Source organism: Hypomesus nipponensis, chromosome 6 (genome assembly GCF_054491055.1).
Source record: "Hypomesus nipponensis isolate SF chromosome 6, ASM5449105v1, whole genome shotgun sequence".
NCBI lineage: Eukaryota > Metazoa > Chordata > Actinopteri > Osmeriformes > Osmeridae > Hypomesus > Hypomesus nipponensis.
In genome coordinates this window covers 8466610-8536496 of record NC_140366.1, presented here as the reverse complement: position 1 = coordinate 8536496, position 69887 = coordinate 8466610, and the positions used below count along the sequence as shown (strand labels likewise).

At 45.7% G+C, this 69887-nt stretch overlaps 5 protein-coding genes across 8 annotated transcripts; 2 read left to right on the top strand and 3 right to left on the bottom strand.

Annotated features, from left to right (window-relative positions):
• Positions 1 to 5376: 5376 nt before the first annotated feature.
• Positions 5377 to 7606, bottom strand: insm1a (insulinoma-associated 1a). The gene has a single exon (XM_084700362.1). The coding sequence runs from the start codon at positions 7511 to 7513 to the stop codon at positions 6134 to 6136; it is 1380 nt and encodes a 459-aa protein (XP_084556488.1). The 5' UTR covers positions 7514 to 7606; the 3' UTR covers positions 5377 to 6133.
• A 2279-nt stretch (positions 7607 to 9885) lies between these two features.
• On the bottom strand, positions 9886 to 27949 carry cfap61 (cilia and flagella associated protein 61). Of its 4 annotated transcripts, none has more exons than XM_084700769.1 (26): positions 27762 to 27949; positions 27335 to 27494; positions 27075 to 27225; positions 26901 to 26977; positions 26574 to 26641; positions 26367 to 26487; positions 26090 to 26222; positions 25107 to 25313; positions 24935 to 24985; positions 24747 to 24847; positions 24167 to 24206; positions 23710 to 23849; positions 22600 to 22726; positions 22110 to 22187; positions 21792 to 21998; positions 21066 to 21194; positions 18473 to 18600; positions 15889 to 15981; positions 15416 to 15584; positions 14881 to 15055; positions 13010 to 13296; positions 12440 to 12767; positions 11303 to 11391; positions 11001 to 11206; positions 10270 to 10366; positions 9886 to 10139 (listed from the first exon to the last, which is right to left on the bottom strand). In XM_084700769.1, exons 2-26 carry the CDS (start codon positions 27475 to 27477, stop codon positions 9933 to 9935), a joined length of 3552 nt encoding a protein of 1183 aa, XP_084556895.1. In that variant the 5' UTR covers positions 27478 to 27494; positions 27762 to 27949; the 3' UTR covers positions 9886 to 9932. The 4 variants fall into 4 exon arrangements, with proteins under 4 accessions (XP_084556895.1, XP_084556893.1, XP_084556894.1 ...); XM_084700767.1 differs by having other exon boundaries at positions 11001 to 11209; positions 27762 to 27948; XM_084700768.1 differs by having other exon boundaries at positions 11001 to 11209; positions 27828 to 27945.
• A 36-nt stretch (positions 27950 to 27985) lies between these two features.
• On the top strand, positions 27986 to 32765 carry crnkl1 (crooked neck pre-mRNA splicing factor 1). Its single transcript, XM_084700518.1, has 14 exons — positions 27986 to 28157; positions 28506 to 28658; positions 28742 to 28833; positions 28920 to 29078; positions 29225 to 29391; positions 29550 to 29728; positions 29835 to 30005; positions 30147 to 30338; positions 30444 to 30503; positions 30608 to 30688; positions 30931 to 31170; positions 31284 to 31385; positions 31557 to 31805; positions 31931 to 32765. The coding sequence occupies exons 1-14, from the start codon at positions 28110 to 28112 to the stop codon at positions 32654 to 32656; spliced, it is 2619 nt and encodes an 872-aa protein (XP_084556644.1). The 5' UTR covers positions 27986 to 28109; the 3' UTR covers positions 32657 to 32765.
• A 159-nt stretch (positions 32766 to 32924) lies between these two features.
• On the bottom strand, positions 32925 to 35213 carry naa20 (N-alpha-acetyltransferase 20, NatB catalytic subunit). Its single transcript, XM_084700519.1, has 6 exons — positions 35101 to 35213; positions 34793 to 34817; positions 34528 to 34618; positions 33931 to 34066; positions 33374 to 33519; positions 32925 to 33293 (listed from the first exon to the last, which is right to left on the bottom strand). Exons 1-6 carry the CDS (start codon positions 35151 to 35153, stop codon positions 33208 to 33210), a joined length of 537 nt encoding a protein of 178 aa, XP_084556645.1. The 5' UTR covers positions 35154 to 35213; the 3' UTR covers positions 32925 to 33207.
• Positions 35214 to 35718: 505 nt separating this feature from the next.
• On the top strand, positions 35719 to 50455 carry cd109 (CD109 molecule). Its single transcript, XM_084700132.1, has 32 exons — positions 35719 to 35798; positions 36067 to 36233; positions 36361 to 36389; positions 36810 to 37046; positions 37194 to 37319; positions 37650 to 37689; positions 38052 to 38133; positions 38254 to 38347; positions 38635 to 38773; positions 38975 to 39084; positions 39486 to 39746; positions 39933 to 40034; positions 40290 to 40352; positions 40473 to 40802; positions 41279 to 41362; positions 41520 to 41589; positions 41883 to 41991; positions 42220 to 42337; positions 42574 to 42687; positions 43371 to 43589; positions 43821 to 43962; positions 44560 to 44736; positions 44870 to 44951; positions 45473 to 45701; positions 46422 to 46593; positions 46753 to 46943; positions 47561 to 47719; positions 47857 to 47925; positions 48797 to 48930; positions 49042 to 49198; positions 49382 to 49484; positions 49573 to 50455. The coding sequence occupies exons 1-32, from the start codon at positions 35719 to 35721 to the stop codon at positions 49764 to 49766; spliced, it is 4383 nt and encodes a 1460-aa protein (XP_084556258.1). The 3' UTR covers positions 49767 to 50455.
• Positions 50456 to 69887: the final 19432 nt, after the last annotated feature.

The following is a 69887-nucleotide window of genomic DNA, read 5'->3' as shown; positions in this document are numbered from 1 at the left end:
GGAGGAAGAGGAGGGCCCTCTCCATTCTCTCCAGCAGCTCTGCGGGCTATTCATTAGCCCGAGTCATCGGGAGTTCAGGCCTGAAGGAGACAAGGACAAGTGGAGGGACTCGTGCGCACACACACCCACACACACACACACGCGCAGAGCGAGGCCGCACACACATATGCATATAAACCAGACAGAACACACACATGCACATACAAACCCACGCACACACTTCTACAGGGGCTATTTGTCTCACGGCTATGGAAGAGGGAGTGTTAAGCTAAGGTTATTGGGTATTTAATGTTCAGACCCGTCGGAGAGGTCACTGTATCGTTCACAGGTTAGTCTGACATTATTACCAGGGCAATTTGAAGTCTTTAATCTTTGAATTAGGGGGTGGCTCACCAGATAAGTGTGCGTACCATGTAGGCTAAGGTCTTACCACTGGGGACCAGGTTTGAATCCAGCCTAAGCCATTTCCTGCAGGTCCTCTGTTTACCCTTCCTGTCACTCTACACCTTCTCTGCCCCAATAAAGCAGAAATGCCCTCAAAAATATACTGGACATATACAGGATATTTCAGTTCAGACGACTGTATTGTAAACATATTTTCCAAATTCTATTTTCAGATTTAAGATTACACACAGTACATCAATATTTATTTTTACGAGTAGACCACACTACAGACACACGGCCTAAATTAGGTCAAAGTGCACTGTAGTACTAATTACATTTTGTTGTGTAATAATACCATACATTTTTCAGGATTTTTTGAAAGAAGACGTTCGTTTTTGTACAGTAACCAATCAAATATGTGGCACAAGGGAAGGTTCTCAGATGTTTACAACAGCAACACCAATCCCTACATTACTCTCTTGAGCTTTTCATAAAGCCCAACGAGCGCTGTTTGGATGTAATCAAACTATTGAACATGTTTGAATTCAAGCTTTATGTAAAACATTTCCATACATTTGGGGAGATGTGTGACTCTTGGCTGAACTGGGCCTGGTGTCAGTCTGTGACATGGGGGGCCCAGCTGGTCCCTGGACGAGCCCATGCTTGTCCCCATGTCTGTCCCCACGTTTGTCCGCCTGTCCGTCTAGCTCAAAGCAAAAGGCCTCCAAGTCTAGTCTTGTCTTGGATAGATGTATTTGTGCTCACTGTTAAAGTGATCAAATGTCAAATGTCAATTTTAATAACTAGAATGGCTGTATTTAGCGGGTTGTATATATCCCCTTTTATTCATGCAAATGTGAAAATAAAACAAACGTTTTATTAATTTGATTTTTACGACGGATTGGTTCGAAGAATTTGTCAGTATCCACAAAATATAAATAAATATTCCCCACAAATATTGAAAAAGATCATGCCAGACAACTTTTAACATCCAAATTATCAACACAAAGAAACACATTTGTATCCACTGCACAGACCCTCATAACACACATCAAAAAACCAAGGCATCAAAGCCATGAAAGTGATTGAATTTGTTTTGGATTTATCTGATTTGACTGATTCAATCATCCATGAATAAAATCTCCTTTCTGGAGGGAAGGGTGGGAGGGTCATCAGGTAATATGTCATTCAATATGACATAAATGTTTGCAAGATTATGTGTGTGTGTGTGCATGTTTGTGTGTGTGTGTGTGTGTGTGTGTGCATGTGTATTTTTGTGTGCACGTGTATGTTTGTGTGTGTGTGTGTGTGTGTGTGCATGTGTATGTGTGTGTGTGTGCATGTGTGTGTGTGTGTGTGTGCATGTCAGCAGATCCTCTGCACAGGCTCACAGAGGGTAGGCCAGACCAACAGACTGGCAGGAGCAGAGGGGAGCCAGGCCATTTGCATAATTATGCCCCTGCTTCCTGGAGAGGCATTGAGAAGCCCTGCTCTAACCTCCATCGACCTTTCATCAACTGGAATACTGAGCAGCCTAGGGACCAGTGGGGAAAACAGGGGATGGAAACAGAGAGCACCTAGAAAACACTGGGGCTCGTTTGTCAATCGTGTGCGCGAGCCCTGAATGCACTATCAACATGTTTATGGATTTCAATGCCTCCCCTCCAGGAAGGATTCCTTTGTAGGCAGGTTAGGAGCTATGAGTATCTCTGAACAACAGCCTGCCTGCCATGGATCAGGGAGACACAGGCTCGTCCTAAAATAAACATTTCTCGGAGTTGGTGCTAAACAGAGGATTTGTTCCACGTCTAACCATAAAGCAGAACATATCTGCGACATAATCAGCCGATAATATGAGAGGCCTCTCCGGCCTCATTGGGGATTCATTCTGAACAGCTTGTTATTATCTTGGCCTCTGGATCTGTGAATAGATTTACAAGCATTAGGGCCGGGGCATTGTGTGGGCCATGTGTGGAGGAGGTCCTGTGCTTTTGTGTGTCCTGTGGTTGGAATCAGCTGTCCTTCAACAAAAGCTGCCTGCTTGGGGAGAACACTCCAGCGTTTCACCGGGTTTTCAGGAATCGCAGAATAGGCATGTTAGACTCGCTGTATGCAACAACCATAGACGTCTGAACCGTTAATTCACGACGACAAACATTCCGATATATATTTTTAATTAGTGTCACCCTAGTCAACCTGCATATCCTGAATGATTTTCCCATCTGTTTTTTATTTTTCTCGTAAAAATAAATAAATCTGTAGGTATCTCTGGTCTCGGGGTTTTCGATAATTAGCTTTTCATTTCCCGAGCGTGTCATGCCAACAAAGTGATTAGAGCTTTGTTTGAGCTGTGCTAATCACAGCGAGACGCAGTGCTATTGAAGCCACCTGTATCCTCCTGTGCTGTAAAGAGGGTCGCCACCCATCTGCAGGGACGGAACCCTGGAGACGAGTCGGGCTCTGTCGCTATAGAAGCAGGAGTGTAGCGACTGGCACGGGCAGGAGGAGAGGTGGAGGAGCGGGGCTAAATCCCTCAGCACCATTTTCCCTTCTTCTGACAATAAACACGAACTACGAAAACGGACACTGAATCCAGATCAACCGGCCGCACGTTAAGACGCATCCGTGTGTCCACATCAAGCCCCGATACAGTTGCAACCCATATTAGTGGAATTACTGCAGGCTGTAAGGCTAATTATCAAAGGCATCCCAAATAGCTTAGCCACAGGCCGCTCACAGCACTGCTTCCCTGTGTGTGTGTGTGTTTGTGTGTGTTTCTGCTTTGACTCAAATCCACCTTGTTGACTCCCCATGCCTGCCTGGCCCCTGACACCAACACCTGCCATCCTGGAAAATGCCTGGAGGTTTGTTTGACTTGCTACAGGCCGTCAGTGAGCGTAGAGCTTGTTTACTTTTTGGTCTTTTCTTTGTCTCAGGGCAGTAAAGATAAGAGGCGACTCGTGCTGGGCAGCACTCTACTGCGGATTAGGCTGAAAGACAGCCTGTTTAAACTCTCTCTCTCTCTTTCTCTCGTTTTTTTTCATGCTGAGTGATGGTGGATGAGTGGATTTAGGGGACGGATGTAAATATAAAAAGCAGGAGGCAGGAAATTGTGGGTGTGACGGGCAGGTGTAACTTTCACCATCTGTGTTTGACTGAAACAGGCTGCCTTGTTTTCAGATTCATTAAAACCCAAACGACAACAAGCCCATATATGTCACACCAAAGCGGGGTACGATTGGGAAGTCATCAGTTGGAACGTCCAAGCCTCATTAACTTGTGTTGATCGTTATTGTCAAGGAAATGAAACCCAAGTAGCTGCTGTCAATGTTATAACGTCATAGGCAGCAATGCCAACACTATCTGCATAGTTATAATCAACAGTTAGCTAAACACACACACGGTGTACACAGCACGCACATGTACACACACACACACACACACACTTCTCGTGTAACACAACTCCCCAGGTCTGGCTAACTGCATTAGACAGAGATAGATTAAATCAGGTAAATTGAATAATTCTGTGTTGCTTTCATGTCAGATATCAAGCAGTCTCACATAAGATGCCTGTGGCTTTGAACAGGACCAAAGGGAAGCGGATCAACCCTTAAGTATAACCAGGCATCTCTGTCACATGCACACACACGAACACGTTCAAACACACAAACACACACTCAATGGCGAATCAAAGTTGGGTTTGACACTGACACTGTCTGCGGCAGATCATCGATTAAAGGGACAGTTTCCCCTGCCACCCCGTCACACAAGTTCAAGTTACACACTCCGGAGTTTTATGTTGATTTTTGCAACGCCATTTCTTTCAGCATCTCCACTCGCCCCCGTCTCTCATTCAGTGCCTTACACTGGGTAGACTGGAGCTCCATTATGGGGCTGCAGTTGTGTTTTGTGTGTAAGCCTGGCTTTATCTACAGCTCTTATCTCTGTCCCGCTCCCCAGCTGCCGAACACCTGCCAGCCCCACTGGGAAGGGAGGGCTGGGGTTGGGGAAGGGGCTGAGGCCGGGCTGGGGCTTGGGCTGGGGCTAGGACTAGGACAAAGCAAGAGGTGGAGGTTAGTTCTAGGGCTGGGGGACAGCCATGGGCTCGATGCTTGGGGCTCAAAGCTGGGCACGGCAAGTATGGAATGGGCCCGGTTTAGGGCGATGAGCAACTGATGGAATGTGATAAGAATATATGTAAATATTTGCCATTCGTTGAGTGCTACTCTAAGTAAAGCAAAGTTATGGACACTTTCATTTCGAAGGTATTCCATCCACAGGGAGGACCATAAATCTTATCACACAAGTGTTTTACTTTCAATTCCTTTCCCTAAGCTCCTGACATTTAGTATTTTTTTTTCATTTAGTCATTTAGCATTCAGCAGACGCTCTTATCCAGAGAGACTTACAGTAAGTACAGGGACAGCATTTAACCACACCTCTCCAATTTGGAGAGGCTATAAGTGCAGACAACAAATGTAAATATGACTGCTAGAGAGCCTAGGGTGACTGATTTACATTGCCCTGTGTGTGATGGGATGCAGTGAGGAAACAATAGCCCTCGTCTCTCCTGGTCCTTAAGTGACCTCTGTCCTGTTGCTATGCCCTATGCCCTATGCCAGCCTCTGTGGTGCTTTTAATGGAGTTTGCCTCTGGGCCCCAGTGAGTATCAGCAGGGACTGAGTTGAATGGAATTACCTAGACTATAAGCCATGCCTAATCACTGACCACAGTGCTCTTACCATCACTGACAATACGCTACTCTGTACTCTACAGTTAAGGTTACAGGTTAATGATGCGGTCTATGGTTAATGCTTCATTTATGCCTCTAGATTTAAGTAATAAAAAGCAAACAATTTGGCAGAGTTATGTTTTTTTTTTTGCTTTGTTTTTATTATTTGGACATTTAGCAAATACTGCAGAGACATACAAATGCGGTAAGAGCTAATAGTTACAAAACAATCAGAGCATAAAGAATGATTGCATTTATGTATGAAGAGACAGTTTTTCTCAAGCTCAAGTTCATTGATTGCTACTTCACTTTTTTTTAACACCATCCGCAGAATCTGTGTAAGTTCAATATAAATAAGACAAACTGACAATTTGGCTATGGTTTGAAAATAAAAATACAAGAATAAGCCACAAAACAGTCACACGAAACAATAATTTATAGTTTCAATAAATAAGCAAATTAAATAAATAGAAATAATCATAAGAATTTAAATATATTGGTACATGATGTAAAAATAATAACACAACATTTGACCAATGATATTTCATTAAAACAATCATTATTCAACATTTCAATTAAGGCAGTTTTACAGCAGAAGTCTACAGGGGCTCTACTCCCAGGCATTGTTGGCTACACTAAGGAAAACCTTGTTTTATGTTTTAGAGACAAAGCTAGACGAAGTCCACAGATTCACAAGCTATATTAAAGCTAATTAAGTGAGAGATACATCTTCAGCCTGTGAATTAGAAGGCAATTCATGACGACAGTACAGCTAGGATTTCCCGGTCTTAGGTCTAGAAGCTAAATAGCACTTGTGCAGAGATCCTAGAAAAATAAATTAACAGTCTAGCTTTACTTTCTGTAGGTAAACTAAGATGAATCTGAAAATATAGAATTCGAGATCCAAACAGGATTTTACATTCCCCCATTCGATGCTGTGGACGGCTAGGAGTCATCTCCGGTGACTGGGTCTTCCCCTGCGCCTGTGACGCTCTGTCTCAAGGCACGATATCGTCTTCAGCAGGCAGGGCGCACAGGCATTTGGAGAAGGATAACTTGTCTGTTTTCAGACGGATGACATTTGTTGATGTGTCGTGTAAGTCCCGGGGAACTGTAAAAGACTGCCGGGCAATATTTGCACGGATACACCTGCGAGGAGTGGAGGAGACGGATGTGCCGTTCCTGGTTCACTCGATTGGGAAAGTTCTCTCCGCAGACCGGGCACATGTAGCAACCGGAGGAACTTAAATTCAATGGCGCATGGCCCTGAGTTTGGTCACACGGCTTCCCGTCGATTTGGGGTGATGGGTACGCGTCGTGTTCCTCGCTGCTGGTGGGCCCGTTTGGTGAGGCATGTTGAGACACAACGTGCTTACGCAGGTATGCTTGGCGTTTAAACTTTTTGCCACAGTGATTACAATCATAAAGTCCGTCCTCTGAGCCAGACTCAGACAGGCTTGGGCTGGGTGTGTCCCTGTCGCTAGCGCCCTTCACTTCCTCGGACACTGCCTTTTCAGTGGCAGACAATTTATCACTCTCTGATTTGACAGTCGCTGTACCAGATGTACCACCCTGTGGCTTCGGCTTGTGCCAGCGCCTGTGAGACGCTAGGTTTGCCGGGCAGCTGAACACTTTATCACATTCAGGGCATCTATATTCAACTCTCACTATTCTGGAACACTTGTGCTGGGCCAGTGCGAAGGGGTCAGCATATGCTTCTCTGCACAGTTGACAGACAAACTCGCCGAGGGCTTTGTCTCCCGCTGACTGTTGTCTGGGTTTTTGGTCGACCGGCGCTTCCTTAATTTTGAGACCAAGAACGGGAGATGTGGTGACATCGTCCTCGAAATGCAGCTTCCTGATGGCTTTGGGTTTTTTGGATGGGGGCTTGCTTTTGCGTTCGATGTCACTTGAAGGCCGTTTATTGCCGTTTCCCGTAACAGCAGTGGGGACTGTGTTCGTGGTCCCGGTGCGATTGCTGTTACTAGTGCCGATTTTTAAGTCCACTGGGGCAAACAGATGATCCAAAGCGGTAAGAGCTGCGGGCGTGGGAAAAGATTCCGCTGATATCGGGGAACCGAGATTGAGACGTCTCTCAAAATGTGAGCGCTCGTGTTCCTTACTGACGGGCCGGGTGGGGCTGTAGAGCGCTTGGTACACTGCCTCTGGGTTCCCAAATTGAACAGGTTTAGAATCCTGCTCCGGGGCTGCGGCTACTCCTCCGCTGAACGGTGATGATGCTGGTGCGCGATCCGGGCAGGATGCGAGAGACGGCAATGGAAAAGCATCTTGCTGGTTCTGTAAAGCTGTTTGTTCCTGCTCATCTTCGTCAGAACGAATCCTGTAAGACACAGGGTTGGTCTTCTTGTTTCTTTTGACCAAAAATCCACGTGGCATCTTTGCGATAAACGTATAAAAGGCACTTTGGATGAACAGATGAAGCTGAAATCAAATCCAGGCTTAAAATATCACCCACATCTGATACTTTGATTTTTTAAGTTCCCCCTGCTATTGATCGTTCTCTTCCCGAAATGCTTTCACCTCGACATAGCAGCACTCTTTTTAAAGAGAAATGATGACATTGTTCTCGCCCCTTGTTGCCTCATCCCCAACCAATCAGATGGAACTAAGATCCCTATGGATTTACCAGTGGATGTGGGAGGGTGAAGAGGGGCTTGGTTTCTGGTGAAAATGTAGGAGGATTTGCAGATTGCAAAGCAGATGTACCTGAGTATTTTGTATTATTACTATGCGCGCATTAACCCCGCCTCCAGCTCCAGTCTCGACGAAGGCACACGCCGGGACCCTCCTATTTTTACGGTCTAATGAGTTTGTATAGAAATGCACACGTGCCCCGGCTTTGTGTGTCTCCTTTGGGGGGCTCTGATCTGCCAAAGAAATGTCCGTCACTACTCAGAACCTTAAGAATCTAAAATTGAAATTGGAAAGGGAGTGTCTGATCAAGAGAAAACGACAACAAAGACTTTAAAATGTTTGTTTTTCCCCTTTATTTTTTTTTCGTACAATAAACAGGTAGGAAATGCATGTTTCATAGGAGTCCTTAGTTTGTTTTTTGATTGGGTGGACAACATATGCCTATAGTAGGCCTATGCCATAAACATGTTGTAAGTAAAAATTACAAGTTAGATTATAAGAGCAGACCATTTTATTTTCAATTAATTTTAATTTATTTAAGGAAATAGACTAGCACACATGAAATAAAACACACATTAGGCAAAGTAGGCATCCATTGTGACATATACGACAGTTAACTCTGGACATACGAATCAGTCATTTTACGCATACATAATTAATAATAAAAAAGGGCTTCCTGCTTTGCATAACAATAGCGGGGCTTCTGCAGGCTGCATACGGTTTGTGATTGCAAAGGAAATTGCACGGTAAAATGTGGTCCAAAAGCAATCTGGACACGAGATACTGTCGGCGCGTGCTGTGCGTAATCAGTGTGCTTTGGACAAAGCAGACCATCTCCAAATGGGCCAAACCATGATTATCTTTCAGTTAAAACATTCAAACCCAATTTCTTCGGGTCAAATCATCTCTCTTCTCTTGGATATTACCATAAGGAATGAGATGAGCTGTCTAATAGCCTACTTCAAGACCTAATGCCTGTGTTATGCCAACCACATGTCAGATGTCTAGCAAGTTTATGGACAAATATAAGTACATGTTTGTATTGAGAGAAAAAGTTATAATACAACTTTCAATAAAATGATGTTGCTCAACAGCGGGCTGCTTTCGCAAATCACTAAAAATGGAAGCCTCCAAACCAAGTGTGGTAGTGAAAACCATTTAAGTTGGGCCAGTCTTGCAAACGCGTCACATATTATAACTGTTTAAACGATAGCAGTTTTAGTCTTTTTAACTCACGTAAAACCCTAAAGCTTGTTTGACGCATGTTGAGCTTTCCACAAGTAGCCTATGTTAAAGGCTCGCAAATGTGCGCTTCATTCTGCATGGTGGCCTATATTATGGGTCGCATTACCATATAGCTGTGAGGGTGCTATATAATCATAAAGCTATGGGTGTAGAGTACACTTTGATTAATCACCTTACCATTAAAGTAGCTATTTATTACCTTTGGTAATCACGTTTATAAAACTCTGTTGTGCTAAATATGAAGTAATAGCCTGCATTTCAATATGTAATTATGGGGTGAAACGGTAATTTCAATTGTTTGAAGGAGAAAAAAACGCCAATACGGTACTTCTAGTCGGGGGATAACACTATTCAAGAGTGTCGAGATGCAATGTCATGGATTCGTATTTCGAATGCACGTGCTTGTCACATGGGCAAATTATAGTAACCCTTCTTACCTTTAGCTTGCCTAGTTACAGTTTGAACAATCACATACGTTTAGACGCGTGTGGCTATATTTGTTCAATGGCGTGTGCTGAGTAAAGAGGGCCAGTGGAGATATTGCCCTCATTAGCATACAGCTGTAGAATATCCCCCCCTCTTCATACTCACCAAATCCACTTTCATCTATAGACCCATAGCCCATGTCCTATTAGTCACGCTGCCAAGAAGACTAAGCCTTTCAGTCACTACTACAAGTAACTCTGATTATACAGGTGGGTGTAATTCAACAGAGAAATAAAGTTAGGTTACACTGTCTGTAAAAAAAAGTATATTTTCTAAACTCTTTCGAAGGTTGGGAGTCTCAAGCCAAACCTATATAAAGTGATTAGGAAAATCCCAAGGATTGAAATTTTAATCAAAGTCCTTGAAAAGGTTTGTACACAGGCTAGCATTTCTCGATTTTATTGAATTAAAAAGAGTATATTTGGATCCATCAAAGACATCCAGGCTGGGCGTACATGGTCAGATGGTTTGTGTTGTACCTCAGGAAGTTGAGTGTGCTTGTCTTCAGAGTAGCCAGCCCACCGCTCTCAGCAAACACCTTTTTGAGGATCAGCATTGGGTCCTCTGAATCCTCCAGCTTCTTATTCATCAAGCGCTGGACGAAGTGAGGGATGGACTCAACAACTGACATGTTATCCTGCAGGACATAAAAGAGAGACAGGAGCTAATAGGAAGCTTTATTTTGTATTTACTTTAGCCTTTTTTTTTCTTCAGTTCATTGATTCTGGAAGTTAAAAAAGTCCACATGAAAAGAGCGGGATTCTAACCTTCACATTTGTGGATTCCATGATTTGACGCATCTCCTGTTCAAAGTCTGTAAAGCGATCGTGATATATTGCCAAGCACCAATTCTCCCTGAAATAGCTACAGAGACATGACCAACATTAGGACTTTATCATGGAGGACACTGATATTGAAGCCACACATACGCACACAGACAGCGCTGACTGAACACTGCATTCGTCCAACACCCTCATAGCAGCACGCTCAATCAATGATTTGAACGGTTCCCGATGCCGACGTCAGCGACAACAATAACGTTGCGAGTGGCCTCGGCCCCAGCCATGACATGGCCCAGTGAGGAAGCCAGCTTTAAGAAGTGTTAGAAAGCTTCATGAGCACCACAGGGTGGCTAAGCCATTGTCTTCTCACAGACCAGAAAAGCAGATTGGGGACCTGCATAAACAGATTATACCCGGGTACAAAGGGGCCTTATATGTGGGGGTGACTCGTGTTGAAACAAGGTCATCCGCACGCTCAACTCCAGAGCTTAATAGGAGATGAATGTTTAGGGATACATTTTTTGCATTCATTAAAATACAACCATGCTAATATCCTGAAACCTACATAGCCACTGTCTGTTCTCGCCCTATCGTGTCACCAACTAGATGTATATATACAGTATATACATGCATATATACATATATATCACAGTGACACTGGAAGCCTCCCAGATTCTCTGAGCTCTCTATGCGATGCTGCGCTCTGGCCTTCCTACCTGTAGAGGTCGTGAACCAGGCCCTCGTCGTAGCGCGAGCACAGCCGGTTCAGCAGCAGCTGGTGTTTCCCGTAGAGACACAGGAAGTTGGACACAGGGATGGGCTTCTGCGACAGGCAGGTGAGGGTCTCCACCACGTCGTACTGGTTCAGACGCAGGAGGAAGTAGTTCCCTGTCTCTGTGCGGCCGGTCAGGATTTCTCGGCCCTGCTGAGGACACGGCAAGGCGGACTGGTTTTTAACGAAAGAATATACTGGAAGTATAAAGGTCCTATAGGAAGAGTTTTAAAATTGTGTCCATACCGGTTGGCCTGTTGACGGCCCTGTTGCAGATAGCTGAAGGGGGGGTTTGGTAACATGGAGGTAATTGTATCTTCCTGGGAGCTTTCCACCTTTGTAAACAACAGATAAACCAAAACCTTAATTACAAATGTCCTTCAAAGCTTAATGTGTTGTATACAAAAGCAAACCAACGATGACATTGAACTTAGTGTATTTTACAGATAAAAACGAGTTTATAACATAACCAAAACACTGCGAGGGTGGGTGATAAACTCAAACTTAATGTTCTACTGACGTGTTGGCCGTGTCTATAAAAATGGTCTGCTGAACATTGAAAAGGAAAAAATCCTTTTCAAGAGAGCAATGAACCGAAATGTCTCGTGATAATATGGCATTTCTCCTTTCCCTCAACGAGCATCTATGGAAAGGTCAGGGTTATTTCATCATAAAAAAGACAAAGCAAAGTGGTTTTATTGTTCCTGCTTCGCCTGGCATGACCATGTGTACCCTGTGACTAACAATACACACAATAACTCTTTGGGATGATTCACCGTGGTTTGATCATCAAACACAATAAAAAAGGGAATAAGTGAGCAGTCCACAGATTCCACTACCATTGCACAATACAGCACAAATATGAGCTGGGGCACATTCTCCTAGATAAGACCACGGGCTGCTGGAAGAGAGGGTTCCGGCACATCCTAACCTCACATGTACCACACGTGGTTGGTTGATCAAATCAACCAGGTGATAAGAGAAATCTCTGGAGATTCTCCTGAACCAGAACACAGAACCTCAGGAATGATCCTGCACCAGGACACGTAAAGTCCTCGGAATCATCCTAGACCAAAAAACCTTGGAAATAAAGCCTTGGAATGATCCCGGACCAGGACACATCGAACACACGGATGTAGCTTCATGCTAGACCTCTACGGAGTCAGGTGGCTCAGCTGTTCTGAATCGGGCTAGTAATCAGAAGGTCGATTCCCGGCCGTGCCAAATGACGTCGTGTTCTTGGGCAAGGCACTTCACCCTACTTGCCTCAGGGGGAATGTCCCTGTACTGACTGTAAGTCGCTCTGGATAAGAGCGCCTGCTAACAACACAAGAGCGTCTGCTAAATGACTAAATGTAAATGTACATGGGGAGAGCAACGGACCTTGAACCTTAGCCTGCTGGTACATGGGGGTGAGGCGGTCTAGGTCGGCCGGAGGGTTAGTGGCAGGCTCCAGGGTGGGGTCGAACAGGGGCAGCAGGGCCGCCGCCAGCTCCTGGCCCACCTCCCTGGAGCTGAAGTTAGAGTGGGACCACTGGTCGGCGTGGTAGCGCCGGGCAAACTTGGTGAGGGGCCCGGCGGCGCGGATGCTGGAGTCGTTGGTGTGGAAGGTGGAGTCGATGACCAGGTGGCCGTCGTACACCAGACAGGCATCGTTGATGGCCTTGAAGGCGCTGTAATCCACCCCTTTGGAGGACAGGTTCAGGAACACCTAACCCAGCGACAGAGAGGCCAGATTAGGGACAGATGAGCTCGATATCTGACATTCAGAGCTCCTGGATACCACCGCGACAAAGAAGATAAGCTGTCTAACAGCCTAGTTCCAGATTTATCGTTGTTGTCTACACCCAACCATATGTCAAGCATGGATCTGATTCTGTCCCCCAACCGAGGCTTAACTTTGGACAGTAAGATAATAACGCGCAGGTCAACATTCGTAAACCCCCGACTCACAGAGCACCGCAGCAGCAGGGGGTCACCGGCGGCGGTGAACGACACCGAGGTGAGCGGCTCGGGGTCCCGCCCCTCGTTCATCTGCGCCAGCAGGCAGCCGTCGTGCACGTGGACCTGGCTCTTCTCCAGGGCCTTCCCCACAGCCTTGCCCACGGCGGGGCTGTCGAAGCAGGAGCCCTCGGACGGCGGGCGGACCAGGTGGATGCAGGAACCGGGGATCCTCATGGAGAGAAGGGCTTCCACGCAGGTGTACGCATCGAGGCTGTGGCCGTAGACTACGACGTCGCCTACGGATGGGATTTGACAAAAAATTAATGAATCATCCGGCATAAGACGAATAGGTGGTGTGATGCATAGGGAGAGCGAGGGGGGGAAAAAAAAGCACCTACAAAAAAAATAAAAAATTGTATTTTGATTCTATTTGAAACTATTCTTATTCCACAGATGCTATCTGTCTGAAGAAGGTCCCTTGGCAACAGAGTGCAAGACAATTAAACAACCCTCCCCCCCGATCAGTGCTCTTGTTGGTGGATAGCAGAGCGGCTGAGGCGAACAATGGGCCCTCGCATTCCTCCAGCACAGCCTCTTTGTGCTAAAAGGCATGCCTTGATCATGAAAACCGCGACGATGCATGCTAATAATGATGACAAGGCGGACAAGGGGAAATCTACATGAGTTTAGCCCCCGGAAAACCTATCCCTTTGATGCGTGTGGTCGGAAGTGCCCTTACTCTTTCTCCAGGCTGCACGCTTCCTGCTCTTAGGCTAATTATCTGAAATTGGAAGGCCGCCGCTCGACGCATGAAGCACAGGGTCCGTCTGCTAAGAATAACCCTTAACCCTGTGTGATTCAGACAGCATGGATTACCTCCAGCTAAGAGCGCAAATTGAATTAAGGTTTGAAATTGAAAAGGAGAATGCCACAGTCCACATCTGGAGAAACTGAGTGCAGGTACTCAAGTTATAAAATTCCCTGACAGCAAAATATTTTATTTGTGGTTGTACTGTATCCTATTACTGGTTTTGAAATGTCTACTGTACCGCACTTATAAGTAAATAAGCAACATATTTCAGCAGCGAGCTCACTGGACAGAGCGCTGTGGTGTCCTTGTCCATGGTGCTGAAACAGGGATCGAGTTTAGCAATAGTTGCAATTTGGCATCTTTCTGAGAATCTGAACGTTCTTATACCATTCTTCATCTTCTGTTTAGCACGGCTAGAGCTCTAGACTAGAGGGTAACCACATGCAAATGCATTTCAAAACAATGTTCTTTCTTTTTTTTAATAGTGATGCACTCAGCTTTTATGATTTGCATTTACTAATTATTTCCCCCATAATGAGCAGGCCTCCTAATTAGTTAATATAATACGCTTAATCTGGATCACTGCACATCTTATATTTCTTCCGAGAAAAAAAGATTAATTTTGCTTAATGACATTAGCCTTTTCATATGCAGAAGAAAACCTTGCCTCTCGGAAAAATTGACATGATCCTGTAAATGGATGGAGCAGGCAGTCCTGCTGCAACAGGATGAAAGATCTTCTTATTGACTAATTAGGTCCTCATTATTCATAGGTAGTTGAACAGTTGATTAGCTGAATAATGACATACTGTTAAGGAGATTCATGTTAGGGGGGGGTATCATGCTGATAAGGCTTCTACCTGAATGCCTTCTGAAATGTTAAGATTTACATGTGAAGTATGCTCAAAGACGTCTTGTGATTGGTCTACATACATCATGCATATGGGTGCCTTGCCGGTAGTAGGGGACAACAATGTGCTTCAAACTGAAGTGTGCGCTCAAGGTCAAACGATTCCCTCCCGTTTTCTCCCGCACAACACGACGCCTGCCTTCTAAAGCCCCCATGTACCGTTCAGATCCGGAAGGTTCTCCTGCAGCCAGCGGTGCACCTCCACACAGTCGCGGTGGTCGTTGAGGGTGAACAGGTTGGAGGGAACCTTCCCTGTGTATCTGCGGCCGAGCGCGACTGAGAGCCCGCCGCTTGTAGTCGGCTGGTTTACATCCACTCCACTGGGACAAGGAACCTGTAGGGAGACATTCATTCATGATATTACGCCGTGTTTTTCGGCTTCTTTTACTTGCAACAAAAAGACCAAAAGTGACGCTTTACCCATAAACTAATGTTAACGGTGACTACTCCAGCATAGGACAGCAAACTCAGTAGATGGGGTTAGAGGCTGACAGTGTTTATAAAGACACCAGGCGGAAAGTATGGCACACGGTGACGTGTGTCAGATGGCTGAGCGGTTAGGGAATCGGAAGCCCCCTACCTGCCTCAAGAGGAATGTCCCTGTACTTACTGTCAGTCGCTCTGGATAAGAGCGTTTGCTAAATGAAGTAATGTAATATGGGTGATGCCGCGGTGCTTAAGCTCCAGTCCTGACCTGGTACTGTTGGCCGGTGCAGAGCAGGAGGTGGTCGTACGGCACCTTCCTGCCTCCTGACAGCAGCACGTGATTGGCCGCTCGGTCGATCCCTGTCATCTGGCCGGTCACCACGTTGACCCAGGAGCGGAGAGAAAGCTGGGCGTGGTGGCGCTCACTGTAGCTATGGCTGTGGGAGGAGTTCAGACAGCAGTTTAATGCCAATGGACCTGCTGTAGGTACTTTACATTTTCTAGAGCCTGTTCTAGAATGGCTCCACTGAACATCCTGTTTGTGTGTATATGTAGATTTATTTCTGGTAATAATACTAGTATACTTATACAAAAACATATACTGCCATGTGTATGTATACAGCGTGTGAGTGTGTGTCTGATCATCTTAATAATAGAAGTTACAGAACATACTGTCATGGTCGATTTGGATGGAGCTGTACATGCGACGTAAACACTCAAATGCAGAAATGTGGGTCTAACCTTGTGGACAGAAAACCCATATGTTCTCCCGCGTAGGATCCTGGAAATCCATGCGTGGAGATCAAAGTCATGTTGTTGAACCTAAGATGTGGACTGCAAAACAAATACCACATGAAATAGAAAGGAGAATTGAAATTGTGCGGCTTCGAACAGGAATTTTTGGCCCAGAAATGGGCCTGTCTCAGGCATGTGGAGGGCCATTTCCACAAGATGTGTGCTCTCTGATACAGTAAAAGTTATTATGAAAGGGGAAATTGATTTTCGGAGAAATGATCTTATACCTCAACACAAGTGCCACACAACCCGATGATCAAAACAGTATCCCACCAATGATTATCTCCTAGTTCCTGCTCTATCCGGCCCAGAGAATTAAATTAGGGACCCCTGATTCCTGGAAGAACACAAAAGAAAAGCGCTTGCAAATAAGCCCAGTGTATTTCTCGCCGTGCCGCTATTCACGCCGAATCGAAGGGGTGCAGATGCAACCGAATGCATGCATCCACATAGGTCTGCGCACATTCCTTTTAGTTTGCTAAAAGCTTCGTAATGAAAGCCTACACTTTGTCAGATCCCCCCCCCCCCCTCCTACAGCCTGTAGTGTCCCTCTTGTATGTTTACTCTCATGAGTGTAAAAAAAAAAAGGGGTCTCTTGTGATGTAAATGACCTCTTTTGTCAGTGCCAAAAGGACATTATCTGTCTCCGTTGGTGATATAAGCAACAACAACAAAAAAGGGAAAAAAAAAGAAGCTGTGAAGCCGGGTGAAAAGGAGGACGTGTGCGTCAACCAGACCGTCTCGTTGCGTCACGGCCTGAGATCACCTGCAGGTCTTCCTTTTTAAGGAAGAAAAGTGATTGATCTTCCCCCGGGTAATGGATGTCCTGAATGTGATTAGCGAGTCCTGTGTACAGGGAGAATGATGTGTTTCCAACAGGAGTTAGCAGATGTCTCCCACCACAAATATCCTTTGTTGAATACTCAGGGATACTGCGGGGGGGGGGGATGTCAACAAAGTGTACATTTATTTATTTTGAATGAATGACTCGCGTTTCATGATCATACTTTTAAGCGTTGGAGCCATAATCCACGGTGCACTTTCTAGTACGTGTACAATTATAAATCCCTGTTGTCAATCAAACTCTGCTGGTTAATCTAAGCCAGAGGGCAGGTTTAAGGCACAGCACTGAGGCATTTAAGACCCCCTTATTGGTGTCTGGACGTGATGAAATTGCCAGCTTCTGGATTGGGGCTGTTATCAGGCCGTGACAGACGGCCATGTTGACCCTGCCCCCTGACCAAGGCGTCGAGAGCCTACCCCCCCCCTCCACCACCCCCTCCACACACACACACACACACACACATCTTTATCTGTTTGTCCTGCTTCCTCCTCTGACCCTGTCCCCACTAAGTAATGGAGAGGGTAGTGTGCATGTGAGGGGGCTGTTGTGTGTGTGTGTTTGTGTGTGTGTGAGGAAGGGTGAGGGGGGATCTGGCCTTGCAGGACCCAGGGTAAAGCTGGAGGCCAGCCGTTTGGGCTGTGCTGATAAGAAAGGGCTCCAGCAGGCCAGCGCTGACCCATTACTCAACCCGGCCACTGCAGCGCCCTTCTCCCCATTAGTTTAGTGGACACTAACTGCCTCATTAGTCAACTCATTAGTGACAGCAAACACAGATCGCTGCAGAAGATCCCTGACAGGAGAACAGTGGAGTGGCTAATTAAAGGGCCAGCGCCCAGCTCTTCTGAATGCCAGCCTCGGGGCAGCTGTGTGCCCGCTGCCCCGCCCCAGCGCCTGCCTGCCAACCCCCCCCCCCCCCCCCCCCCTGAGTTATGCATGCTCTTCGCTTTCACTTCCACACACAATGACCCCCCGGTTGCCTGGCAGTTATCGGCCTCGCAGCAAATCGGCAGGCCTCACTTCCTTCATTGTTTAGAGGGACAGTTAATCTCAAAGCCGGGGGCTGAATGCAAACATGTAGCGCCTCCGCATTGTGCCAAAGCTCTGGTGACATTTCGAGAGATTGGATTCCTGAAATAAGAGAAAGGGACAAGGACAACAAGTACCCACTCTTTCTAAGAGGGCTACGTACTCTCAGGACAGGTACTGTGCTATCTGGACTTGAAACGTTTTCCGAGGTGTCCACAGACCTATTTCTCGGAATCGTGTTCTGATTTCTAATTCAACAATGATGATTAATAATCAAAGGCCTTGATGAGCTTAATCAGGTAACTGCAGTGCTGGGCCAGATGCTGACCCATAATGCATGGCTCCTGGGAGAACAGCTCAAGTGACACAACACAAGTCTGGTCCCTTGTTGTGAGATGAGGACGGGGGGGAAATGGTATTGCTTTTGCGCGTGTTGCTTCGGGTTGGCTTCTAAACCCCCCGTTCATACGTCTGCTAATCACGGCTCCAAAACCTGCCCAATCTGCTCCTCTAAGACCTGCATGTTACTTCACCTGATTATAATTATCAAAGTGGTGTCTTATTTTACTGACGCACACACACACACACAAAGCCACACACACCACACACAAAAGCACACAATATGTCCGTCTCTTGCCTTGTACGACAGGGAATCCTTACCAGAATGCAAGCACCTCCAGGAAGGCTAGCCCTGTGTCTGACGCCCCCACCACCACGATCCTGGCGTTGACGGTGACTTTCGGTTCCATGGCTAGCTTCCTGTTGATGTGGTTGAGGGCATATGGAACCTAATGGGATAAGCATGAGAGATTCACAGTCAGACTCACCCCGTCCAAATAGGACGTCTTTCAAGGCCTCCGTGATACAAATGAGGCAGAGCCGTCAGTCACTTTGCTACTCGAACAGATACCACCATTTGAACACAATTATCAAATTCCTAAAAGCACTAAGAATAATGTGCTCAGGCAAGTTCCATTTGGAGTGTATTTGAATCGCAAACAAAATGTCTGAAGTGCAGAGATGGGCATCTCTCTAAGGCACTTAGCTTTCGAAAACAGAGTGCCAGCTTTTAGCCAAATTTTGCACCAGCGTTCACACCCGTAACATGGAAAAAGGCATTTAGGAGTTTGGACCCAATTAAATATGGCACACAGCATTTGAATAAACTCAGAGAACATTGCGTATTCCACATCATTTCCCTACTCTTCACATGACGCTGCAGTTAGACTGGAAGTTACTATGGAAAATAGCAGCATGGAACAACTATCTTTAGGAACATTGGGATTAAGAAACCTGGTTGGTGGAATTCAATCCTTTTAGTTCCCCAGTGGGGCCTACCCCCTCCTAAAAAGATCTAAGTCTGATCTTATGAGGAAATAGGATCACAACCGTTCATTAGGGGTGTAACAATACATGTTTTCATACAGAACCGTCGTGGTACGGATTGGTGCGTGCAGTCAGACAGAGAATTCATACGCTAGTCACAGGCTTTTCTACTTTATGGAAACTGATAATGAGGTTGATCTCAGGTTCAATCTTCCCTCATCTGTCTGTAGTTTAGTCCCGAGAGTTGGAGAAATGCTCGAAGCCAACAGGCTAGATAGAGCGAAAGGCAGTTTGTCAGCACTCCAAATGTAAAACAGGGGCACTCATTGGACAAATATCTGAAAAGTCCCAAATGGAAAATGTTAGCCATTTTCATAGTCGTGTGGTAGACCAGCCATTCATGAACACATTAAGATAACGTTTAGGCTGTGGTACTGAATATGAAATGAAACCAAGCATTTAGAATTTGTTGCTTTTCCCTGCTGAACTCGTACCGACCCATGACCCCAAAACCAAGGTGCATACCGAACCGTGACTTCTGCACCGCTACATACCAAGTCTAAACAACTACAAGTCGTCAAACAAGTAACCGCCAACGCCATTTTTCGTTGTTGAGAATGAGCATGAGAATCAGTGAAACACGCCAGCCAGCCCAGAAGAGGCAGCGTCATGTGGCCAGGTGCGGCCTTCCCCAACCTCGCAGACACGCGTGACACAAATGGCACCGGTGCTGCGGCCACCGTCCTGTGTGTGTGTGTGTCTGTGTAATATGATCTGGTATTGACAGAGAGGGAACAGGTGTTTAAAATCTGATTAAGCCAGCAGTGTTGCGGCCCTCGGGGCTTACATCAGGAGGCTGGGACAAAGCTGCCACGCACATCCCCTTCTCTTATCTACGCGGCAGCCTGGAAAGGATGGTTGCCGTGCTACCAGAGCACCCGACTGGATGGGGGTGGAGCGTCGTGCGCAGGTGTGCTGCGAGGGGGGCGGGGGAGGGGGGTGTACAAGGTTTTGTGACACGTGACACGTAAAACACGTCAGCGAAGATGCGAGCGCGAACATGCGAGAGGACTTGTTGCATAACCGGGGCGGGGGGAAGAAACCAGTGGTTTCGGACCCACGGCACGTACCGGAAAAGGGGCTCACGAATCGCCAAGCAGCGACACGCGCACGCACAATGTCGGCACTGGGCCCACGTTGTCTAATACACCCATTCAGACTGAGTAGGAGCAGACTGAATGTGCAGCTTATTACGCCCGAGACTGTCCAGTCCACTGAACATGAGATGAATGAAAAGATGCTGCTTTACCTGTTAACCGGCAGCAGCGAACATGACTAACCATCTGTCAGAGGAACCATCTGCCACTCTCCTCCACCCCGCCCCCTTCGAAGACAGCCCGAGGCCGTGGGTGGAGACTGGCTGTGTGGGCTCATGTGGAAGAGTGGGGTTGTCCTGCTCCCAAAACGGGCTCCAACGTTCATTGACAGTTTCCAAATACACCAAATTACGATCATAGGGCCGTTTCCGCTGAGGGTGCTAAATGTAACACTATTTGACGTCGGACGTCTTCTCAAGCCAGGTTATTTTTGTCTTTTTATTTTTTCTTCCTTCTTTCGATTGGATCGTTCGCATGGACCAGCGTTGTCATTCTCAACCATTCAGCCATTCTCAATGGCATTGTCCTGGTGTGAATACATGAGCATTCAGTTCAGTCCACTCCTCGAAACCTGACCAGGGCGACAGCAACTGTAAAGCAGTGCCCTCTTGTGGTTAACCGAGTTACGACACACATCTCCCTCCCCTGTCCCCGGTTTCTCGCATAATCTCCCTCTTCCTCTCATTCTTTGAAACGAGAGACCCAGAGTGTTTGCCCATCTGCAAACTCTGGCATGCCAAGACCCTTCCACCAGCTGCTGCCGTGCCCACCTGGTCCTTGGTGATTTGTTTGGACGGGGCGTTGATGCCCAGGTCCTCCAGAGGGTAAACAATCTGGCGACGTGGGCGCACGGGAACCATGGCGCTCAGGACAGAGGTCAGGTAATGGGCGCAGGAGTTCTGGGGAGAAGGGAAGAAAAGGGCACAATATCAGGTGAAGTGAGGGCAACTCACCTTTTGGGCTAGACCAAATCCGAGGCTGCGGGGGTGGCAAGTCACAGCTGCTAAGGTTAAGTCGCTAATAAGCCCTCGTGAGGAGACTGGCACAAGCGATGTACATCCCTAGACGTGCATTTCCAACCGAACAGAAATCCCCCCCCCCTTGACCACGGTTGGCAAATTCCCGCTCTCAAACCCGCTTCCCAGAATGCCACGTGGCCCCTCTCTTCTCGTTCGGTTCTCCCATTATTCTATTTACACCTCCTCCTCCTCCGATCTGGTGCATGTTTTGCGAAAAGTTAATTAGCAGAGGAAGTGGAGGCTTCCACTGCGGCGGTGAGGGAACGTCTCATCAGGGTCCAAAGAGGTGGAGCCGGCACATCTGACAGCACCTGCTGCCCTGAACCCGAGAGGGAGACGAAGAGGCCCGAGCTAACCGTAGGAGGAAGCCCGTCACTAATGAATATCTCTGACTGAGCCCACATACTACAGACTCGGTGCACGGGTGAAGGGCCCGCGAAGGCCTGGATGTTTCAGTCTGGCGATCCGCCGGCTCACCTTCTGCCTGTGGCAGATGGGGTAGATGGGGTAGTAGAGGCAGGACTTGTGGGCCAGACGCAGCACCTCCTTGAGGAAGTGTTTGGCGTAGTGCTGGAAGATGGGGCTGAGGGCAAAGTGGGCCAGCTGCGCGTGCTCCTCGTAGCGGTGGTGGCTGAAGTAGATGAAGTTCTCGATGTCGTAGTTGGCGCGGATGAAATCTATGTCCTGGGGGGGTGGGGGGGACAGGGGGTGGGGGGGAGATTTGAGTCAGCACGTCGTCGGGCAGCCATTGGCCGACGCTTGACGGTGGGCCGGAGCGAGTGAAACTGGAGCTACCTCCTCGTTTCTGGTGATGATGATGCCCACGACTTGGTCCTGCACTGTGGCCACAAACGCCTGGAGGGGAGTTCCATCCTAAAGTAAAAAGAGAGAGAGAGCGACAGAGAGCGAGAGCGAGAGAGAGGGGAGGAAGGAGATAAAACAAGGATGAGAACCTCTAGGGCTCAGGACACAACACAGGGTCCAGCCAGCTCGGTGATTATGTGAGCGCGGTTCCATCCTCATCTCAAAAGTAATTATCCGTGTTGGATCTGTGTCCTCGCTGACAGCTGGGGTGTCAATCACAACATCAAACATGTTTAACGAGATAGCAATCGCTCTCGTTCATTGAGAATTTCCCCTGGCTATTATAAAAACAAACGCAATCATCTATTGGAGCCCTTGTTTCCGACTGAGTGATTGATTGGAAATTCTAGACAACATTGTAGATGGCCCATTTGTCCATTTTCCAAGGCTGTGGTCTGGTTCCCTGGGTCCTGTGACTGACCGGGTCTCTGCGGGCCTGACAGAACACATCCAGGTCGTTCAGCAGGGACTCATGAAGAAGGAGCTTCTCCACCATGGCGCAGATGGAAGGCCTGTCAGCAGACACGGCCACCCTCACCTCGAAGGTTCTGCGGACACAAAACAGAAGAAAACTCTCGGATCTCCAATCCGATTTCTATTGATCTTGAGAAAATCCTAGATGCACCCGTTAGATGTTGAGCTTGGTTTGGAGCTAATGCCGTATAGAAGATTGTTGTTTACCAGATAACAATTATGTATATTCTATTTGGACAGTCTGATGCTGGAAGAATGTTTTGGCCTCATATCAAATCTCTTAAAAGGTGCAGACTTCCTGCAGCTAGCTTTCGCTGTTGTATCTGAATCTGGCCCCAGATCGGGTACAAACTTTAATCAGATAAGCGTATAGGGTGTGATGGTGGGGGTGGTGGGTGTGGTGGTGGTGGGTGAGGTGGTGGGTGTGGTGGTGGGTGTGGTGGTGTGTGTGGTGGTGTGTGTGGTGGTGGTGGTGGTGGTGGTGTGTGTGGTGGTGGTGGGTGTGGTGGTGGTGTGTGTGGTGGTGGTGGTGGTGGGTGTGGTGGTGGTGTGTGTGGTGGTGGTGGTGGTGGGTGTGGTGGTGGTGGTGGTGGGTGTGGTGGTGGTGTGTGTAGTGGTGGTGGTGGTGGGTGTGGTGGTGGTGGTGGTGGGTGTGGTGGTGGTGTGTGTGGTGGTGGTGGTGGTGGTGGGTGTGGTGGTGGTGGGTGTGGTGGTGGTGGTGTGTGTGGTGGTGGTGGTGTGTGTGGTGGTGGTGGTGTGTGTGGTGGTGGTGGTGGTGGGTGTGGTGGTGGTGGTGTGTGTGGTGGTGGTGGTGGTGGTGGTGGTGGGTGTGGTGGTGGTGTGTGTGGTGGTGGTGGTGGTGTGTGTGGTGGTGGTTGGTGTGGTGGTGGTGGTGGGTGTGGTGGTGGTGGTGGGTGTGGTGGTGGTGGTGGGTGGGTGTGGTGATGGGTGTGGTGGTGGTGGGTGTGGTGGTGGTGGGTGTGGTGGTGGTGGGTGTGGTGGTGGTGGGTGTGGTGGTGGTGGTGGGTGGGTGTGGTGGTGGTGGTGCTGGGTGTACTTGAGCAGGCCGGAGCGGTGGAAGATGTAGAGCTCCTGGGGCAGACTGCTGGTGTGGCGTGGCACCACCCTGAGGAAGCTCTGGAGCAGGGGGAACTCAGGAGCCAGCTTGGGCACCGTGATGACACAGAAGTCCCTGTCCTGGAGGGCACCAGGAGACTGGCTTCAGCACAGTTTTCAACACATAACCTTTGATTGTTTGCTTTTAGAGGACGAGTGTCGAAATATAGACTGTAGACATGTTTGCTGGGTATCCAAGAGCCATGCTCAGAAGCTCACCAGATATCTGAGCTATGATGTTGCTGCTGCACAGTGTCTTGGAAACATAAAGACTGTTCCATGGCACTATGCACTGTATTACTGTCAGAACTGCACTTTGAGTTCTTGATGATTTGCTGCACTTACCATCAGCCCCTTTTCAATGTTGCTAAGATCAGACAAACATGTGCGCTACTTACAGGGAAGAGCTTGAATATGTTGGGGAGAAAGTCCATGGATCTGTTGGAGGAGGAAAAGGGGGGAGGAGGGGGAGTGGGGATCAGAAAAGAAAAAGTGAAGTGAAAACGTACCTTTGCCAAACCCTGACTCTGACGCCAGAACGGAGATCACAGAAGTGGAACAACTGGCCAAGCAATCTGCCCGTTTTAGCTCAATGCCCATTGGTCAAAGCTTGACTTCTCTCCTTCAAGTTGCTGTCACTTTAAGCACCACACTCATTAATTACATGCTCACTCTCGGTGGGGAGCGACTGGGGCCCATATTCTGTAACAGCTGGGCAGCAAGGCGACAGAGAGAAGGGCTCAGCATGAGCCAACTAACAATCAGTGTCTCTGCTTCACACAGCACATGACTGATACACACTGGATGTACGCCATAGCATGTGAATGGCTACTTCCAACCATTCCGAAAGTGGAAAAAGCTATATTACAATTTGCATATTCACTGTATGTGAATGTACTGAATTCTGGGCTTAAAAATATCTACAAGTAATTAAAAGTGTTGTGTAATTTTCTGTTTGTGACTTTGGCCTGAACTTACCTCATTTCAAATTTCTTGTCGATGACAAATAGCTGAACACAAAAGGCGTTTGGTGTTTCTGTACAGTCTCTTGGTCCATGACCATCACCGGAAATCCGAGACTTTATTGAACAACAACAAATGTGACTGATAACACGAAGAGGAGTATAAATCAAATAAAGCCTTTTAAGATGAAGACAGTTAATTACCTCTGAGATTTCACAAGGGACCTCCGTCACACCTTCATTTTCCACTGGGTTCTTTGTTTTCGAACACAAAAACAATGAACAGTGCATTTCATACATAAACAGACACGGGTACTGTACTGTGATGCTTGGAGCTCTCAGCAGGTCCATCCCCTTGGTTCGAAACATTCAGTACCTTTTCTGCGTGCTCCAGTGGGTGTCCTGGCTTGGATTCCCCCACACTGTGACTGCCCTCCTCTGGGGGGTCTTGGGCAGGCTCAGGCTGGTCTTCTGAGCATGGCTTGTAGAGGCCATTAAATGGCCCGAGCTCAAAACACTCATTCAACAGCTTCAAATTGATGTCACCACTCACACTGATGAAACCAACGGCCAGTCCCTCGCTCTGTGAAAAAACAAACAAAAAAAAAACACACAAAAAAAACAAGAACATGCATTTATAGCACACACGTCACTGATTATTATTCCCTTCAATGCACAAAACAGAGATGTAGCAGCACTCTGACAGCTTTCACTTGAACAACTGTAGGTTCGCCTTGCAAAATGAAAGGTTTGCAAATGGCAGAGCCGGGGCGCCCAAACTCTAATCCACAGTGCTGTTTGTGGAATAATTGATGATTTTCCACAGAGGAAGAGGCGGTGGAATCCTCCAGGGCAATGTTGCGATGTCTGTTCTTTGAACGGAGAACACATTGAAACAAAACCTCGAAAATGCTACAGATGTCTGGACACAATATGTTTAGTGAGAGCATGTCTTGGCAGACGATCAACTCCCGTCTACCATATGCTGCCATGAACACATGTCAGCCTGAGCTGCTGGGGTTGGGGTGGGGCGGGGGTGGGGGGATCTGTCAGGTTTCAGGTCCTGGGGGAAAGTATCCCAGCAGGATTTCTGTGAACGGGGCTAAAGCATCTGCACTACTGCTATAAATTTTTAAACAGCCTTCCAACATTGACAGCAGATTTCAATGTTTGATGCTAACGAGGAAATAAAAACGGAGAAAACGTCCGAAAAAAGTCAACGGCACACTCTATCCAAAGTGCACACACACACATTTTTCCAACCTGCGGTTTGGCAAACGTTGACTAAGTAGCACTTGGAAAAACCAACATCAGAGACTTGCATGACAAAACCTAAATCGATCCATTCGCATCACTGACCTCACAGACGGCTGCGTGGTTTTCCTCGTCCTGCGCCTCAATAAGCTCAGCCAGGAAGTAGGGTCCGTAGGAGCCTGTGAGGGCCTTGGTCTGCTCTGAGCAGATGTGTGTGAGGTCATCATGATCCTCGATCCTGCCACATGGGACTCCACCATCAGCCGTGTGCCACCATCGGGGATCATCACGCATCAAACTTGAACATATATAGCTAAAGAATACATCCATTCAAAGGAAGATCTCTTTGCTACAGTCAGTGAGATGAATTGATAGTGCCGACCTTGCTCTCCGGACATATAGCCTTGGACAGTAGTTGTGTCTTTGGCACACAAACGCCAAGCACTGGACCTTGGAATTGCTGACTCTCTCCATAGGCTCAAATATCTCCAGCAGGGCAGGCTCTGAGAACATACAGTGAGTATTGTGTTGGATGCCCCACAAGCAGTTTAATACAGAAAAGGTATACCGATATCACCAGACATCTCACCTATGCGGGCCTTGTTTGGAGTGACCAGGTAGATGTACTCAAGTTCTGTGATAGCATTAAAGACAGTTCTGAAATGACATGTGTTTATATCAATCTGTCAGGGGGGAAAAACCTTGCAATGAATTCACATCCTGAGTATCAAGACCGACGGCTGTGATTACACATTTGATGTAATGTCTGTGGAATCAAAGCAGACAAAGATTGTGCTCTGTTGGAATGATATTGTATCATCAGTTGCACAAACTAGATTCCAACCCAGGCTAAGTACATTATGTGAAGAACGAAGTTATTCCAAGTTATGTTATCATAGGATCTGGAACTCTTTACCTTATTATCTCTTTTGCACTCCCAACAGAGTAGATTGGCTGAGCCACAAAGAGATGCAAGAAGAGCGTGTTCAAAGGCTGCCGAAAGGAGAACGTCAAAACTGTTCAAATCATCTCTAAACAAGTATAGGTAAATAGAACAACAAAGTTCAGCATCGTTACGCCTAATACTGACTGTGCATTTTTCCGCTTTAAAGTGATCATGCATCAGTGGCTCCCAGGAGGCTTGATCCACAATGTCACCGAGTGGGTAGTCCAAGAAAGCAGCATGGGCCAGAACTTCACCCATGGCATTGTTCAGGCTCACTGCCAGATTGGCCTTTTCCCTGAAAATAGCAGACTTTGACTTCCTACCTACTAGTATTTGTGTACTCTTGATTTGTGGGCTTTGAATTAGTCATATAAATATTTTGTAATCTTTAACAGAATACTCACAGTAGATGAATGACATTGACCCTTCCAAACACTGACACAGTGGCAGGACTTATGAGGCTGTTGATCTGTGGTGCATCAGCTGACTCAGTTCGTCTGACGCTCACAGTCTCAACATTGCCACCTGCTGAAGTTATTGTCCTCATATCGGTCTGAATGTATACTAAATCAGAAAGAAAGTTAAAATCAAATTAAATTAAATGTATTTGTATAGCACTTTTTACACGCAAGCATGTATCTGAGGGCTTCACATACGCCCATAAAACTGCACCTCAACCAACCTAAACCCTCAAGGATGCCGAATAAAACATGCCGAATTATAACATAATACTAAGTTGTGCTAGTACTCTGTTAGCAGTACAGTAAAGTAACCCAGTAGTCAAGTTAGCCAACCTGCTATCTAACAACAAGCTTGCTGGCAGTCACTTACCGCTTTTTACTTAAAACAATGCCATATGCATTATGTTATCTGCGTAACAGCGTAAACTGTGCTTACGTTGCAAATTGCAAACTGATGTGCCACTTTCGGTATATTCTGTAAACTGTTTTACACTTTGCTAACTGAAGCTAACTTAGAAAAGGATGGTGGAGTAACCATAGCAACAGAATGCCTGACAGCATCGGGGTTCAAAGGTAATATGCAATGCATGCTGGGTAGTGTCATGGCGGGACACACTTTCATGTGAAAGCGCACACAACTTTACGTGGGTGTATCGTATTTTATTGGGAAAAGTCTTTATTCAGATTTTTATTGTTATCCATCGTGTAAGCCAGAAACATGGCTTCCACTGCAGCAGGCAAACAGAGGATACCGAAAGTGGCGAAGGTATAACACTTCAAAGTAGCTAGCTGGGCAACAATAACGTTAGCTGATTTGCTAACTTCCTTGCTACATCGTAGGGCTCTGAATTGCAAGCGCGATTGCTAATAGAGCAGCCTTATGTTATGTTGTACTTAGTTTGTTGTGTTTGAAATTGTAATGACTTTCATGGACAGTACGACTACATATCATTCACTATAAACATCCATTTTTGTATTATCAGGGAAAAGTTAGCCGTAGCCAGCTAACAACTTTGTGGGCAGTTAGCAAGTTGTGTAGTGGAATCAAACAGTTTGAATCTTTCAACTACCTATTGTTTACATGTATATTGATGTGTTTTTCCTCTCAACACAGGTGAAAAATAAAGCCCCCGCTGAAGTGCAGATCACTGCTGAGCAACTGCTCAGGGAAGCTAAAGAGAGAGAACTCGAACTTTTACCACCTCCACCAAAACAGAAGATCACAGATGAGGAGGAGTTAAATGATTACAAATTGAAGAAACGGAAGGTAAGTTAACTCAAAATATGTGACATATTCGCAGATCATGCTTCACAAAACTTACTCAAACACGCAATATCTGTCTCTCGCAGGGATTTGAAGATAACATCAGAAAGAATCGCACAGTAATCAGCAACTGGATTAAATACGCACAATGGGAAGAAAGCTTGAAAGAAGTACAGAGGTAGGCCTGTCATTTCAATGTGATTCACTTGTTTCAGAGGTGTTGGACCTGTAGCCAAACCTGAACATTTCCCTCTCTTTCTCTAGGGCTCGTTCTATATACGAGCGTGCTCTGGATGTAGACCACCGGAACATCGCTCTCTGGCTGAAATATGCCGAGATGGAGATGAAGAACAGACAGGTGAACCATGCCCGCAACATCTGGGACCGAGCCATCACCATCCTGCCCCGTGTCAACCAGTTTTGGTACGTACCTACCACTCCCTTTAAAAACAAAGCAAGCCTTTGCTAGTTACACAGTGTGTAATTGTATGCCCCTTTTAGTGTATCTGACATGGACTTGTGTGAAATGTATTGACCGACTCCATGTTTCTCTCGTTTTCGTTGTTCAGGTACAAGTACAGTTACATGGAGGAGATGCTGGGCAACATCGCCGGTTGCAGGCAGGTGTTTGAGCGCTGGATGGAGTGGGAGCCGGAGGAGCAAGCCTGGCACTCCTACATCAACTTTGAGCTGCGCTACAAGGAGGTGGAGAAGGCCCGGTCCACCTACGAGAGATATATCCTTCCTACATTCACTCGGCATTTCCCAAATGTCACTGTTTGCAGGCAATTCAAATATGGTGATATCGGTGCCTATGATCAGGATAGGGACTACCATTGTGCCTGTATAGCTTGTCGGCTTTCTTGCTTTGAAATCTCCTTGACTCCAGTGAACTTGTGCTCGTCCATCCCGATGTGAAGAACTGGATAAAGTACGCCCGCTTTGAAGAGAAACACGGCTACGTCGCCCACGGCCGGAAGGTTTTTGAGAGGTCCGTGGAGTTCTTCGGAGAGGAGCACGTCGACGAGAACCTCTTTGTGGCCTTCGCCCGCTTCGAAGAGAAACAAAAAGAGGTTCGTAAAGAACGTCAAGCTTCTGCATCTTTTTTGTTGTTGTACCTAATGTAGACGAAATCCAGTTCCAAGACTTTCTTCCTTTTCTTTTTTTATGTCCTTCTAGTTCGAGCGGGTTCGAGTCATCTACAAGTACGCCCTCGACCGGATCCCCAAGCAGCAAGCCCAGGAGCTTTTCAAGAGCTACACCGTGTTTGAGAAGAAGTACGGAGACCGGAGGGGGATCGAGGATGTCATCGTCAGCAAGAGGAGGTTCCAGTATGAGGAGGAGGTCAAGGTAAAACCTACATCTTATCGAGAGTGTCATCTGTAGGTCAATGGTATTCACTGGTGGGTTATAAAAAATATATATATATACATATATATATATATAATTTTTCTTCTTTTCAATCACTCTTTGTGACTTCCTTCCCCTCAGGCCAATCCACACAACTACGACGCTTGGTTTGACTACCTGCGTCTGGTGGAAAGCGATGCCGATCCCGAAACGGCCAGAGACGTGTATGAGCGGGCCATCGCCAACATCCCACCCATACAGGAGAAGAGGCACTGGCGGCGATACATTTACCTGTGGATAAACTACGCGCTGTATGAGGAACTGGAGGTCAAGGTGGGCCGCTGAGATGTGAACCGTGTCTGAACCCTTGTCAGATAAACCTGTGAACATGGATGCAGTTGCCGAGTTTTGATTGTTTTGTTTTTTTCTTATTGGCAGGATCCAGAGAGAACCAGGCAGGTGTACAAGGCATGCCTGGATCTCATTCCTCATAAAAAGGTACTGGCAGGGAAGTCGACATCCAGCTCTCTCTCTCACTGTGTCTCATATCGATGCGATATTCAGTTCTACCGTGACACTTATTTTGTGTTTTTTCTCCTCAGTTCACTTTTGCCAAGATGTGGCTCCTTTACAGCCAGTTTGAGATCCGTCAGAAGAACTTGCAGGCAGCCAGAAGAGGCCTGGTAAGAGTCTTGTCTATTCGGAGATCATTGTGGCTGGTTGTTTTTTCCCCACAGTTACATTTACTGTTTTACTTGACGCCTTCATCCAAAGCGACAGGCAAAATAGCTTATCTTAAAATGCAGCGGATTATCAAAGACGGGAAGCGCGCAGCTCTAACAGAATCGCAGTCGTATAATAAACGCATTCCCCCCAAAAACGGTTCAGCGTTAACGACCCCCCGTCTCCCTCGCTCTTTGCCCAGGGCGCAGCCATCGGCAAGTGCCCCAAGAACAAACTGTTCAAGGGCTACATCGAGCTGGAGCTGCAGCTGCGGGAGTTCGACCGCTGCAGGAAGCTGTACGAGAAGTACCTGGAGTTTGCCCCGGAGAACTGCACCACCTGGATCAAGTTCTCCGAGCTGGAGACCATCCTGGGCGACACGGAGAGGGCCCGCGCCATCTTCGAGCTCGCCATCGGACAGCCGCGCCTCGACATGCCGGAGGTCTGACTCGCTATCGGTTGGGGGGGGGGGCGGGGGGGGGTATTTACAATCCAGTGTTGTTCCTAAATTCCCCGCCGATAAGATGACTAATGATTCGACGCTGCCACCTGCAGGTGCTGTGGAAGTCCTACATTGACTTTGAGATTGAGCAAGAAGAGTACAACAACACCAGAGGGCTGTACAAGAGACTGCTGCAGCGCACACAGCACGTCAAGGTCAGGAGAACCGCCCTCGCACCGCACCGTCGGCACCCACACAACTCCCTTAGTTACGCACCAAAAAAGACTCGCTTTCCATGACTTTAGTCTCTGGACAGTGTAAGTCCAATAATCCCCTAATAATCGAATCCCCCCCCCCCCCTTCCCAACGCCTCTTTGGGAATACAGGTCTGGATCAGCTACGCCCAGTACGAGCTGTCCATCGACAGCCCCGACCGGCTGCAGAGGTGCCGGCAGATCTTCGAGGAGGCCAACAAGGGCCTGCGCAGCTGCGAGGAGAAGGAGGAGCGGCTGATGCTGCTGGAGTCCTGGAGGGAGTTTGAGCAGGAGTTTGGCTCCGACAGCACCAGGGAGCGGGTGATGAAACTGCTGCCGGAGAAGGTGAAGAAGAGGAGAAAGCTGACCGCCGAGGACGGGGTGAGTGTCGGGGGGGCAGGGCTGCGTGGAGCCCGGGGTGCTGTGGAGGAGACAGACACGCTCGAGTTTCACAAGCATGGTTTGGCCTGTCACTTGTGGTCACGTTTTTTTTTCCTCTCTGTCAGTCCGACGCAGGCTGGGAGGAGTACTATGACTACATCTTCCCAGAGGACTCGGCCAATCAGCCCAACCTCAAGCTGCTCGCTATGGCCAAGATGTGGAAGAAGCAGCAGGTGCATTTGGACGAGGATAAGGAGGAGGACATGGAGGAGGAGGAAGAGGGAGGAGAAGAGAAGGAGAAAGATGAAGAGGAGGAGTCAGAGAGATCAGGGGAGGACTCAGAGAGATCAGGGGAGGGGCCAGAGACATCAGGGGAGGGGCCAGAGACATCAGGGAAGCAGCCAGAGACATCAGGGGAGGGGCCAGAGAGATCAGGGAAGCAGCCAGAGAGATCAGGGGAGGGGCCAGAGAGATCAGGGGAGGGGCCAGAGAGATCAGGGGAGGGGCCAAAGAGATCAGGGGAGGGGCCAGAGAGATCAGGGAAGCAGCCAGAGACATCAGGGGAGGGGCCAAAGAGATCAGGGGAGGGGCCAGAGACATCAGGGGAGGGTACTGCATCAGACAAGTCTCCTAGCTATGAGCCAGCCAATCATAAGCCAGCTCCAGAGAAACCTCCCCAGAAGGGCTCATTTGATGACAAAGATGATAGCAGCAGCAGCAGCAGCAGCAGCAGCAGCAGCAGCAGCAGTGATAGTGGGAGTGGGAGCAGCAGTAGTAGCAGCAGTGAGAGTGAGGATGATGATGCAGCTGCTAAGAAACAGCCCAAGAAAAGGAAGAAGGATTCTGACTGAATTCAGCACGCTTCCATTTCCTTTACCGTATGGCAGGTGCCGTATCCTGGGGAGGGATGTTGTCCTTGGTTCCATTTCTATTGCTTTTCTAATAAAATCCCAAAACCAAGGTTGTTGTTCACACGTGTTGTTTCGTGCCCTTGTTTCATTTGTTGGAATCATGTAACTGTAAATACATCAAACAACAAAATGAAATCTGACGTTTGTGTCTCATTGCGTGCACCTCACACAGCAGACATGACACAGTTGAAACACTGCAAACGCAACATTAGGTCACACAGTTTGTTTATTGAATATGAAGCACATTTCCATCGCATCTCATAGATCCGCACACTGAGGATGTATTTCAACTGTGGCTCTCGGACTCAACGGTATAAAAAACATTCTGCAAAGATGTAGGCCTATTTGACAGATTCATACATTATGTACAGTGAAATTCAAAATATCTAGCAAAAAACAGGTCCTGATAGTGGAATATTTCACATTTCGGTTCATCATCTACGTCACCGTGAAGGGAGAGGCGGTGGTGGTCGGAGAGCCACAGTCTACCGTTATTCTATATCCTCAGGTCTGACGGGGTGCGGCAAGGGGACGATAGACTTCTTGTCCGTGTCCCTCGACAAAGCCTTCCTCATATCTGCAAAGGGGGCGGGGCATCGGGTTAGCACAGGCTCATGGAGAAACAGGAATGTTTTGACGGGAGAGGACGGCGCTTACCATAGGCGTCTTCATCCGGCTCCCCGTTACTGGCAGAGTAGTATTCTATTACGGTCCTGTAGACGCTGTAGCCTAGCTGTTTGTACATGCTGACCGCCACTTGATTGGAGACTCTCACAAAGAGGTCGACGAAGAACCCGCCCTTCCTGAATGGACGGGACAGCAAAGGGTGTGAGGCCGCACAACGACGGCAGGGTACAGAAGCCGACCCGTGTCAAATCTTACATTTACATTTATTCATTTAGCAGACGCTTTTATCCAAAGCGACTTCCAAGAGAGAGCTTTACAAAAGAGCATAAGTCACTGAACATAACAACGAGATTGTCCCAAACATTGCAAGTAGCCAAAAACATGAAGCATACATTGTGAAAAAGCTAAACAAGTGCCAAAAGGGAAGACCCATAAGAGCATGCAGTTATACAAGTTACAAATTAAAACAACATGAACCACAAAAGTGCAGGACTGTACCTGTAGAAGACAATCAACAGTCTTACCAGTCTTACCAACAAATCTTACCAGCGTGACTCAAGAGTATGGGGGGCGAACGCGTCCGTTACCTTTCCGATATCTCCTCCAACATTTCCATGAGCTTGGCAGCCAGTCCCAGTCTCCGGAACTCTGGGGCCACCGACAGAGCTGTGACGTGGCCGTGCCACTCTTCTCGTGCCACGGATCCCTCCGCCTTCCCCATGACTGGAAAAGACAGCAGCATTCTTTAACTGCAGCACTAAACCATCCTAAACCTTTAACGTGCCAAGGACTGGGAAGGCATGACTTTGGCTTTGTACCGATATATATAAAAGTACAGTTCTCTGTGTTTTGTTTTGAGGTGCCCCTTTGGACCCTTACAGGTTTATCTACTTTTTTATTTAAGAAATAATTAAATTCACAAGAGAATATCATCATAACTCAGTGGCTGGAATGTCTACATATCCAGAAACACTTAGTTGATAAAAAAAAAAAAAATTGCTATCAACTATGCAAGCAATTAGTTGAGCTGGCCATGGTTAACTTGGTGTTGTGAGACTAATAAAGGCTGCAGACATGCAGGCATTTCTTCCAGCAATGGTCAACAAATATGATATTGAATACTATGATTTGGGAAACGTATGTCTGTCTGTATCATGACTACATATAGGCCTACTGGTACTTACTGTATCCCATTAATTCCCCACCAGGTGCCTCTGCAACAATGAAGTACTCTGGCCAGTGGGCTAGGTACTGTAGGTAAAATGGAATCCCATACTGGAATGGAAGGTTAAGGCAAACTTATCACTACACTAGTGCATAAAGAATGCCAGAGTACTGGACACTGGCTAAAGTTATTCACATGAGCTGACATCAGACATGTTGGGATCAGGATGAAGTCTATCCAAAACCCTGCAGAAAAGCAGATAGTCATCAATTCTGAAAGGATACCGTTTCTGTGAATGGATCCAAGTTTCTGGGAAGAGAAAAAGAAAGATCTTAGCTTTGCCATTTTCACTTGATAGTTTTTGTATTTATTGTATGTACTGTATGTATAATTTCGGTGACCTACACGAATATTTCTATACTGTTTGCACTATCTATTCTGGCCAGATGCTAGCTAACGCTAGCCCAATAGCAAGTTAGACTATAAAAATGTACAAGATATGTATTAAAACGAAACGTCCTGCCAATGTAACATCAACCCCTGCTCCGTAATATCAATTTAGTAATTGTGAAAAAATGTTAAATACACGTACATATTGTTGAATTTAAACAAATCGTCGCACGTGAAAGCCCGCAATGTTGTCATTTTGAAGCACTGTACGGTGACCTTTTTATAACCCTATGAATCAGACTTTGTCTGTGTTTAAAAAAATCTTCCCTCTGTTGGTTTGGAGGAGAACCACACCCTTAAAGGCCCATGAAGTACACTGCCACCCGCTGGTTAGTTTCGTCCATAGCATAACATGAAGGTTTATTTTTGACAAAAAATGTATCACCATAAATCATTGATCATGACTGGCATTATTAATTGATGCCATATTTTGAAGCTCTGAGCTAGCACCAGTATAATAAAAAAATATATATACCTGGCAGGTATTTTTTTCAAATAGAAATGCAGTATATTTTCAACTTCTCAAACAAATGACTATATTTGCCTACATCAATTGTCCATTATTTAAACCATACTGTCCATTACACAACTGATGTTGGAGTGACAGGCGTGTTTCAGTCTCTTTTGGTTGAAAGGGGACATTACCAAGTTTCCCCAGGGGGCTATTTATTGTAGGTGGAGTTACTTCAGAGACAGATTATGAAGACCATCACCAAAACGACATGGTCCACTTATCAGCATAACACAGTGTGTGTGGTCCATGCAAATGGAGTTTTTTCAAGTGTTTGGATTGCTTGGATTATTTGTCAGTTTCAGCAGTGCCCAGAACACAACAGCAAGGTATGTAATTAGTTGTGCTTTTGGTTTTCTTTAGTAGTGTGAGTAGTGTGAGCTGAAATCCATAATGTCCCTTCTCCTGTAATATTAAACTATAAACTCTCTCAGAACAGAGAATTTCTCACTTTATAATAATCAAAACCTATAAAAACGAATAGGAACCTACTGGTTGTGCGAATGTTATCACAAAATATGTTTTCACCAAACTACCAAACAGGCGTATGTTGCCTGAATTCCCCTTTCATTGTGCTCCTCTTCACTTCTCTTTCAGCCCCAGGCGTGATCCTTCGTATTTGATTTCAGTTCCAAAGTTTCTTCGGCCTGGCATCTCCACAACATTATCAGTCACCATCCTCACAGGTTCCCCTGTCAGAGTCAGTGCTGAGATTATGAATGGCAACAATAGAGTTGCCTCAAACACAACAACAATTCAAGGAGGTGACTTATCATTCTAATTTAGATTGCAAGTACATCTGCATTCCAGATACACCTCTAGTATTGGCTGGTTTGAATCAGACTTTACACGACGTGAACTTATTGTCTTTATTGATTTGCGTTTGTAAAGGTTCCACTGAGGTCTTGGTTCTTCCACCGGTAAGTGTGTCCTTCTTTCATTTGTAATGCAACCAAAATGAAAATAAGGTCTCTACATGATGACAATTTGATTGCTGTCTTTCTATGGTTTCTTCTTGAGTTGATGTACATTTTCTCATTTTATTGAGGAGAACCTGAGTTCTGTGTCAATCTTAAAACGGCAACCATTTAAGTAGTCTCATCTCAGGTCCCACAGCACGTGTGATACACCATGACTCCTATGCGAGTCATGCGAAGATCAGGCCTTAATAAAAACAACCATACTATACACCTGACCAGTCAAGTTAGATGGATCACCAACCTCCATTTTGACTGAGAGAACAAAGGTTGCTTCACCCAGCCTGCCAGGGCCCCTCTGCATCCAGCCCTGGTCACCTTTGAACCCTGGGCTGCTGTGGTCTGTCCCCTCTGTCTCTGCAGATCCCTTACTCTGAACAGAGCTACTGGAAACCCTACAAGCTGCTGGTCAATGGCTATGTGGGGAAAGATGTGGTGTTCAACGATTCAGCGTATCTCCACTTCAATCCCAAAAGCTTGTCCACTTTAATTCAAACTGACAAGCCTAACTACATGCCCGGGCAGGTAGTGAAAATCCGGGCAGTGTCCATTCATCCAGATGGCAAGCCGTACGTGAACCCCATAGATATTTTCATTAAGGTGAGTGCATCTACTTCCCACTGTTTTTTTTCAAAATGTTAGGATTACGTATGGGAATATGAACTGTTTGTTGAATGAAGCTTGGGACATTGTTATAGCCACAGCGATTCCATCATTCTCGCTTCTTGTGTTGTCGCTGTGAGGCAGGATCCAAAGCGGAACCTGATCAAGCAGTGGTTGTCTCTGGACACTGTTGTGGGTGTCGTGTCTAAAGAGCTTCAGCTGTCAGAGAATCCTCCACTCGGCCTATGGACCATTGTAACTATAGTCAACGTGAGTCTGTTCGTGTTACAAGCATACTCCTAATGTGACCAGCCGCACATAAGACACACCATAAATGTGAAACAGCACTGTCATGTTTTGTATGGGCAGTATTTGTGGTGAGAGCTTGTGTTCGATTTTAGGGTGTCATGCGATGCATGGATTTTGATTAAGAATGTAGTGATAAACCTTCAATATGTGTATCAAAGGTATTACAAAAACTATACTATGGTTTTGTATATCTAAACCTCCAAATATTCAGGAATATTATTGTAAACAAAAATCTAAGAATAGTCCGGGACTGAAATGCTGTTCCTACTTGATATATCTATTGTGTTGCAGGATGTTGTCAGTGAAAAACAGTTCAATGTCGCTCATTATGGTGAGAACGTATTTTTCAACTTCTTTGAGAAACCACCCTTCACTGTACTACCACCCTCACGTTCTGTTTGTGACAGAGTGAGATGAGCCTCCAGTGAAGACAGGTTATGTCTCAGTTCTTTTACAGTGACGTCTGTGACCCTCTCTTATTGTTTGCTCTTCCCTGGGGTATTCCACTTGGTGATTCATGATAGGTGTTGTAATCCATCTGTATTGACCATCTCCATGCTGATACAAATGCTTTTAAAGTTTAATACATTGAATTGTACTATAGTTGCAAGGTGAATAATTTTATAAGTGACAGTGAGCTTTAGCAGGGATCACGGCCCTTGAAAATTGGTTAAACGTGCATTTTTTTTACAGTGCTCCCTAAGTTTGAGGTGAAGATAGATGCTCCCTCAGTTCTATATCGTGATAACAGCCTTTGGGGGACAGTTACAGCAAAGTGAGTATTCCATACAATACTAGTCTGCTAGAATGTACACAAGCATGTCCATTTTTATGGAAGTAAGTTTGAAGTAGTGTCTAAATTGTATTTGGACATTTTTTTTGACGTATTTCATAGATACATGTATGGTAAACCTGTACACGGACACATGAACATCACATACTTGCATACTTTCCATGGTATTGACGTCAGCTATGATGAAGAACAAGAGGTACGTTGGCAACAAACAGCACCTATGTTGGTATACGTAAATGCATGCAAACTGCACCTATGTTGGTATACATGAATGCATGCAAACATGCACCTATGTAAATTGCAACTAAGTGCAAATGTATTGGTACACAACTACTTAAGATAAGACTGTGCGGTAGTTGACAGTTGAATGTTTGTTTTTAACTAGGCAAGAACCTACAGCCTATATATCAGGGTCACATAAATATAACTAATTCATAGCAAACTTGGGTCTGCAATGTTTGTCTTGATATTTGTTTGTTACAGATTGACGGCACAGCAGAAATCACGTTTGTTATCATCAGTGACTACTGGTGGATGAATAAACGATCAGAAGACTTCATGTACAATTATGAAAATGAGGAGTTCCTCACCATAATGGTCAACGTCACTGAGTCCCTAACTGGTAGATGAAGTTCATTCATTTACTGTATTTCATTCTTACAATGTGTTGTTTTCTGTCTCAGTGAAACATTTACAATGAATTGTATGTCCTATTCAGTCACTTCCCAGAGGTGATAAACATAATGTAAAGTAAAAAATTGTGAGCAGAAATACAGAAAGAGTTTACAATTTCTGAATGTGCTTTTTGTTGATTTTCTGAAAGGACTGACATATGGCACCACCTGGAAAGTGACAGTGGTGAATTCGAAATATGCTCTTGCCTTCCATGGATATCCCAAACGAATAAAACCAGGTCTGAACTTCACTGCTGAGGTAAAGATGACAAGGCACCTCATTGTTTCTTTAAGATGGTAGAAACACTGAAATGCTCCTTCTTACAAGCATCACGTGTGGGTAAAGCTTTCTGAAGTAGGTCATGTCGCTCTTTCCCGTTTTGCATTACCCTCGGTTTCTACAGTCAGATCACTGATCCGATTGTGTAGCGCATATCATCATTTCACACCACCTCATGTCATGGTACACCGGCAGGGGGTTTAATGTGATTTTTCTGTGTCTCAATGTGTCACTGATCTTTCCTGTGTTGCATGTCAAATCTGTCAAACCTTTCCCAGTCCTAACCACCCTAATTCTCAATCCAGTAAAAAAAAAAAATCAACATCTCTGGAGGATTTGCTTTTGTGTCAAAAGTTTGGCTTGTTCTGTTCTTCTTGCAGCTGAAAATATCAAGGTACAACAAGGAGTCCCTGGGGAAGGAGGAAGGGGAAATAGTGATGGTGACAGTGACACAGCAGAAGCATAGTCCCTGGAGCTGGAACACAGAGATGCTACGGCCCCGTTTAGATCCAGAACCAGACATGCAGGCCTTTATGCCTGATGACATACTGGTCAACAAAATGGCGTTACCTTTGCCGGCTGATGGAGTCATACCCATTCACATTCTGCTCTCACATGAAACAGCCACAGTCACCGTAGATGTAAGGCCCATTTTTTCTCTCCAAACACCGCCGCAACAATTAAATCCCATTATTTATGTCCAAGGCTCAAGCAACCATTTTATTGAACTTGATGACCTTCACTTTGAATATGTTTGCAACACCAGACAACGCTGCGGTGAGAACAACAAGATAAGCTAAACATGGTCTCTGGTGTCGGGTTTCTAGGCTTCGTTTAAGGATGGTTTTAAGATGCTGCAGCTGTACTGCAGCTACACGTCCCCCAGTCGCTCCTACCTTCAGATCCAGAGTCCTGACACATCTCCAAAGGTACACGTGGTCAGCGCTCTCAACTTCTCAAATCTGCTAGGATTAAAGAATACAGATGGGTTGGTTGGTAGTGTGATGATATAGACTTGAGACCCGGAGGTTAAGATGTATTTTGGAACACATGGTACAGTATTCCATTGGTGTAGTTAAGACTGGTCATGATGGCAATTTTGTTGAGCTCACCCAGTCAATTGTTTTGTCATTTGTAGTTTCTTTATTCTTCCATCATTGTAAGCCAACCTGTTTGTGTCTCAGGTTGGATCCCCACTCACCCTGCTAATTCAGAGCAACTTTGAACTACAAGAGTTCCACTATATGGTGAGCCTTCTGGCTTGACAAAACACTCGCAAGAGAATGTGCATCTCTTCAGCAGTTATCCTGCTGAATCCCACAAGATAGACGGCACAAAGGTTCACCGTGGTTTTAACGGTTCCCCAGGTGATATCCAAGGGCCAGGTAGTGTCTGCTGGAAGACGGGCCTCCGCCTCCCTCACCCTGACCCCAGACGAGACCTGGGCTCCCCTGGCCTGTGTGGTCGTCTACTGCATCCATCCAGATGGAGAGGTCATCAACGATGCCCTGCACATTCCCATTACCCAAGTCCTGAAGAACAAGGTGTCTCTGAGCTGGAGTGAGGCCCGGGTCAAGCCGGCAGAAGGGGTGTCCCTTAAGGTGTCAGTGGCTGAGCCTGGCTCCCTGGTAGGGATCCTGGTGGTGGACAAGGCTACGCGCTCTTCCCAGTCAAACAACGACATCACCAGGGAAATGGTAAGGAAGACCTCCATATAATTGTCAAAAGAACTCCTTGAGATGACGGAAAATATGTCTACAGGGTAACTCAGAGAGAGAAGGAGTGAATGACTGTATCTCGTTCCAAAATATTTGCCGATGTGACATTTGGTAGGGTTTAGGGAAAGGTTATGGCAAGAGTTCAGGTGGGATTCAAAATGGATCTTCCAGTCTAAGAGTCCTCGTCCCTCCAAGGACGTTCCTTTGACGCCACTCACCACGACACCACATATTTGGCGTGAGATAATACACCCTGCAGGTCTACCTATGAAACCCGATCCGTCTCTCCCACCAGTATCGGCCGGGTGTAAAGCAAGGCACCATGAAGGGTTTTCTCCCAACCTGGTCAACAGGTTCTAACAATGTAGGCCTTATTGTCTGGTTCTGTCATTGTTTGGCTTTTGTCGGTTGTAACAGTAGTGGGCTTTGGGGACTGGGGGATGTGTCTTTGTCAGGTGCTGGAGGAGATGGACGAGTACAGTATGAAAGACATGCTCAACTCTGTGACAACAATGGGAGATCCATATTCCATCTTCACGGTATCTATCACCCTTCCGGGCATGTCAAATGGTTTCGATTCCATTGCACTGTAGAATACGTTCTTGTTCATAGAGGAGAAAATACATAATTATGATATTGTACTGATATCAAATTAATTTGTCATGCATTCTTTGTGATAATGTGTCAAATCCCAAGGCATGTGGCCTCATAGTTCTGACTAATGCCAAGCTGGAGGAGATGGAGGACAGCCTAAGACCTGAATTCCGTAAGTTTTAAAATGCAACTCATGGTCCCATAGATCCTGCTTGGATTTGCCCAAACACAACCATTCATTCTCTCTTCCTTGGATAAAACGAATCTTCCTCTGACAGAACTTTCATCAAGATAAACAATAGTTTATCACCTTCAGTACTTTCGGAAGGGAAGGTGCAAGGAGCATGTTAGGAGGATTTAGAGATGCATTTAGTTTAGTATAGTCATGTAGAAAAGTTGTTTTCTACTCTGTTCATATCGTGGCGCTCCAGAGCAGGGCTCACATCGCGCTGGTTTGCCCCACAGCAGGGGAGGGATTAGACATCCTACAGGGGGGAGAATGGGCAATGGAGACGATACCGCCGCTCCGGACGAACTTCCCTGAGACCTGGCTGTGGCTGGACACCAACATAAGGTGAGAGGATCAGGGCCGGTCACCTGACACACCTGGAGAACGATTAGAGAGCCCGAGTTCCAACCAAGCGAGTCACATGACCCGTGAAAAACTCAAAGTTGCCTTCTCTTGCCTGAAAGACAACGAGGAGTATGGATATTGGGTTGGAAGGTGGAAATATGTGGTGGGTGTTTCTGTGTTGAGGGACCTGAATTGTTGTTGAACACGGGGGGGCTTGTTTCGTTTCAGTCTTTCGAAAACAGCTGAGTTGTTTGTGACTGTGCCAGACAGCATCACATCCTGGGTGGCCACAGCCTTCGTCATGTCTCCCAACTTGGGCCTGGGGATTGTGGAGACGCCGGTGGAGGTATGGTCACAACACACCATCTCAACAGAAGCACAACCAAAGTTATCTATGGGGGGGGATTGGTTAGAAAACAAACACGTTCAAATACTTTCAAATACTTTCATACTTGTTGAAGTCTGTGTTTAAGTCTGGGGTGGGAGGCTTTGGATTGTTGCATGGTCAGGAACAGGTCATTGCTTTCAAACGGTGTCACGGCCCTGTTCGTTCCTTGCTTACTGAGAGAGTGCTCTTCTCAGCTCACAGTGTTCCAGGACTTCTTCCTGTCCCTGAATCTGCCTGTTTACATCATCCGAGGGGAGCTGCTAGTCGTCGAGGTTGTTCTTTTCAACTACCTCAAGCGTGACCTGGAGGTGAGAATCTTTAATGCACTCTTCCATAACACTAAAACTGAAGTGTACATTGTTTACTTTGTCAGTATATCCAGCAGCAAGGTTCATAGTTAGATATGATTTACATTCATGTCCATGCCTTCTCAGAACCATTATACAAACTCTACCACTTCCAGTTTCCAAATGACTGAAATTCATAATACTTTATTATACTGCAAAGTATCAATTTAGTTTTGTTTACAATACAAAATCACCTGTTGTAATGTTTTCTTAACATTTTGATAATCTTTTTTTTAATCCGGGTTTGAATGGATCTTTTATATAATTATCCATGTAGTCTTGTCTATGTCTCGTACTTTTGGGACCTTGACCAAGGTATCTGAGTATTCTGCCGGATAGATCACCTATGGGTTGATCTGATGCAGACCATTGTGCTTCTCTATCACTGTTCTGATCTGTGTCATTGTTCAAGTCAGTGTTCACCTGTCCTGTTGCTTTTATCTTTTTGGGAGAGGAACACTTCCTTTTGTCTCTTTGTGTATTGCGTTGCTTTTGAAATCCGTGTGAAACGATCAGGTTAATTCCCTCTGTGCTCTATCTCTCTCTCTCTCTCTCTCTCTCTCTCTCTCTCTCTCTCTCTCTCTCTCTCTCTCACTCTCTCTCAATCCTGTCTCTCACTCTCTCTCTCCTTCTCTTTTTGCCAGGTCATGGTGATTGTTGCTCAGAGTGACACCTTTGAGTTTGTTTTCCCGGACAATGAGGACTTGTCCACAGCCAGTGTACAGGAGGTGTTGGTTGAGGGGGAGAGTGGACTGTCTGTCCAGTTTCCCATTAGGCCTTTGGTCCTGGGACATATCCCCATCTCCGTCAAAGCCATGTCCTTCATTGCGTCTGACCGCATCCTCAAGATGGTTCAGGTCAAGGTAGAGACATTGACTTTCCCTGCACTTTCAGTTTACCAGTTATTGTGAGCATCTTTGAGGTCTGTTGACCACCCTTTGGAAAAGTATGTTTGTATGACTACAGTACACAAATACACATACCAGCACTGAGTGTTGTATTCACTAAATACACAAAACTATGAGTTAGCTTTGCCCAGGAAGTTTGACTCACCAACTTTGTGCACATTCATTTTTCATCTGTGTTGTTCCTAGCCGGAGGGACTCGAGCAGTCTTTTTCAGAGACTGTTTTCTTGGAGCTGACGTCACAAGAAGCGAACTTCACCAAGGACATTTCATTTACCTTCCCTGCAGATGTAGTGGAAGGCAGTGAGAGAGTTCAATTGACAGCTGTCGGTATGTCTTATGTAGAATGTGTCCCTTTCACCATCATAAACTGAAGACAAAACCACATTCCTACAATCTTGTAAAAAACATATTGCCTTTATCGTCTGAATTTAATGAAAATGACCTTAGTCCCCATAAAATACATTGTTGAAGAACAAAAGAAGGAGAAACACTAACATAGACTGTAATCGAAACCTTCCAACATTCATAGATTCGTAAATTTCAGTGCAAAAATGGAAAACAGTGACACGTTTAAAAAAATGGCTCCAATTTATTTAACAGTCAACAGCTGTGTGATTGTTTTCATACCCTTCAGTGCACTGCACCATAACATTGCTGCATCTGTCACGCTAGTTAGCCTAGCATGCTGCTTGGTTGTTTTTGTTGTCTGCAGTGGTAAACAAGCTTGTTGAAGTGGTGGCTCTTGTAAATAGAAGAGAGCCTGTGTTTGTTGGTCTGTGACTGATGTTTCAGATTCCTGCTGAGGACTCTCAAATGGAATAATGGATGACATGTCTTTGCCCCCTTAAAGCTCAATCTCGCTTTCTCTCTCTTCCACTTTCCCTCTATGTCTCTCTCTCTCTTTTTCGCTCATCTGTTGTGTAGGTGACATTCTTGGTCCCTCCATCACAGGTCTGGAGTCTCTCATTCAGATGCCCTATGGTTGTGGGGAGCAGAACATGATCCACTTTGCACCCAATATTTACATCCTCCGCTACCTCGAGACCACAAACCAAGCAGATCAAGGCACCCTGGACAAAGCCACATCCTACATGCTGAATGGTGCTGTCTTTGTAGTTTTGCGCAAAGTCATTTTTGCATCCAAATGAGGAACTACATGAGTTTGAAAGCTCTGCGGTCCCTTGTTCGAATGGAGTTTGTACGCTACCATAACACCGTCTCTTGGTCCTAACAGGTTATGAGCGTGAGCTGTCCTACCAGAGGGACGACGGGTCCTTCAGCGCGTTCGGAGACGGTGACTCCTCTGGGAGCACTTGGTGCGTGAACTCTCCCACTCTGGTCTTGATAGTAGGGTTTTTAGTTACCTGTTGTTCCAAGGTCATCTTGGATACTTAGTTTCATATGTAGAGCACAAGGCTTCCATCCAGGAGTAAGGAGACAAAGTGTATGATGAGATATGACATTGTCATGGTACTCTATGAGGCCAGAAGGTGAACACTGGAGACATTCTATGTTGGGACTCGATTATCTCATGCTGTACTCTAGAAGGAAATAATTCTATGGAAACTACATTTGAACGTGTATACTCTGTAACCTACTTACGTAAATGTGACCACCAAGCACCAGGCTGTGATGGACTAATGATTCCAGGCCTGTTACTAATAAACCATCTGTAATTCATTCTTTAAGTCAACATCTAAGTTCTTCCTCAGCTTCTGAAAATTATTCCCTATTAGAAATCACAATTACAGTTCCCTCCTCTTGTTGATTTACTTTTGAGCTAAGTCAATTTTTTAACACAAGTCCAAACCGTTTTGTGGTCGTCTCCATTCCTCAGGCTTTCTGCCTTCGTGCTGAGGTGTTTCCTGCAGGCTCAGCGCTTCATCTACATTGACCCCATGGTGCTCTCTGGCACTGGCTTCTGGCTGGGTGCCCAGCAGCAGTTTGACGGGGCCTTCGTGGAGCCTGGCAGGGTCATCCACACTGAGCTCCAAGGGGGTCTGGATGGTCCTGTGTCCCTCACAGCCTATGTCCTCATGGCCTATCTGGAGGATGATGACTTCAAGGTGGGAAACAATCTGTACTGTCAGTACATGCAAATAGATGCACAGTACACACAAACAGGGGCGGACAGGCCATCAGGGATACCGGGGGAATCCCCGGTGGGCCGACGGGGTTGGGATGGTCCAAAATACCAGCCCACTGCCGTCACTAACCGGCCCTCCCTCTGACATCGCCAGCACCTCCAACTATGTTCCATATTACACAGCTTGAACACATATCATATTCTCTGAGACCGTCTAAAATCACTGACTGACTTTCATACTCCTCCTATTTTTTGAAAAATGTTCTGAAGTGTCTTCTGAAATGTGTTCTTACGGACTTCGGACGTTCAACGTAAGAAAAGATATATATGATGTAATTTCTTTGTAATTTTCCCCAAATGTTTTAAATGTATGGTTTTTTTTCCAAGTAGGCCAATGATTGGTCGATACGTACGATTGAGTGGGCAACACGCCGTGTATTGAGTGGGCCGGTCTGACAGTAACTCCCGGGCCACTTTTTTCCCCCAGTCTGCCCCTGCACACAAACACATTTAGTACATAACCAACATGGCAAGGCAGAAGGGTGCAGAAGGGTGCACAGTTATAGTAAACTATGAGGTATTGCCTTGTCTGGGAAAATATCAACTGAATATACTTGTGTAGTCATCGCATTACAATAGATTCAACACCCACAGATTTCCAATCCTTTGGGTGATGAACTGGCCCCTGTCTCCTTTTCAGAACAAGTATGCCAGCAAGGTCTCCGGGGGCCTAATGTTCCTAGAGACCCACTTGGCTCTGGGGGTATCCAGTAACTACAGTCTGTGTCTGGTAACCTACGCCCTGGCACTGGCCAACAGCAGCAACGCAGACCTGGCGCTAGATCAGCTGTGGAGACGAGCAGAGATAAGGGGTAATCATGTGGTGGGGGCTAGGTTGGGGCCTGTGTGAGGGGTTAGGTGGTGCTGTGATGCTGTGCAGGATCATATATATATATATATATATCAATAACATTCCAGCAGGGAATGTTATTGGAGCTCTTTTTCTTTCCCCCTCGCTTCCTCCTGTGCAGACGGTGTTCCGTTCTGGGGCTCACCAAGCGGGGGCTTGACGGATTCCTGGCAGCCGCGCACCGTGGACATCGAGATGGCCGCCTACACGCTTCTCTCCCTGCTCCGGCGGGGGAAGATGTTGGAGGGCTTCCCCCTCATGAAGTGGCTGAGCCAGCAGAGGAACCATCTGGGGGGGTACGGCTCCACGCAGGTAAAAACCCCCTGGACGTGGATTTCTGGGTCTGACTGACCGGGGTCTGGAAATGTGCTTTGGGTTCAGCTGATACCCACCCGTCGCTATTGAAACCGATTACAGGAACTCACTTGTCTATGGAGCCTGTTCTCTGTCAGTCTCACAGGCCCAAATGAAGAGCCTGGAGATGGGTAAGCTGTGATTAAACTGCGGGGCTTATACCTAAAGCCCACGAAGGATAGCGTAGGGGGTCAAGAAATATTTTGGGGCCCGAAAGGCTTAAAAGACTCAGTGGAGATGGGATTGGAGATCAACCGTTGTACAGTCTGCTGGGCTGGCACCTGGCCCTGAGCTGTGGTAAGAAGGTTGTGATCTTACAGGACGAGAACCAGCTGCCTTGTCAGTGTGTCAGGGTAGGAGGGGATGGGGGCTGGCAGGGCATGTGCAGATTCAAGTTATTTTCAACAGCCTGTGTTCTGACACGTGCGCACGCACACACACACACACACACGGTTGTGTGCTCACTTGAGCATTCGACACCCACAGACGCACAGGCACACGTGCATGAAAATACGTGGAGACATTTACGCACACTCTAAACTTCAAAGTGTTTTTCGGGGTTTCCCCCTTCGCAGGACACGGTGATAGCTTTGCAGGCCTTGTCTGAGTTTGCAGCCGTCGCTGGGCCTAAAAACATGGACCTCCGGATCCGGGTGACTTCGGCCCCCTCCTCAACCACGCTGGCCGACTTTGTCATCCATTCTGGAAACAACCTGCTCTATCAGAGCCAAGAGGTCCGTTGAGTTTGTCTGATTGTTAAACACTTACTGAGACTGTCTGTATTAAAACTGAAACCCAAGACCAATGAACAAGCCCATTGGGCTCGATACATCTTCTTGGACATGTTAGACCATTGTGGTGTTTGTTTCAGATGTCACAAGTGGAAGGAGAGATCCGTCTGCAGATCGCTGCAGAGGGTCATGGATTTGCTCTGTTCCAGGTAGGCTGGAATACTTGTTGAAATCCAATTGAAATGTATTCCTACGTAGGCTATAATGGATTCTATGATAATCATTAAAAATGATACCATCACTCACGCCCAATTCTAAAGCAAAACTTTATTTTTTATAGTTTTCAAACCGGGTCTTGCATTTACTTATCCTGATTTATGTCTCCTAACCAAAGTTATACGTTAATCATGGCAATTCGAGCATTTGGGGGTGCATTCCTTATAGGAACCTGACCATGCGACATGACCTTTGTGATTGAAACATGCTTGTTAGGGGGAACAGGTGTTTTGGAGGGGGGGTGGCATGGATTCATATGGTATTCATAGTTGCTGATGCTCATGACATACTGTCAGCTGCAGATACCCCATAGAGCCTGACAGCATGGGGGAGGTGTTAATTAGCAAGGCACAGCACATGAACCAAGCACAGCAGCTGGGAACAATAGGAACCGTGCCCGCCTCACTCCCCTACCTATCTCTAAGCCAAAGGATCAAAAGAGAAAGACATCTCAAATTGTCCAAATGTCTCCATTTGGAGTGCTTCACCTATTTCTTTGTGAGCGCCGCACGCTGAAGCCCCCAGGGGTGGAGAGCCCCCTCTGACAGACTGACGTGAGTCAGTCAGTGTTTCCAGCCCTGACGGCACGTCGACATCTTGACATGCTTTAACATTGTAAAACGGTCCGAACGACCTGCAGGCTTCCAGAGGGAAAACAATGGGGATGAAGCTGGACGCAAAGTGTTTTGCTCTTGTGCTTCAGTTTACCAGTTCTCATTTCTCTCTCCTCTCTCCTCCCTCTCGCTCTCTCCCTCCCCCTCTTCTCCTACGCCCTTTCCTCCCCTCCCCATCCGTCTCTCTCAGATGAACGTGTTCTACAACATAGCGAGTCGGGGGTTGTCTCGGAGGAAGCGTCACGCCGAGCACGAAGCCTTCGATTTGAGCGTCGAGATGTTCGACATCGACATGTACAACGCCCACCTCCACATCTGCACCAGGTAAGGCCTGTCGGCTGTCAGGCCAAGTGCTGTTATTCACCTAGGTTGCGTGAGAGGTCCTCAGCACTACGGTTTGATACAGCCGCTTCCATGTGGGGTTGTCTCCTGCAGTCTGGAGGAGGGTCAGGGTATTAACCAGACGGGCATGGTGATCCTGGACGTGGGCCTGCTCAGTGGCCTCAGTCTCGCCCAGGAGGGGGTGGAGATCAACGATATCGTCCGAAGAGTGGACACACAGGCGGGCAAAGTCGTCCTCTACTTGGACTCTGTACGTTTTCCCACAACATCACCCAGACTACCTCTTCCTTGACTCATGGTTGGATTCATGTCTCACCGCTGTTCTGCTCCAAACACACAAGACACATCTCCCTGCTATGGGGAGAGCTAGTCAGGTCAAGTCGGTCAGTTGATTTCACCGTCTAACTTGCCTCTTGTGGCCTCGCTTCCTCAGGTGACGATGGAGGAAATGTGTGTGGATGTCCCCCTCGTGGTCAAGCACAAAGTGGTCAAAGTCCAGGATGCGACTGTTGTCATCTACGACTATTATGAGCCAAGTAAGAGACCAGTCACCTCACAACCTGGAAGTCCATCGGAACATTTTCAGGGGCCTCATCTTTCCCCTTCTTGTTGTTTCTCCTACAGGGAGGATGACCGTGACCACGTACACATCTCAACTGAGGTCAGACATGTCTCCATGCTCCTTCTGTGAAGAGGACTGCAGTCAGTGTGGGGGACAACGTTTAGTCACGTCTGGAAGTGTACCTGTTTCTCACTACCTCCACCTTGTGGCCAGTCTGACATGTACTCTCTTTGTCCTGCTGGCCTGTGGCCTATAAACCATCTATCGATAGACTCACTGTGTACTATTTGGTTGTGTGATAATATTAGCAGAAGCCAAATAAGCAGGTGTGTTATTTAGCTTGAATCTGCATTATCGATCAATGTTTAATTCTATAATTTTGCTTCTGAAAACGTTTTGGTTTAGTTTCACAATCATGCACTGGAATGTTGTAAATACCTAAAATTGTTTTTTGATTTGACTAGATTAGATGATGAGTTATGAGGCTTATAATTTGCATTTTTGATTTTTTTAATGTTTCTGTTTTAATTGGCCTGGTATAATATATATTCACTTCTAGGAATCCTGACCTTATGAAACCATGGCAACAAGTGATTGCCATTGAAGAAATATATGAATGGCTCATTTGCTTGCTGTCTTTTCTTTTACATCTTGCCACCAAAACAGTTAGACTCTCATTTCAGAATGAATCTAGGATTGCAGAATTATGTGCTGATTGAATATATGCATTAGAACATTGAAACACAGAAGATGTAATTAGGAAAGGTGAGATATTCCATAGAATCTTAAAAAGGGCCTAATGGTAACTTAAGTGATTCATACTCGTTCACACAACCCACACCTATTGTTGACACAACCAAAGGGGTTACAATGAAAACATGATAGAATAATTCATGTGGCATGCATGAGCTTTTATTAAATCTATGGAATAAAAAAAGCTGATTTACAGGATAACCTTGAAACATAACTTTTTTCTCTCGTCACAAATGTCTTACAGGGAGTGTGGAGCAATAACACATGCTTGAGTATCTGGCCAGAGAATCATGGTGAGACGACATAGATTCCCAGCCTACGGCCCTCTCCTGGCTTTTTGAAGTAAATGACCAAAAGTGTTCAGGAGGGCAGTAAACAATAACCAGGAGATGGGCTCTGTCGACCTGACCGAATCACATTAACGTCCAGCATGTTTTCATTCAGAGCGATGTTCATGGCAAGGCTGGGGCTCATCAGTCTGTCGACTATGTGAAGAGAATGTTGTAACAGCAAGCACCGGGGCACAAGTAGCACTTTTAAGAGTCCCCATAAATTCGGGCACTTAAACAGGTATGCTGCCTCGGAGGAACTGTGGCAAACTGGGCTATATTCAGAGAGATTGAGACATAAAAAAGGTAAGGCCTGGTGACTTCAAAGTGCCTTCATGATAAATTTCTTGACTAAGGATAAGCAGAATAAAGGCAGGAGAGCCATCCAGATATCATGGATATGCATCTCCAATCCCACTCCACCTTTTTCAGAGGTCCATCTACACTAATGATGTTAAATACTTGAGGAGTAAGTTTCACCGATTTAGACCGGCTACATTTGTGTAGATGTAATTGTAACCATTGGCTTTCCTTCTGGGGTAGGGGGCTCTGGTTCTGCTTGGGTCAACCTGGGCCCCTGCAGGCCTGGGTCTGGATCCATCCTGGATTCACCTCAGCCGCAGATGATGCATGCCTATACGTTTGCCCTGAGTTCAATCTCATCCTCCCGTCCTCATCTTTTCTCTGCTCTCCCTTGGTAAGGTGTGCTTTACGGAAAATTGTCAAATCCATAGTTGTTGCACACGTCACCCGCTGATTCTTACAACACAACCTGATTCGCACCGGAGATGTAACGATGCCTTACGAAATTACCCAGGCAACCGGGGAGACCTGTGGAGCCAAACCAGGAAGAGAGTGAGCAAGTCAGGAATATCAAACACAGCTGTGAGATGCAGTGGTGGGCCATGGACTCTGGGCCAGATGGTTCAAGATCATGAGAATAAAGCCAGCTAATTCTTTCAGTTCCAGGTACCATACTCTATTTTATAGTCATTACACCACATTGGGTCGAACTTTTTCTTTTTTATCCCCATAATTTGCCATGTACTCACGTGCCAAGCACATAGAGGTATCCAGTCCTTGCTAACAACCCGAATTATCGCATGACTCTCTGGTGTATGGGTTTTCTGTTTGTTATCTCACGGTATCCATGCAAACTCATGTCTGTGGACAAACACAGGCCAGTAGGGATGGTCACCTAAGTCCCGAAACATCTGAAATACACCACTTGCGGATAAACATGGTTTGTACGGCCAGTAAAGCATGCATCTTGGTCGTGTGAGAACATAAACAAGACAGCAGAGGCAAATATGTTTCCTCAGCAGAGTGTCTAACTTCTCGATACATCATTAGTCTGTCTAAATAGGCCCAGTCCATGTGTAGGCCCAAAACCACTACAACATATGCACCACAGACCACGCCAGCCTCAGACGAACAGACATCAAACAATGCAAGAATGTCAAAATTATACTGTGCTCCAACATAAATCATAAAAGAAAACTTTTTTTCTTCTTCTTCCCCCCAAAATTATTTTTGTCATGGAGATAAGTAATTGCTTTTGCTACAAAAGCCTGGATCCAATTATCAAACAAGGCTCCACTCTACTAATTTGTTGGTAATGGGTATGGATCCAATATGGTATTTGCTTTCACTGCATTGATTAATACACAGAGGACACCTAAACGTCAGGTGACATCACAGCAAGTTTGGTTTATAATGTAGTTAACGGAATATAATTGACTATTAGAGCAACTGGAATCGAGTTCACCTTATGAAAACAATGCCGAGGGGGGGGGGGGATTTGGGAAATGTCAGTCTCCAACTTGTTTACGTTTGTTAAGGGAGCCAAGAAGCCTCTCACAACACCTCCTCACCTCGAGGCCGATTCAGAACCTCACCTCATGTGAATGTAACATCGACCGTGGATCAAAGCACACTATCCCTCCGCAAAAAGTGGACGCCTCTTTCTGACCCCTCCGGTTCTTGCTCCTACTGTTTCCACCACCAGGTGGCGAGCTTGCTCAATGCAGTTGTTTGCATGTGTTGTGGGGGGGGAAATAGCCAAGAAGGGTTTTCCATGATGAAAAAGGTAACAACAGGAAACCTTTTATAGAGGCTTTCACGTTGCCTGGGTAAGTCAAACTGTGTGAGGAGAGAGCCTCTCTAACTGCCACTGTTAATTTAAGGCAGATGGACTTGGTTCGCTGCCAGAAACTCATGGAGCACATGCACCAAAATAATGAGGACAATATGGAATGAGCGTTTCACACACCATGCAGACATCGCTGATTGTACATAATGGGGTTTCTCTCACTAACTGAATGTGGTTCTCAAATGTCCTCGTGCCACTTTATGCTGGAGTGAAGGATCTACTGTCTTATGATTGGTACACTGATCTTTTGAAAATCATGTTCACACCTAACTGTTTAGTTAGGGAAAATTATCAGCAAAGGAAATTAGCGCATTTGAAAAGGACTGGATTGAAGGAAAATAACTTGGAGAGAAGAAGGTGACAAATGTTCGTTCGCTTCCATTTTCTTGTTGATCCGAGCCATAACGCTGTAATCATCTTCCCTGTGAACAAGGGATTTGTTTCCATTCCTTTACAAGGTTTGGAGTGGATCGAGCTAGGCCAGACACGCTCCCCCCGAGAAACAGGGAGCGCACACAAGATCCCACCCGGCCAACCCCAAACCAGAACGCTCCGAGCGTAAACGCAGCAATCACAATGCTGACGAGGAAAAGGAAAGTTCTGGAAAAGGAAAGAATAAAGGCGGCGGTTTTAGTCGAAGCCATCTTTTCCAGTGCCGCACATGAAGCAGAGCTTCTTGCCAGTCCAGCCCGCCAAAGAGAAAGCCATCATGGGGAAGATGTACCCTCTTCATTAGTACTAGATTTCCCTTTGAGGCCCCTGGGGGTCAGAACATGGAGATTAAGGAGTTCCCCCGGGATACAGTTTACCCTAGGTGTCTTGTTACAGAGCTGGGGCTTTGGCCCCATGCCATGCTTCCATTCTCTGATGTCGTCACACAGGGAGACAGGTCAGGGAAAGGAAAACGGATATGGATCATTGGAATAGAGTCATTGAAACGTCCAGGCTCAACGTTGGATCGCATAGCTGTTAGAGAAGGTGCTTAGTGGGCTGCTGCTGTGGGGAACGTTCAACTTGGCCCCTGTTTATCACCGTGGTGATAGTGTGTGGTGGGAACCCTCCTCCGCCCCTGCAGAGATTCAGGTTACAAAGAGGTTTCTTGTGAGGACGTTTTTATTGTTGCCCTTATCATCCCCCCCTTTTTTCTAAATTAATCAAGTTGAGAGCTGGGTCTCTTATTTTGTGTCAGACTCTCTCCAGAGTTTGTGTTGTATTGCAAAAACTTCTCAGAAGTGAGATGTTGGAATCAACACTTGTCTAAGTGTGCTTGATGAAAACAATTTCCAAGAAATTCTGATATTCTATAAGAACACGTTTTGCTTGTAAACATTGCTGAGTCTGAGGTAATGATTATGCTTGCAACTGGTTAGTTATATCTGGCAGTCATATAATTTCACTGGGGTCTTAACTATTGATATTCAGTGATAAAGAAAGAGTTCAGGAAAACACACGCTTTATAAAACAGTTACCATGAAGATACAAACATAACAAATAATAGTATGAACACTCGCAAAGAAATCCTCCCAGAGAATAAATGGTTTGCAAAAAAAAAGAGTACTTATTCATTCTAAATAGTTTCAATAACTGTGGCTAACCTGTAATTGCAAGGGACTAAGTACAAAGGTGCAGAGGTCTCCAACTATTACATTACTGAAGTAATAACTCTTTACTATAACAAGCCTTGTCTCATCCACTCACGTTGTTCAGTCAGTTGAAAGAATTTTGCATGGAATTCTCTGAAATGAATACTTCAATGCAGGCGCATCCCCTTTAAAAATGGCCTTTCATCTCCTAAAATTGCAGTTTGCCCAATGATAATCTTTCAATTACTGTTAAACTCTTATAGGCAGCTGTTCCAAGTACAGTTTACTTACAACCTTGACTATATCAGTCACACTCTCCCTCCTGGAAAATCTTTGATTTGGCCTAGAGCCCAAAGTGATGTCATCATCAGGCCACAGTTCAAAATAGTTCTGGGGGAGAGGAGTGGGGGGGAGAGGGGAAGGGGGGGGGCGTACTCTTGCTGGTAGTGGTGAGACATCCAACTGGCGGTGGACTTGCTCATCTCATCACAGGGAGTCATGGAAAGTCTTCTGGTTGTCTTCCCACCCAGGGTCCCACTCAAACAAGCTTACTCACAACACAGCGCGGAACCTCTTCAAAGAGCTCAACTCCGAGCCAGCTCAGCACAGTTAAATACTGGCCTCAGATGAATAGAACAGGGAGCTCCTCACGACACAGAAACATTTTCATAACAGCCATAAGGAAGACAAAGACCTTAGCCCGTGACATTTCAAGAACCGATTCAAACAAAATCCCATTCACTACCCCCACACAGGAGAATGGGGCTTGTGCAATTGGATGTCTCTCAAGGCTCTCTGGGATATGAAGTCTGGAGTCCTGCACTGATTTATGAATGGAACCAGAAAAAGGAGGGTAAAGGTTGTCTTCAACGAGGTCAGGCGCCCTTCTTCTCTGGAAAAAATGTGCCTGCGTCCGTCCCCTGCACTGTGATTGTCAGTCCCCGCGGGCGGCCTGTTGTAAGTCATCCACCGAGCATGCTCAGAGAGGTCAGTCTCTGGTTCCCGGGGAGGAGAGTGTTGCCTAAGAGGTGTTTCCAGATACAACATTGCTGCTGGTAAAAGGGCCGCGTCATGGACAACTGAAGTGGGGAGGGGGTTGGTGGGGAGGGGGGGTGTCTATGGCTCAAGTAGGGGACCCTGGAGGTGGTAATGCGGGGACAAATATTGAAACGTTTGACTCTCTTTCTTGTCGGCTTGCAGCTGGCAGGGGTCCACAACCCGTGGAGTTTGTACGCTCAGCAAAAGTTGAACCCACTCTCTGTTAGTATAGTGCAGATACTGTTGATCCACTGCTTGGTTGAAACAATTGTTTGGAAAACAACAACACAGACTCCAGGTGAAACACAACACAATAGTCCTTAGGACCTCAATGGAGGAACAAAGAAAGACTCTGCTGTCAGTTGGTCTGATGCTGCCAGGCAGAGGAAACCGCTAGGGAGCCCGGACTCCAGCCACGCTCTGTTACTGGCGGAAGAACTTTTGTTCGTTTTGCCTGAACTCAGCGTGAGCTTACTTTTACAAATGAAGACAGCTGCCATACATGTTCCTCATCCACTACCCAGTTACTGTAGGCTGAGGGTAATGAGAAACAGACATTCATTTTCGGTGGCACGTGTATCCACCATACATGAGAATGGTGTGAAAACAAACAGACTGGTGAGTGAAAACAAAATGGAAACCACGGTTACGTATTATTCACTTCAGGGAGAAACATTAAGGTGAACATCCAAGCCGTGCAAAGTCTTCAGAAGTGTCACCTTTTTTTCCGTATTTAACCGCCAGAACATCCCAACTCATTATAATGAATTACATCAAGACTTGGACCCCAAAAGACGTAAAAACAACAAGTCGGGGGGGTCAATACACGCCCTGGAGAAGAGGTTGACCCCCCCGATGGTAATTGTATAATTCGCACTCTGATTATAACCTTGCTTTATAGTGTGTTTCTGAAAAACTTATTGACGTCAAGGGCTTCCATCTCTAGGTGAGTGACTGAAGACTTGGATGGGATCTCTGTAACGTTGACGATGGAGTGCCGGGCTTTAGCACTCAAAGAAGGAGGTTTCATTTGATTCCTGGAGGTCTGTGTGTTGTTACAGGGCTTTGAGCCATGGCAAGGGTACAGCAAAGCAGCTCCTAAGCCATTTTCCTGACTCCAGAGAATGGCTCCAGAGATTGAACTCCCCGGTCTTCAGTCAAACCGACCAGATCGGCGGGTTTCCCCTGATTTCACATTGTAAATGTAGACAAGGTGAACCCGTTGAGAAGGCAGAGACACAGCACCAGATGCCAACGTCACAATGCTTTGATATATGTCATGAGGTAGCGGCTAGCAGCAGTAAGCTCCTGTCTTGATGGCTTGTATTAAGCTTACAGGGTCATGAACTATTAGCAGCTCCTTAACGAGGACGTACGTTCATGTTGGAGGCGGTTTAAAGAGACCAACATCAAGATAAAGTGAGCCCGCGAATTTCTCAATGTCACTGAAGAATTCCGTCTGGTTCTTTATCATGGAATCGCAATGTCTCGCTTACTGAGCGTTGGCCCTTAAGTCGAGCCAGAGGGAGATGAACAACTTTTGGTTGGCAAACATTTCATATTGGGGTCCATAGCCTCCTCATGGCGCCTAATGAACATTCGTCCACAATATGGCATCAATCACCCAGCCATAAATCCTCCCAGTGGCTAAAACCGACGATCTGGCAGATCTTCAAGTTTCAAGAAGGAAAATGAAATCAAAACGTTAGGGAGGGAGACAAGATAATGTTAGGCTTTTAATAAGTAGAGCACACGTCAACCCCCGTTGTAGAAGAAAGTTCCGGTCGACCTCAGCAGGAGATGCCTTTCGGGGTGCATCTCTCAACCATGTGCGCTCTCTCACACAATCGCTCCACACATGAAATATCCGAATCCATCGGGCGTATACAGAATTCGCTTCGGTCGTATTCCAGGGATATGGTAAACAGAAGACTGATAGGTCCATATAGCAAGTGTTGCAACCAGAGGTTCCATACAGCGAACCGTACGGAATGTTAAATGTAAATATTGCTACGGTACACAATACATCATGGCACACACCATTACGTTACCATGAGCATGGCTCTGTAGGGGGATGCTGTAGTAACTGTAGGGGTTCTTCATCTAGACATCGAAGTGGGATCTTTCCTGTGCTTATGTTCACCCATACATGCAGCTGTGAGTTCACCGAGGCTTTTCATTTATTTATGTATGGGGAATGATTTGTGACGTCTGGGTGAGGGGCACTCCCATCAGATGGCCACTGGAAAACGGGGCTCGCATGTGGAACGTTGACAGAATGTTGGACATGGGGGTTTTTTTTCCAGGCAGATTTGCGTCTGATTCCCCCTCTGTGAGGTGCCACATACCGTGGGTTGCCAGATTCGGCAGAATGATGTGTTCTGTGGAATGTGTGTTTGATGGCTCACTTTGAACATCTGAGCTGCACATGAAGGCTGATGGGATGGACCTTCGGAGAAGTTTTACAAACCGTTAACCCAACAACACCAAGCCCACGACACAAATTGAGTCTTTTGCACATTCATGGGTGCTAAACAAAGCAGGATGCATTTGTTTGCATTAAAAGAATCACTGACTTTCCCCCCATGGTGACATAGACATCCATATCTTCATATCTTCGCATCTCAAAAAGGGCTCAGCTAAACTAAACAGGGGGGGGGGGCAGGGGGGTTTGGAGATCAAGCCCCTAAAGTAGTCACTACAGAGGTTAGCATTACTGAGAAGGATGAAGATTAAGATGTTTTAAATATGTTGTTCCTGCTGAAATAGAAACCCAAGGCCTTCACAAACGCAAGATATATGAACAAATTTCAACTTCAAAGACCAAACGTGGCTGGCCATAAATTGGTCCAGAGACATGTTTATGAAACAAACACGAGGAGCATAGATTTACATCATCATTATTAAAACCTTTTCCAAACACTGCACATATCTTTTTTTCTCTCAGATCATTTTTTTACAGCATGATAAAAGCCAACAGCAACAGTCTGAGTCTCCAGTTGTTCGTATTTCACAACTCAGATCTGATGGTCATACTTGAAGCAAAGGCTGCATTTCAGAGTCCCTTAATGGGATTTCCCTTAAGTCCCTAGCCCCCCACCCCTCCCCAACATCAGAGTCTGGCTCGAGTCCTCTGGGATGGCAGAGGGGTAATGGAGGAGCCTGTAGGACAAACTCAATCCCCTGTTCTCATGCGTGAGCAATAGTCCGGACTGCAGTCAAAGCTCAGAGTGGAAAGAATCCCAAAACATTACAGACCAGTTCTTCAAAATCTATACCAACGCTGAAAGGGATGGAATGACAATCAGAGGCCTCCGTGGGTGTTTAAGTGTGCGTGTGATGATCTGGTTTGTGTAACCCTGTGCCGGCCTGCCATCCTTTACTCTGCTGTCAACAGTAGCATGTGCTACCCTGTCCCAGGGTGACGGCTAATACCAGCTAATTGGTGTCTGTCTACTGTGGAGGAGGACAGGATAAATGATGACTGTAAGGATGAGAAGAGTCTTCGGCAGACGGCCATCCACCTAAGTGTGGTTTTGAGAACCTGACTGTGTCAGGCTGTTCCCAGACTGCAGGCGTACGTTCTAAACCCTTGAAGCAGGACGTTGGGTTCCACAGAAACAGCGGAACACTCGGTCTGACCTGGAATAGTGAATCCCACTTTGTTCCAGGAATGTCACAAACATGTTTTGCTTGTGTGTGTGTGTGCCTGTGTGTGCGTGGGTGGGTGCCATGCAGACTTGAAAACGAGTGAAATAAAGTCTGATGAAGTATTAGATAACTGAGAATGATTCAAAGCAGACTAAGGTGACCTCATATGACTGGCACAATCTGAAGATAGTGTGGTTATGTATTTAGACACTTATTGATATGGCCCAGCAGCTGGTAATTTAATATGAATATTTAATCTTGACATACGCTTCTGTTTATATGTCATACTTGTCTCTTTAGATCAGAACAATTTTATGCCTTGATGTAACGTAATCCTTGTAAATGACTTGAACATTGACCTTTTTACAGAGTCTTTGAAAAGAAACCCGCCATGAGGTAATATCTTATGAATGAATGTGACTGATATGGCCATTCTAAGAAGTTGTTAAAACTTTTAGTTTGAACAAACTTCAGGGGATTCACATCTTAAAATCAACTTTTTATGATAACACAAGTGGCTTAGATTGTGAAAAAAAGGACAGGCAATTTGCAGAACGTGGAAGCAGTTATGCTAAAACAATTAGTCTAGTTATGAAACTGAAATGGTTCATTTTGCATCCAAAGAACTGCCAAAAGATCTTGTCACACTCTGGTTCATTTCAAGACTAAAGCAGAACCCTTACGTCATGAGAATGACAATCATGGAATAAAATGGCCTGGTTCAGCAACTGAATAAATATAATCAAATTAGTTTTGATATAAACACTTAAATTACAACCGATTAGAAAAGGTAGTATCTGTAGCTGATTAGGCAGACATGCATGTTCACACAAACCCATCTGCACGCAAGCCTTTCCTTTACCTGCAGAGCCTTGTAGACACTCAAATGTGATCATTATTAATGGCTACAGGTACATTGGGAATTTCCAATTTGCCCAAGGGCATGGAATACTTTCCAAACCAGCTACATAAACATTGCTCAATTCTATTTTCCACTGAGTTATTTCACTTTAGTGTGATCTGAAATTGTGTTAAACACAATAGGCTTGCACAAGTGTTGTTTGTGCAATTTTGAAGTTCAAAAACAGCCCTGTGGTATTAATAAATGTAGTCCAGTGACCCACTGCCTGCAAGCTGGAGGCAAGAGTTATTTATTTGAACAATTACACACTTGTTAGTGACACCAGTACAGCTGGGGGAAAATGCATCAGTGCAGTAGTGTGATACTGAATATCCCAGCCAAACAAGTCTATACCAGCAACAGTAACATTGCTATGACATACAGCTTTTGGACTGCAAGTGACCTTTTGGACTGCAACACCTTGACTAAATCCAAGTTATGATCATGAGCTTAGCACTAGTCACCTCCGTTCTGAAAGGTAAACTATGACATAATGTCTCCCAGATGTCTACAAGAGCTTCAGAGGCGCATTAAAAAGCCTGCTAGCATGGCCGTGGACATTGCATGATCTCATTGTTGTCATTGTGTACATTAAAACAGATTGATGGTGCCGTCCGATAGTAACACCGGCTCACTCACATGCAAATGCAGCCTGGTGCAAACTCAAGCGTCGGGGACATCAACGAGGTCCCAAATGTTCGAGACTGCAGGTGGTCTCGGGGCCGTGATGCAGGCATCTCCAGATTCCCTCTCTCTCTCTCTCTCTCTCTCTCTCTCTCTCTCTCTCTCTCTCTCTCTCTCTCTCTCTCTCTCTCTCTCTCTCTCTCTCTCTCTCTTTCTCTTTCTCTCTCTTTCTCTCTCTCTCTCTCTCTCTCTCTCTCTCTCTCTCTCTCTCTCTCTCTCTCTCTCTCTCTCTCTCTTTCTCATTCAGCCTCAAGTTTATGCATGGAAAAATATCATAAATTTCATGTGGCTCAAGCTTTCCCTGAAACTTGGCTGAAGATTTATTCTCCATCTCAGTCCTCCCAGTGAGTGTACGCTGAGCAGTAGTAATGAATTTCCAGACTATGACTTCTGCAGAGAAAGGAGGGGCTGTGTGGAGACGGGTGGAAAAATGGAAAAGGTTGCAGAAGATGCAAGAAGATTTGAGACAAATATTTTGATGATACAGAGCTGAAACAGTCATTGGCTACGTATGGGTCCCTGTTCTGGCCTCAGCTGATCAACAGGCTTAAAGATAACTACTCTTAAACGGTACAGAAATGATCTGCCACCCCAGTCAAGCTGCGAGACTGGACCTTGTGAGTTGTGGGTCTTGGCACAAACGAGGATGAGAGAATAAAGGAGAGTTATGTAAGGCTTTTTTTGCCTGTTTAGTTTGAGGAACAGTACCTGTAGAATTCCTGCCCCGTGGTTGTCCTGCTTATATAAACCGGAGAGATTGAGAAGGAAAAGTAGGTCCTGCCGGAATGTTCTAACCTTCACAGAAACCATATTTCTTTGTGAAATATGTTCGCTCCATGGCATTCAGAAAAAAGATAACATCTACTGATAGAACAATATCAATGACAGAACTGCTTCAAAGTCTGAAACTGGCAAAACTACAACTCTCTTATCATCCTCAGTCTTCTTCTGCGGTTGCCTCGACCTTGCTGCCACAGCACACAGGGATCAAGCTCTGACACAGCACAGAATCAATCCCAGAATTTTGATTCTGCATACTTGAAATTTCAGATTTTACTACCCATTTAGATTGTTTTTCGTGCCTGTTTGCCAAGCTCTCTTCTGTAGTTTCATCAGAAAGTTAATAACTCTCTGGAGCTCAGGGTCGAAGCAGAGAGGGAGACAGCTTGGAAAAGTTTAATGGTGAAATTCATCACACAGATGTTCCCTTTATCAAACCCAAAATAGCAGACTTGCGAAAGAGCCAAGGACACCAAAAATGTCCGAATGGACTCTTCTACAGGTGGAGGGAAGTAATTCACGGTTGAAGCAATGTCAACGTTCAAAGGGTTTTCAAAGAATGCCATCATTGTGACTGTTCTGTGAGTGCAGGTAGGATAATGTGGTGACATGAATAGAATGATACCTGACTGTGCGACGTGGCAGAGAGCAGAGAATCAGTGCTGGAGTTCAAGCCCCTGAGGAATGTGGGTTATGTTCACGGATAAAAGAACTCTACAAGAGACACCAGCGGTGACCAGACCGAAGCACAGTCCCTTAAGATGAACTCAGAGATAATGGTGCCATTAGAGTCACTCGCTTGATAAAGGGGGGTGTGTGTCCAACCCAAGCGTCGATGGATTATCCAAACGTTGACGTTTCAACATGTTCGCTGAGGTCAAGGATCAATGGTTGTTGAGTTCTGGGGATCATTATGTGAAAGCCGTCTTCCCCCTAATGGCTAAGGGTAAGAAAATCTGAGTCAATAGAGTATGTCTATTCTCCATGACAAACACTGGATTTGACACTGTCAAAACAGGGCGTTTTGAGACTCAGCAATGTGGCAAAGCACACACAGTGGGAGCGGTTAATGAGTGGAGCCCAGTAGTGTATATTGTTGCTGGACTCGTGGCTTGTGAAGACCAGAGATCCAACATAAATGGTTGTGCTACTGTTTTGAGTAGAATCATTTTGCCATCATTATCCGGTACTCAACTTTCCATTACGGAGTGTGTCTTGGTAACTGTGTCAATATTTTCCACAGGATTTGATTACACGTGGGGATGAGACCGATGATACAGAAGCTCGGTTGCGGATGGTTCTAGTTGCGTGTGGTTACATACAGCACAGGAAAGCGGGAGAAATAGGAGAGAAGCACGGTGACTGTTCCTGCTGGGACCACAGTATCATCCAGAGATAAAGTACTAGCCAGTGATGTGCACAGACTCTGCTATGTGTCTTCGGTTTTTGTATGAAGTTCAATGTTCCAGTCATGGCCAAAGCTGACTGATTGAGTTGTGGCTCTTCTCTCAGTCAAGGAGACCTCCAGGCTGCCACTAGGGGGCAGTATAACTCTCTGACAAGCTCAAGATGGAAAGGGACTAAGTCGGGGTTGGTGGACAAAGGGTGGGGGTGGGGCAGGGATGCGATAGAGTTTCTAAATAATGCCTTTACACATGATATCATTTTTAGCCCCCGCCACCCCCACCCCCCGCCAGTCCTACTTCCCAGACCCCACTTCCCCTTCCCCCCCCCCCCCCGTCCCCCCGTCCCCCCGTCCCCCCGTCCATGGAGCAGAACATTCTGACAGGCGCGCAGACGGCAAGAGGATATTTTTCCACTACCACATTTCACCTCAGGGCAACCGTGTCTGGAAACACCATTTCTCCAAAGAGGTCATCTGTCGGAACAAGCTAACGTTCGCCCGACACTGCGGCCAGTGATCCTCGTCTGGAGTTTCGGCTGCTGAAAACAGGCACTAAGCACATTCGCCAAAATGACGTCAGAATCAACTCAGACACCAGTCTTTATTTGTGTCTGCATTTGAAACTACTGTGTGCATGTAGGATATGGAGGTGAAAGTGAAGAACGATAAATGTTTAGATGGTGTCATATACTGAGAAGTGCAGCTCAAGAAGGCTGGGCGGGGGGTTATATAAAAGGGCTGAGCGTTCCTCATTTCAATCCCGGCAAATTGCAACTCTCTTTTTAAGTGGAATTCGTCAGTTTCACTGGCATCAAAATGTGCAATTTGGGAATTGTGTACTCTTGATAATGTGTTTGGTTTTGCATAGAGAAATCCCGTCTTTAATCAATGCATGCATATCCTAATGAAGTGGCTGACCGTGTATAGTATACAGTATCCAAATTTTACATGCGTCACTGGGCCCAACCCAGAGGACCTGAGCCAAACACACTTCCAAACATACATAGCATCGGAGCTGATGTAACAACAGTGTGATCAAACACAATGGATACATGGGCCAGAACAAGTTCTCCCCACTGATATAAGAGTTTCTGCCAAACAGCTTTGAAAGCATTTTGCCAGAATGTGATTCAGGGATTTTCAAGAATAGGCCCTGAGTGTTGCCATGGAGACATACATCACTAATCAACCAAGCCATAAGGTTAAGGAAGCAGGTCCTGTTTTAGTGGGTAGAACAGTTGATCCAAGCTTGACATGATGTGCCAGTAGCATGTCCACACACAATACTTACACCTGAAACTATTGATGTGCTGCTCATCAATGCTTGCAGTTGTTGTTGAAACTTGCACGAAATTGTAAAATATTTGTGATACATAAAGCATTTTGTCAAGTCATTTTCCACTGCTGTCGGGCACAGAAACAGCATATGGGGCAAATGGAAGAATGTGCCAGTGGTTCATCACTCATATCAGTCGGATCCCAGGCATTATGGAGGAGTGAGGCTCAGCTGTCAAATTAAAACTAATTTAGAACTTTGTGGTGTTGCTCGTGTTTGCAGCTCCTGCACCGTACTGTATCTCTCAGATGAGATCTGAGTCTCCCATTCTCGCCCGGAGGCGCTTGTGGATCGTACAGTTTACAAACAGATGACGCCATGGCGGATTTGCATATTTCACCCTGTGGTTAAATTGTCAGGATGTGTTAAATTTGCCATCCTCCTAGAGGCTACGATTGGCAGTGCAATGAATGAAGTGTATCGGGAGGTTGAAACACATGTCTTCAACAACCGCTTCCAGAGATCTATCCTGGCTGGGCAAGTTTATGTTTGTGGAATATGAGAGCCTGGTGTGGTGCTGACCTCTCAGGCATGTTTTGACCTCTGGGAGACCACCACTGTGAACTAACTCCCGGGGGCTATGGCTCAGATGGTTTCCCTTTCCCACATCGTTTTCCTCTGATCATGCAATGAGTCGACACTTCCTCCTCTAATAACGTTTGTTACAAAAGTGTTCCTGGGGGCTGTTTTTGTCCAACTCAGACAGTTCCAAACACAAAAACATCCCAAATGAACTTGTGCTGTTTAACAGTTTTCCTACCTTCACCGCTCTTGGTGTTTTCAGGCCATTTTAGGAATGATTTGACGGTAACTGCTCCTCCAAGTATGCATTGGCAGGCCATTTGCCTCCCATTAATAAAGCATGTGTTAAAAATTTCCACCAGTCTTATCTAAGCTGTGGTTTTGGAGGATCGAGTGGAATTATGTATCTAATAGTTAATATTTACTCTTTTGCACCTGTAATGTTAGGATATGCTGGACATCTCTACTTTTATTAAATAATAAACCTGGGCATGATTTGTCTCAATGTTTTGCTGTCCCATGTATATTTTGGGTTAACGTGTTTTGATGCCAGCAAGTCAATGTTAATTTCAGAATCTGTTTTGAATTTTGATTACTTTTTGGCAGAAAAAAGTGATGGGAGACTTTCACTTGTTGTCGGCATTGTAAAATGAAGAGAAAACTATTTGGCACAACACGATGCCGAACAATAAACTTTTGATTTTACCCCACCCATACCACCATCTTCTGATAAACCACTGCAAATTGTTCACAAGGTTTCTTCTTGCTTAGTGTTCTCTGCATTTAAATATATCCTTAATCATCTTCATCATCCCATTATACTGGACTATATTAAACATGATCTTAATTATCAAGAAACCATAATTTGTATGAGCCTGGGTATTTTCGTTTTTATAAATTGGACCACCAATGATGTCACTTCCTCTTAAAGACCAGCGAGAGAGAAAATTGCATCTCAATTTAAGTGAGAAAATGTCCAATAAGAAGTTTACAGCTATCTTTTATGTGAGTGTGATAGTTATAAGATTGCGTGGTAAAATACGTCATCTACAGTGATTTACATAAACTTTATATGAAACCACTTCATACGAGTCTAATTTCATAGAAGGACACATTGGAACCTTATATTACTGGAGACATAAACAGGCCCTGACCTCCACTTCCTCCTCTAATGTTTGAGAAGCCGAAAAAATGTAAGACATCATGACCAAATCAGACTTGTCTGGAGAGATAATGGAAAGAGAGAGCTACTGTTACTGGAGAGAGTTCTCTGGAGAGGCTCTGTAGACAGAAGCTGAGCAGTAGATCTATTGGCTGTTGGGATCATCCCCAATGATCTGCAAGGGAGTCCAAAACCACCAGTGTTTTCTTTGTTTCAGTGGGAAAGCTCTGAGGCTTGAACTATTGAAGTATTCTCTATGATCACAAGAAGAGCCAGAGTTCACTCAAACATTGAAGTCATTCCTCCCTTGAAGAATACAACAGAAGAGAATCTAAGTCCTCTATATAACTTTTTGGCTTGTTTGCCCTCAGGGAGTTTAACGTTTTTCAACACGGATGGATGTCATATCCAGACTGCTAATTCTCTTCCATTATAATTGTACTTTTTATGTTAATAGTGAGTTCATCTGCAGAAACATTGTGTTATTGTGCATCTTGTGCATCAAATGTAGTTATGGTACACTTGTGTCCCAAATTGTTTATTCATGGTATTTGTTATAGTATTTTGTTGTCCTTTCTGGAACAACAGTTCACAATGGGAGTCGTTACACCATTAGAAATATCTGAAAGGGTTAGTAGTATCACTTGGTCTTAGCGGACGAAAACTGGAGCTTTGTTTGATACAGCAAGTAAAACCCCTTATTTCAGTAGGTTTGCATGAGAGGGTGGGAATGCAGAACAAAACAGACTGTTTTGCTTCACCGAATCCCACATGTGACAAATGTACAACTGTAAAATAAGGATATGGGGATAATTAAATCAAATCAAAAGCAATTGATGTGCAAGAATCTCTTGTTTTGTTGTGGGATTTGAACTCCCTCGCAGACACGCATGCATGTATATAGAGTAGGTACTGTATGCAAACATTCTGCATGTGTGTGGCTCATTGCATGCAGCCACGTGCATAAACAACAATAAACCATTGCTCCACACCCGACTCGTTCCAACAACCACAGATTCTGTCTCTTGATGTCGTCCATTCTGCTGTCAGAGCCCACATGTGGATTCCACTTAATGGATCGCACTAAGTGAATCATGACCTGTGATGCTCATTCTTCATGTCGCGCTCGTCCAGCGAGGCGGGTCATTTTTCACATCGAGCAGATCAGTAGCCGTCATGTGGATTGATGTTTATTACACATGATGTGTTTGTGTGCTGGTGTTCTGGTGAAAGCATGTGCTTCCCACCTGCCCAAGCCCACTGCAGATGTCTTCGCTGTTCCACCATTTAGCGTTCCTCCAAGACCCCTCCGAACTTTGACCCACTCTACTGTACCGACGTTCTCCGGAACCTGTGACCTCTGACCTTGAGCCCTCTGGCTGAGGACGAATCACACTCTTCAGACCCCTCCGCTGCCTCGAAGACATGGACATGGCCTTTGAGATTGAGACACCTTTTCACAATCCAGAAACCCAGCCGTTGACATCTACTGGGTCTTTTGATCTTGTTATGTACTAAACCTCTTGTGTTAAATAATGGATGCATGCCAGTGAAATATGCAAGCCTCCATGAATGACCACATACAGGGCTTACTGTGGAGCAAGCATGTTGAACTGTTTGCAAACTGGCGCCAATTCGAGGAGGACGGTCATTTTCTACCAGAGTGTTGACAGTTACTGTACCTCTTCAGTGACACCCTGAGGCATTTGGCTGCAGCACTTTGTAAATCATTGCATGAAGCAAGCGGTATCATTCAGTCTTGAGGTTTATCCTTTTGAAGATGGTCAGTCGACTAGCCAGTATCGTAGTGTCTTGCAGCCAGTACCTTTATGGTAGCCAACCAACAGGCAACTTTGCGTCTGACTCATAGAACAAACACTGGCTAGACCACCGACATGCCATGGACGATGGCAGAAACATGTGGAAACAGAAATTACCATATCCTCCATGATGGTATCATTATATTCATTAAGTGCTCTAGTATTGAAGGCCGGTAGTATGTGACATGGTTCATGTAGTTTGACAGCATGAGGAAATTAATGACCCATTTGTGATAATGACCCCAAGCATGACAGGGTGGCTTGTGTTAACACCACTTCCAATTATCTGTAAATAACCATTTGTTTTGAGTAACTATGTTGCACATAAAAGGGAAGGAGATTAAAACTGTGGTGAAGCAAATTGGAAAATGTGAAAGTAATGCCTCAGGCACATTTAAATGGTAAAAATGGGTATGCACTACACATTCTCAGTTAGTTGTTCAAGGGTAACCAAGCAACAATGTTTCCTTACTTCCTCACAGCCATTATTATCACTGTATTTCACAGTTTTCAACACTCATGTAACATGCAGAGGAAATGAACATTTAGTATTTTATTTATGCGCCTGTAATTCCTTGCCTCTAACTTCTCTTCTGCTTGACACGTTTGCCCACCGGTATCTGAGAATGATTAAATGGGGGATTCCTCACTTGAAAAAAGGAAAAAAACACACACAGCAAACACAAAATGTGGTCTGATGATGAAATTGTACCAAAAAAGTAAAAAAGGCTGTATATTTACAAGGTGTATTCCTGGAATCACCCAAAGGTCAAGACAACAAAATAAAAATCATCTTTCAGAAGAAGATAAACTGCCTCCTCTGACAGATGCTAGATTATTAAATTAATGATTATATTATGAGCCTTTGTTTATCTATGTCCGTCTTTTCGATGGATGTGCTTTTGGCAGTGTCCTGTCCAAGTTTACATCTGGGCCATTTTTTCCACTCCTGTATTTTGTTTTTATTAGGCAGTCATTCCTCCTTTCTTTATATTAGAGTATTAGATTGAGACCTGGAACATTTCATTCAATTACTTATTCATTTAGTTGAATTATCTCTGACCAAATGAATTATTTGAAACAACAATTGCTCAAATGAGAACCATCAAAAATGAGTCTAAATCTTCAGCCATCAGATGCATATTTTTTGAGAATGTATGGTCAACAATCGATCGACACCAAGTTAAACCCATTGAGCTCTTCATAACAAAGAATGAAGGCCTCCCTTTGTCAGTCAGAATTCTCAGCCCGATATCTCTAATGGTATCCACCATCTTGGTGTTAAGGTCTCAGCTGTCATCACTTAGGCTGCTAAACACACAGCGTGATGAGAGGAGAGTGAGGAGAGAGCTCCTCTGTGCTGTTGTTCCACAGCATGCTCTGCGGTGCCTCCCTCAGTGTGCCACAGATCCAACTTCCTTCCGGTCTTCCTTTCATCTCAGCAGATGGGGAAGGAGAAGGTTCAAGTGAGGTAGGCAACAGGACATGTCTGGGGGGACTTGGTGTTGGACCTGTGCACCCGTGGGTCTTAAAAGTGGGGTCTCTTCACACTCAATAACAAACAAGCGCAGAGGTGCCACAAGAAACTATACTGAACGTCACGCAGCATATACTATAGCAATGATCCATTATCCTGTTAACACTCAGGTTAACTGAGGGAGAGAAATGTTCGGGGCATTTGGAACCTGACAAAGTGGGCTGTTGGAGCTACATTTACTGCTGATTGTCATTACTAATTGACAATTTGATCATACAAACAGTCAAATATAAAACCTGGGGATCACTGCAGTGTACAACGCAAACTATATACTAAATACAAAGCAGTCTAAGGTTTACAGAGCAAAACAAACAAAAATAATAAATACAAATAATAAATAAATGTAGTTATACATACAATTCATAATGAAAATGACCTAGTACATGAATAGTCACAAGTTTGTTTCCTAAAGAGGAGAGTGTTTGTCAGAGAGTAAAAACACTTTACAATACTACAGTGTTCACCTATACACCTTTTCCCTGAGCTGTTTTTGACCACAGTTGATTTGAGTGGCTACTGGCGGAGGACACCAATGGCAGGGCTTCTGTGAACAGAATGTCCGACTGTGGAAAGTTCAACACAACTCTTAATTAGAGGGCTGAGAGACAAGTGTCCCCTTTTACACTTGGAGGAGATCCCTGGCAAATACGGGACTCAACATAATTCACTCAATGAACGTGTTGACTACTGCATTTTGGTTGTTAAGACAAGGAAAATGACAGTA

Excerpts from the sequence above, each read along its gene's own strand:
- insm1a (XM_084700362.1), bottom strand. The coding sequence starts at position 7,513 with ATGCCACGTGGATTTTTGGTCAAAAGAAACAAGAAGACCAACCCTGTG.
- cfap61 (XM_084700767.1), bottom strand. The coding sequence starts at position 27,477 with ATGAGGACAATAACTTCAGCAGGTGGCAATGTTGAGACTGTGAGCGTC. Across the intron at positions 12,768-13,009 it reads CCCTGCTGCTGCGGTGCTCT|GTGTTCCTGAACCTGTCCTC; the intron begins GTGAGTCGGGGG and ends TCGCTGGGTTAG. Across the intron at positions 11,392-12,439 it reads CCAGCAGGCTAAGGTTCAAG|GTGGAAAGCTCCCAGGAAGA; the intron begins GTCCGTTGCTCT and ends TTGTTTACAAAG.
- crnkl1 (XM_084700518.1), top strand. The coding sequence starts at position 28,110 with ATGGCTTCCACTGCAGCAGGCAAACAGAGGATACCGAAAGTGGCGAAG. Across the intron at positions 28,659-28,741 it reads ACAAATTGAAGAAACGGAAG|GGATTTGAAGATAACATCAG; the intron begins GTAAGTTAACTC and ends TGTCTCTCGCAG. Across the intron at positions 28,834-28,919 it reads AGCTTGAAAGAAGTACAGAG|GGCTCGTTCTATATACGAGC; the intron begins GTAGGCCTGTCA and ends CTCTTTCTCTAG.
- naa20 (XM_084700519.1), bottom strand. The coding sequence starts at position 35,153 with ATGACAACATTGCGGGCTTTCACGTGCGACGATTTGTTTAAATTCAAC. Across the intron at positions 34,818-35,100 it reads TTGTTTAAATTCAACAATAT|AAACTTGGATCCATTCACAG; the intron begins GTACGTGTATTT and ends TTCTCTTCCCAG. Across the intron at positions 34,067-34,527 it reads TGGGGAATTAATGGGATACA|TCATGGGGAAGGCGGAGGGA; the intron begins GTAAGTACCAGT and ends TGTCTTTTCCAG.
- cd109 (XM_084700132.1), top strand. The coding sequence starts at position 35,719 with ATGCAAATGGAGTTTTTTCAAGTGTTTGGATTGCTTGGATTATTTGTC. Across the intron at positions 38,348-38,634 it reads GCTATGATGAAGAACAAGAG|ATTGACGGCACAGCAGAAAT; the intron begins GTACGTTGGCAA and ends TGTTTGTTACAG. Across the intron at positions 49,199-49,381 it reads TCGTCCTCTACTTGGACTCT|GTGACGATGGAGGAAATGTG; the intron begins GTACGTTTTCCC and ends TCGCTTCCTCAG.